Source organism: Malania oleifera, chromosome 1, assembly GCF_029873635.1.
Source record: "Malania oleifera isolate guangnan ecotype guangnan chromosome 1, ASM2987363v1, whole genome shotgun sequence".
NCBI classification, from domain to species: domain Eukaryota; kingdom Viridiplantae; phylum Streptophyta; class Magnoliopsida; order Santalales; family Ximeniaceae; genus Malania; species Malania oleifera.
The window spans coordinates 135,965,293-136,037,381 of NC_080417.1; the positions used below are offsets into that span (position 1 = coordinate 135,965,293).

Here is a 72,089-nt window from a genome sequence, read left to right on the forward strand (position 1 = left end):
AAATTTAGCATATAGCTTCTCCTCCCTGAGAGTCTGTAGCACCTACCTCAAATGTACCTCATGATCCTCAAAACTCCTTGAGTACACCAATATATCATCAATGAAGACTACTACAAAATCTAGATACTGGTGAAAAACTCTGTTCATCAAGTCCATGAATACGGCTGGGGCATTCGTCAGCCCAAACGGCATAATGAGGAACTCGTAGTGTCCATACCCAGTCCTAAAGGCTGTCTTCGCGACATCCTCCGCTTTTACTCTCACTTGATGATACCCGGATCTGAGGTCAATCTTGGAATATACCCGCGTCCCCCGGAGCTGATCAAACAAATCGTCTATACGGGGTAAAGGATATTTATTCTTGATAGTAACTTTATTTATCTCCCTGTAATCAATGCACATCCTCATGGACCTGTCTTTATTCTTTACGAATAGTACTGGACCCATGGCGATACACTAGGCCGTATAAACCCCTTGTTCGACAAATCCTGCAACTGCTCCTTTAATTCACCCAATTCAGCTGGAGCCATACGGTATGGAACTTTAGAAATCGGCGCAGTCCCTGGAGGTAAATCTATAGGAAAATCTACCTCGCGCACAGGAGGCAACCCTGGTAGCTCCTCTGGAAAAACATCTAGGAATTCTCGTACCACTGGGGTGCTGTCAATCTTCAACTCATTTTTAGATGCTTCTTTCTCAAATGCTATAAATCCCTGACCTCCATCTAGGAGTAATCTGCTCGCCTGCATGGCTGACACTAGGGAGAAGAGAGAGAGTGTGAGTTTCTGCCTATTTTTCTACGTAAAAATCTGAGGTTTGCACTATTTATACCATGGGCTTTGTTGACGAGCCATGTCACCTCGTCGACGAGGTCAATAGATAATTCATTGAAGAACTCTCCCCTTCATCGATGAAATTTTTAGGCCCAAAATATCCCCTTGGTATCTTCTCGTCAACAAGGCACACCTTTGTCGACGAAGCCGGCTGCCTCCTTCTGTTTCTGTTTCCCATTTTCCTTTCTTTTATTATTTAAATACTATTATTCTTAGAGCCATTACACAAATTCCCAAGATCCTGAACAGGGAAGGCAATACGCATGGCAGTAATCAAAGTATCAATAACAAAGGACTTAGATGTAGTTATCACTATGTCATTGACATAGACAAGCAAGAAAATTCTAACAGCACCATTACTGAAAATAAGAAGTGAAGGATCAGCTTTGGAGGTGAGAAATCCATTCTCAAGTAGCCAGCAACTAAGTTGATCAAACCAAGCTCTTGGAGCTTGCTTCAACCCATAAATTGTCTTGTTGAGCTTGCACACAAATGTAGGATGAGCTGGGTCCACAAAGTGTAACGCGCCGAACCTGAAACTGGGGTCCGGAGTGTTATTTAAAAATAATAAATCTTTGATACCAAATAATTATATATCGGAAGACCTCAATATTTATATACCAGAGTACCAAAAACCTTTTATTACAAGAATATCTCCAATAGAAAATTTAAATACATTCTTAGAAATTCTAAGATAAACCATAAATAAAAAATTTAATTATCAATCAAAACTGCTATTTCTAACCTCACCCACGCTTCCGAAGCACTACTATGATTCCTGTCTCTCTCCACAGGGAATCTGAAAAATACTTGATAGTGAATGGATGAGACACTTCTCAGTAAGTATGGAATAAATTATCATCAATGTGTGGCCAATGAGTTTAGTGTATACAAAATATAATTATTTGTTTAACGACAAAAAATGTAAAATCATTTATAGACCATACTGACACATACATCATTATTATAAGCAGAAGTTCCCGAGAATTGGGGAGATTACATGCCCATACATGTAACGTCCCTTTGCTCTGATACGTTATGTAACCTTGCCCATTTAGTTTGGACTTGGCTACAACTGATATACCTATCACAACACTCGCCTTACTCAACAAGCCCTCGGGTGGAGAGGTTACCTTGTCCCAACCATATGTAATACCACAATATAAAATACATTTAATACTTTACTATAATTAACTTTCATTTGCAAGCTATCACTCACACCTATATAAATACTATAAATTGTAAGCTGTTAATACTCTTGCAATTATAAACTGTATACTGTAAATATTTTGCAACTATTCCCTGTGAATTGTAATCTCTGGAATACTTTGCTTTGTTATACTCTGTTTTCATATGCTCTGTTTTCATATACTCTACTCTATTATACTTTGGTTAAATCTACAAATGTGAATATAAGAATTCACCCCTGAATGGATAAACGACATGCTTCCTCCCATGATGGGTTGTGCGATCGTAGGCTAGACTTAACCCTAGTCGGCCCGCCAGCAGGATAAGTCAACTATACTCCATCTCTGCTAGTACGACTGGACTTCCCATGCTGGTCTAGACTCCAAGGGGAACTCTTTACTTCACTGGCCCAATCGACTATTCAATACCAACACTCTCCTCGAGACGTGTGGTTGCACTAACTCTCCATTATTGTTGCTACAGTACCGAGTGATCATGGTCCATCAGAGTTCTTAAATCATACTTTGCAATTTGATAAAACTAATCATGGTCTATATGCCACCATAATTATTTACTATACATGCATTCTTTTCAACCATTCTTGAAATTAATACATATATGTCAACACAATTCCAGTATTTCCGTCAAATGGTCCAAATCATATTTTCACGATAATACCAAAAAAATGCTCAGATTCAATTATGCAGTAAAATATAATTAAACCTCATGCCACAAATTTATTCAATAATTATAATTATATAAACTACTGGAAAACAGGAAATTTTATACCCAATATTTGTTTTACCGAAAATACCAATTTAATTATCTTTACCATTTATTTAACTCAAATTATATATTTAAAGGAAAAACGGAGATAATCAATTCTACTCACTTTAATCATTTACCAAAACATGTTTAACAACTCAAACTAATAATTTCAACCAGCCAAATCATTCAAAAAATCTACTACAATAATCCAAAAATCAAATACTTTAATTCAATCGATTCAACTTTAAAATAACAATTATTATAAAATCCCTAAGCTCACAAACATTCAATTAATTAACTCATAATAATAATAATAATAATAATATTAATAATAATAATAATAATAATAATAATCCAAAATCCAATTTCCATATATCAAAATACTCAGAAAAACATGTATATAATTCTTGTAATTTCATATTATAATTTAATTGGTTAAATTATAAAAATTCCTGACATAATTTATTCCTCTTACCTCACCCTAGGAGTGGTGCCTACGATGTTCTTAGGACAAATCCACTCCGGTTAAAATGTCGGTAGCAGAGAATGGAACCCAGGTGTATTTTTCATTCTCCAATCAACCGAGAATCGGAGAAGAAATTGAAGAGAGAGGGAGACGGGCGGAGGAGAGAGAGAGAGAGAGAAGGGGGTGTTCTCTGGATTTTAAAAAAAAATGGAATCTTGAAGGATCCTTCAGGTTACCTACTTTTATGTATATTTATTATTATTATTATTATTATTATTATTATTATTATTATTATTATTATATTATTTAATTATTAATAATAATTATTTAAATATTTAATTAAAATTTTTTTTTTAAGGATCATAACCCTAATCAAGTATTAAAATTTTTGGGATCGCTACACAAAGCCCTGAGGCTACTCCATAAAGACTTTATCAGTAAGAGTTCTATATAAAAAAGCATTTTGAATATCTAGCCAGTGCAATGCCCAATACCAAGACACAACAATGGACACGATGAGATGAATTGTCGAAGGTTTAACCATGAGACTAAATGTCTCGTGGTAATCAAGTATAGGTTATTGATGAAAACCTTTGGCCACTAATCAGGCCTTCCGTCGCAGAAATGAACCATCTACCTTGGTCTTGGTGCAATATACCCAGCGGCACACAAGAGTATTTGATGAGGGGACAAGTGGCATAAGTGTCCAAGTATGGCTGTGAGTCAAGGAAGCAAATTCCCAGGCCATTGCTGCATACCAATCTTGAAATTTTGAAGCCACTGTGTAGCTTGAAGGCTCAACGGGAATAGGAACAGTGGCGGTGAGACACTGGCGAGCTGGGTAGGGCACAATACCATTAGAGAATACTCTAGGGCAGGAGGAATTGGTCTGGGCACGAGTTATTATGGGTGATCGAGGAGGGACAAGGATTGGAGGATCATTTGAGGGGATGGAGTTGGAAGGAGGCGAGGTGTTTGATGTTTGGTGAGATCGGGAAGTATAAGGAGTAGGAGAAGATATTTGTGGTAGTGGACTGGGGCCTAGGCCGAGAACAGAAGGTGACTGTGAGTGAGTTGGGCTAGCAAGAGGTAAGTGCAGAGCTAGGCTGAGTATTGAAGGTGATAAAATCGGTAAGGAGGCATGAATAGAAGGAGTGGACTAAGAAGAGTTTGTGGGCCATGACTGTGAAGGTGTATTGAGCAGAGGCTGAGTAAGTGGAAATGAGTTTTCATCAAAAGTGACATCACGTGATATGTATAGTCTATTGTTTGAGATATCTAAACATTTTGTATCCCTTGCGGGAAGCATTATAGCCAAAGAATAAGCAAGGAGTGAACCAAAAATTAAATTTTTTTGAGAGGTATGGTCTAAGGTTGGTCCAACAAAGGCAACAAAACACCTTCAAAAAATTTTAATCGGGTTCATGCTTATAAATTATTGAATAAGGAGATTTATGATATAATGTTGGAGAGGGGAGACGATTTATTAAATAAACCGTAGTTTCAAAGGCATCAGCTCAATATAAAAAGGGAAGATATGCTTGGGCCAAGAGGGCAAGCCTGGTTTCTACAATATGACGATGCTTTCTCTCAACAAACCCATTTTTGTTGATGAGCATGAGGACATGAAAAAAAATGTTGAATTCTAAGTTTTTGACACATGAAGGTGATGGGTTTAAATTCACCACCTCCATCAGTTTGTAAGGTTATTAATTTGGTGTTTAACATTCTTTCAACATAGGGTGAAAAATTGGAAAATATGTAAATAACATCAGATTTTAGTTTAATAGGGAACAACCAAGTGAATCTGGTTTAATGATCCACAAAAGAAACATAGTATTTATAACCCAAACGGGATACATATGAAGATGGACCTCAAAGGTCCGAACAAATTAACTCTAAGGGCCTATGATACACGACCCGACTTGAAGGAAAGGGAAGCTAATGTGATTTTGCAAGTGGGCAAACTAGGCATTTGAAAGAGGCTTCTGAGGAGCAATACGTTAAACAATTGTTGTGCAGAACACGATGGACTAGAGCAAGGGAAGGATGACCCAATCTGCGATACCACTGTGGAAGAGAGGTTTTATGACTAACATGGGTGGAAGGTGAAGATGAAGTGGTGGTTGGAAACACGTATAACCCATCACGAGTTGGACCCTTAGGTAAGCTGTGATTTGAACTTTCCAAAGGAGATAGTTTTCTGTGGTGAGTCTGGTGGTAACAATATAAGAGAATGAAGAAGCAAAATGGAAGGCACCAATGGATGGGAGGGACAAGATGACTCCATGGGTTGAGGATGAGCTAGTTAGAGTGCTCTAATACCATGTCAACCAAATGAAAGAATTTGCTGGTGTTAAACATAATGGAATTTGCTGCGTTATATTAAGTTGTATTTCATTTATGAATACTGTGTCTATATATAGGCTTTACATGATGAATCAAAGAATATTTTATGGTTACAAATAACAGTAGAGAATAACGAATTGTAACCTTTGCAATGCTTTATCACATGGTATGTTGTGTTGTGCTTGGCTAATATGGTGTGTAACTGATTTATCACTAGGAGCACATAGTCTAAGATCAAGCGTCTTAAGATCCATATAGGGCATCCAATAGTACACCACATGTGCCAAAACCACCACAATCCATTATATTCTACTTACCCTCAATCTATTAGGGACTTCTGCAATTTTAACATTTCTCGATTTCATCATTGATCCCAATCGAAATGTTTGGTGAGATTCCTGAGGATGATGTTGGCTTGCAGCAACAAATCCTAGAGACATCACATGTTAATGAGGATACACATGGATGTGGGAGACAGCAACATGTGTACGGTGTGCCCACAGAGTAGCAGCAACCATGTGGACGACCACAAGCATATAGGGGACCGCGACCTTGTGGGACATTATTGTATTTTTTGATGCATTATTGTATATTTTTTTTAGGATATTATGCTATATGTTTATGTTCTTTTTTTCTACAGCGTGTATGTACACTTATTCTATATTAACAAAAGTGAAACACTTTTTTTAATTTTTTTTTATTTCTTCATTTTTACTTCATTACGTATGCTTGTAAGCATTTTAGAGAACATACATTTATACTTGCATGGGAATACAACATACAATAACAAAATATTACAGAATAACGGACTGTAGAAGAGTTTCTCATCAGAATGTTGGAAAATTTAAATAAGAGGATTTACTGGAAGTGAATATGAATTTGAGTTGTTGCTAGGGTGTTCTTTAGAGATTTCAAAAGTATTGGAAAGGCTGAAACTAATGTACTCTTTAACTTATAATCTTTCCAAGAGCGCACTGAACATTAGCAACAAATTATTAATGCTCCCAATGCACTCCAACACTCGCCAAATCGACCTCAACGTTTCATACCCTTCACATATATATATATATTAATGTAAAGTAATATTATCAGACTTAGTAGACAATTGTTTTGTTATTTTTTGGTCGGATTAAATTAGCCTGTCTTTTAAGAAAGCTCGTTCCATTAAACTTGATAGTTGTGCAGAAGTAGTATTTATTTTTAGCAACAACTAAAAGTTATTACACCCATTTATTTCATTAATATACATCATTTTTTCTAATCTACAAATTGTTGATTTGGTGCACAATAGAGTTTTTATAAACTTAAATCGGAAATTTCCGCCTCTCTCTCTCTCTCTCTCTCTCTCTCTCTCTCATATATATATATATATATATAATTAAAAATAAGGTGGCTTTTTTTTTTTCAATTATTTAAAAAATTAAAAACTACTTGCACAAACAAATTGCATGAAAATCGTGTATTATTACTTTTGTATTCTTATAAATATTGTAAAAATAAAAAATTAATTCATCTTTTGTAATTTACTTTCATTATTTTTTACTATACTTTCTAATTTCTCTTTTTTTATTAAAAAAACTTAAAACAGATGAAGATTGGAACAAAATTAAAACAAAAAATTTAAGGAAAATAGAAAAGTTGAAAACATAAATTGAAAGAATGTTGTATGCAATTGACTTTTAAGAAGTCAATTTTTCTAAAATCCATGTAAATCTATATTTAATTAGAATCGACAAGACATAACCAACTTTTGTTGTACACAACAACAACCACTTTATCCCCCCCCTCCCTCCTCTCTCTCTCTCTCTCTCTCTCTCTCAACTTTCATATATATATATAACAAACTTTTGTTGAACGCAACAACAACCACTTCATCCCCCCCTCCTCTCTCTCTCTCTCTCTCAACTTTCATATATATATATATATATATATATATATATATATATATATATATATAAGTAAGGTGCCATTTTTTTGTTATTATTTAAAAGATTAAAAACTATTTGTACAAAAAATAGTATAAAAACTGTTTATTATTATTTTCTAGTTTCTTATAATTATTGTAAATATATAAAATTAATTCAACTTTTGTAATTTCCTTTCAACTCCTTTTGCTATATATATTTAAATTTTTTTGTTAATAAATAACAATTACGACAAAATTTAAACATACACGCACACATGAAAAGGTATAACCGATTTTCAATTGTTAGTTCTCTCTCCTATGACTCCCTTGATTCCTACATTCCCTTACTCCATTAAATCTATATTTTAATAACTTCTTAATAGAGAATCGATTTTTGAAAAGTCAGCTCTCTCTCTTATACAGCTCTCTCTCTTATGCAAGCATAAATAATTTTTAAATACAAAAGTGACTTTTCAAAAAATCGATTCTCTCTCCATTTAAATGCTTGAAATCACGTTTAAACTAAAATTTACTTTTTAAAAGTCTATTTTGTTTAAAATAAACTTTTCTATTGAATCCATTTCTGTATATATTAGCCCAACTATTTTACAATTAAATTTATTTTATTTTAATTTAATTATTTCCGTAAGAAGCCCTACAAGACAGCCTTAGGTGGCCTATTTATTCTTCTCTATTTTTATTTTTTTATTATACATTTTTTTTCCCCTAATCTTTCACTGTCGGTCTGAACTCCAAATCATGTTCACATCCTGTGCCGAGTCACCGCTGCCATGGCTAGCTCTTATAATAATAATTATTATTATTGTAATATTTAAAATTGGCATTAATTTATTAAATATATATTCGGCAGCCCCAAAGGTTTCTGGAGGCGACGAGACGTGGGACACCGTCCAACCATCGCTTATCGAACCTTCTGTAATATTTTCAGTCCAGGCTGAGCCACGTGTATTCTCGCAGTTCACACACGTGGCACTGACTTCGTTGTATCGCTTCTGGATGAATCTCGAGGTTGGGGTCTGGACCCCACGCGGTGGAAATTTGTGGGCTCGTGCAGCGAGGATCGGATTGATCGGACGGTCAGCGTACTCTAGAATCCAGTGGTGTCACCTCCAGCGAAAAGTCATGGAGGTGCCGCAGATTGGAGAAGCGGTCACTCTCTTCTGGAGGGTCAGTGGTGAGTGCAATCGTTCAACGACGTTGATTTTTCTTTGCCTTGTAGGATTCGAACCGTACGCACACGCTGCACGACTCTGGCGCTGCTGCTCTAGCTCAGTTCAAGCTTCAGTGAGTTGCGTTTTTTACAGCCCTCACCAACTTTTATTTTTTAAATTAAAGTAATAATGGGCAAACTTTTTTTTTTTACTGTTTTTTTTTTTTACAAGTCTAATTTTAACTTCAATTATTTTCAATTTAAAAAAAAAAAGATTGAATAATACAATATTTTTGTTAGACACTCACCAAATTTAATTTTTGAAATTAAAGTGACAATGGGTCAAACTTTTTTTTTTCCCCAAGTCTAATTTTAACTTCAACTCTCTTCAATTTAAAAAAAAAATGAAAAAAAAAATATTTTTGTTAGCTCACCAATTTTAATTTTTGAAATTAAAGTGACAATGGGTCAAGTTTTTTTCTCTTTTATTATTATTTCTACAAGTCTAATTTTAACTTCAACTCTTTTCAATTTAAAGATAAAAGATTTTGAATAATAAAATATTTTTTTTAGAATTATTATATATATTTTTGATAAGATAAGATGAATAATAAGATAAAATAAAAACACTATCTTATTGGACCGACACTTCTTATATGATGAAAATCTTCATAATAATCGATGCATGCCTTAATGGGGACTGATAGTTAGAATTAAAAACACCATCACATTGGACCGACACTTTTTATGTTTTTTAATTAATCAAAAATATATATTGTCGATATCCAATCACAAAGTCAATTAGTATTATATACATGGATAATGAGCTTTTAATATTTTTTATGTAACTAATTTTTATTATTATTATTTTTATAATTCTCTTATATTTTATATATATACCATGAATTTGTTCTAAATAGTTGGATAAAATATATAAGATTAATAACCACATTATACTTTAGAACTCTTATAGATCTTTGAATGGTATTAGATGGATATTTATAATATACTCTAAGCACTTGTTTTAACTTAATATATATAGGGATAGGGTCATGTCTCAAAAGAATACGTAATGAAAATTTTGCATATTTTAATACGAATCTTTGCATATTAATGTGTGTGAGAGTAATTTTTTGTTGTTGAAAATATACATAAAATAATAATATTCACAAATGAACTTGGATTAATAAACTTTTAATGGACAAGAAATACTAAATATATATAAAATAATTATCACATAATTTGAAGATGATCATTTGCATTAAATTGAATTTACAAACATAAATATAGATTAAATTTTCTAAAATCTCCAAACTTGGAAAAAGAAAACTTCAAACACTTAGATTATAAAATTTTGAATATTGCCTATTTAATTTTATGGATCGATTATGTATCATGTTATTATTTTATATAATAGTTATACTACTTTTACCATAGTACCAAAGATATTGAGTGTTTTTGTATTTAAATTTTAGTGAGAAGTTTAATAGTGCAAAGGAATACAATTGAACTAAAATGAATTATTATTACTATTACTATTGCTACCAATACAAAAAATTCATTAGAGAGATTCACTACTGAACCTTTCAATCCTATTGGCTTCACATTATAATTTACGATGAAACCAAGTCGAATTTTAAATGTTTACAGTTAATTACTTGTTTAATAAACTTCAAATATGAAGCTTGAGCATAGTTTGAAAGTCAAATAATCACAAGACGTTAATTTTATTTGTTTTCACTTCATATATGTAATGAACTTAATAAAACGTGTATAGTCTTATCCTTTTCAAACTTTATCGTTTATTAATAAGCTTTAAAGTTAAATTTGAAATTGCTCAGTAATTTGAATAAAATGAACGATTGACTCATTTGGAGATGTATTAGTTTGAATTTAATTATGTTATACTGTACTGTGCATTGAATGAATTTTTTAAAAATAAATAAAAATTAGTTAGTGATAAGCAAAAAATTTATAAAATAAGTAATTAGTGTTGACCAAAATATACTCTTAAAACAATAAATACCTAAATAAATGCCAAACTTTTAAAAAAAAATTGAACAAAATTTGTATATGGATTTACTTCACAAGTTAATTGGTATGCCTACTTGAGAGCATATTTAACTTGAGCTTGCTTTGTATTTTTGTTAGTTTCAAATCTAATCTTGATTTATTGATTTTGGGGAACGACTTTAATTACTTGGTTCATTATTGACTTGAGCACTAAGCAATTATAAATAATTTTGCTTGTTTGCTACCCTATGGCCTATATTTACTTATTCACCTAATTTTTAGAAGAAAATTTCCTAAATTTTATGAGATAATAAGATTAACTTACTTTATATTCTCAGGTAACATTCCAATAGTTTGATACTATGAGATTCGCATATTAAAGGTCATTGACCCAAAACTTAGAAGTGCTGTAAAAGGGTCCGGAGTGAAGGATGAGCTACCTCTTTTTTGTAGCTCTAACCCAATAAGCTCCTAATTTATGAGAAAAAAAAAAATACATTAACACTCCTTAACCCATCTAAGTTGTTTATTATAAATGTTTCTTTAAATGTGATACAACAACACCTTGAGTTATCTGTCACAAAATAATGTAAAATTTAAACAATTAGTATCATGTACATAATTTTCAAATAAAATTATCTTTATAAACCTAAGCAATACACAAGCAATTGAATGTTTTTGATTGATTGAGCCTAAATTTTTTGAGTAAGCAATTATTGGTTATTCTGATTTCATTTAATTTCGATATAAAACTGCTTAAATCCTTGAGATTGGCTAAAACTCTCTATTTCTATTCTATGTTGATAATCTTAGAGATTATAAATTTTTGTTACATTTTTGTATCATAAATTGATAAGTGATGTTATTACTTAGTTTGTAAGAGAGAAATTTTACATTGGGTGTCGGTGGGTAAAAGTGGGCAGGATATTTTTGTCTAGAAGCCTGCCCTGGACGGTAAGTTTTCTACAAAAAACGATTTGAGAGGTAGCGAGGAGTAGGAGTGATAATTTTTTGTGGAATGATTGGTTTTGGCATTCTTTATTACCCAGAAGAATCTTAATGTGTTTATGGAGAGCATAATTTAGATGCTTGGTTGTAGATGATAGAATTCATGCCAAAGAAATATCGATGACTTCAGCTTGTGATTGTTGCATTCGGAGAAGTTAGGAAAATATTGATTATATTCTTTCTTTAGGTGAGGTGGTTTCAGAGGTTTGGCGTCAAACTAGTGTGGCGTTGGGGATTCCTTTCCAACATCTCCTCCCTAGAAAAATAAAATGACAAATTGGTTTCACTATGCTAAAAAATCGTCTATTAAAGGTATTTTAATCGGGTTGATTCCGTATTTGATTACGTAGTGCCTCTGGAATCGAAGATGTAAAACGAGAATGGAAGGAGTTTATCAAAGTGTAGATCAGATGTGAAGAAGTGTTCGATTCTGGGTTAATTTTATTGCTGAAAGCATCAATTCTTTTCAAAAAATTGAAGAAGTCGAACATTAAGATTTTGAATGAGTGTTAGTTTTATTGCTGAGAGCACCAATTCTTTTCAAAAATTAAAGAAGTCGGACATTAAGATTTTGAATATGTTTCAAATTAAGCATCAGAGAGTTTGCGACAGGCCAAGAAAAATTATTTCGTGAGTTAAACTTCGAGTAGGGTGGAAAAAAATTAATTGTGATGGGAGTTGTAGGAGCAATCCGGGTACTTCAAGAGGTGGAGGAATTATTCGGGATTGCCATGACATGGTAAAAGCGATTTTCTCAAGTTATTTTGGCAATGGTACAAATAATAGTGCGGAATTAAAAGAATTCAGGGAAGGAATTCGTTTGTTCAAACGTTTGCATTATGTTAATGTGATTATTGAAAGTGATTCGTGAACTGTAGTTGATTGGTTTCGGAAAGGTAGATGTACTTTGTGGTATCTTTGAGAATTTTGGGAGGAGCTCGTGGCAGAATTAGAAGGAGTGAATGTCATGGTGATGCATCAATATAGGGAAGGCAACAGTGCGACTGATTTTCTTGCTAAAGAAGGAGAAATGAGAAACAATGTAATTTACGAAGAACAACACCTTCTACCACATTATCTGAAAGGTATTTTTCGGATGGATAGGTGGGGTCTCGTTTCCGTTCGTTGTTAGTTCAATTCTAGAGTTTCGTTTGGTGTATTTCGTTTTGATTTTGGTTGTTTTTATGTTTTTATCTCCTTTATTAGTTATGTTTAGTTTTGTTGTCCTAGTTTGGTTGGTTTGTTTTAGCTTGTAATCACAGTATTCCTCTGCCAAAAGTGAGGGCATATTAATAAATAAATGGAGGTGCCGCCCTATTTTTTTTTTTTTTAAATTTGTAAGAGAGAAAACAAAACAAGTTGATGTCATAAATAAATTCCTTAACCATATTCATTTAGTAAAATTTATTCAACATAATCTTCTTTAGAGTTGCAAGTATAATTTTATCCAAACTAGTTACTAACTATTCTTGCACATGATGCTAATTAATTTATAAGATTTAATGATATTCCGATAATTACAAATATAGTTGATGAGATTTTAGGGACAACTTTTGAATTTTCTACATACAGGGGAGAAGGGAGAGTTCTTAATATAAATAGATAGTTTGAGAGGTGTAAATATACTAACTTATTTTTTTCATTCTTCAATACCAATATATTTTTTCAAGGCCATTAACAGAGTTTGTTTTAAATCAAAGTAATAAATTCATTTAATTTATCCTTTTTATATTTATTTATTTTCAAATTTAATTTTTTTTTTCACCTTAGTTAGGGATGTTTTGAGATATCAAGAAAAGTCCACTTCAATTTACAAGTATATATCTATGCCCGTAAAGGGAAATCTCTTTTGCATTTGATTTAAATGAAAGATAAGCATTTGAATATAATAAACCGAAAAAATCATTATGATAGGTTGTCAAACCATATCGCATTTTAAATAACTAATAATCTCCTTAGCTTTCAGATGATTTTTAGAAAGTTTGACCTAAATCTTCTAGTTGTCTAAAATTCGATATGATTGGACATTCTAATTTAATACCTTCTCTTGAGAAAAGAGAAAAAAAAAAAAAAACTTACTTAAAAAGGAGATGCCACCAAGGATTTATTATATTAGCCTTGCTATATCACATTAGCGCTTTAATTTCCTATAAGGAAAGCTCAAATATATACACTCTAGTGCAAGTAGGGTCCACATTTTTCTGCGAGTGAGTCCTAGTTAGAGATATTTTGATACAATAAAGTAGGATTAGACATTCGTAAATGCTCTGTGATATTTGCATTTTGTGCAATTATTTCTCGAGAGAGGAGAATGGACAATCAATATTGAATAGGAAGGGAAATATAAATCATGTTATGTTAAAAGGGATATTAATAAAATGAAATTAGTCCTTTAATTAAAAATTTTACTTAGTTTTCCTATCCTTTGCAACTTTTTTCTCGTGGTAGGAGAATGAGCAACTAATACTGAGTAGGCCTGAAAAAAATCGCACTGTATTGCCTTAGCAGTTAGCACTTTTTCTAAAAATATAGTTCATATGAAGCCAGATTTAGGTATAAAAAGGATCAACATTGATTAATTAGATATTGAATAGAATATAATAATTTATTAATGCACTAAATATACATATATATATATATATATATATATATATATTAAAAAAGAGAATGTGCAATTAACATTGACAAGGAAGGAGTGGAAAATTATGAAAAAAGTATTTTTAAATATTCTAAACATGTTTAAAGTAGAAATATGTGACGAATAAACTTATATTTAGTTTGTGAAATAAAAGAAATAAAATAATTAATTAGATATTGAATAGAATATAATAACTTATTTAAAAAAGAGTGATCTAGATAGATGAACATGTAAAAATTGATTTTCCTCTAATTGATATGCATGGAATAATATCTAAGAAACCGTATTACAGATACCATACATATAAGGAACTTGGATTAATAACATATGTTCAACTAATTTGGATCAAGTTGGAATAACCAAGAAATGGATTTAGGGTTGGATCAAGTTGCAATAATAGTAATGGGTATTAAAACTTTATTTTTTTGGTGGCTTGTCTTGTTTTTTCCTTTATTGTAATTGAAGAAAAAATTGACATAAAGATAAACATTCTCACGATAAATTTGAAAATAATTATGTTTATTTTTTTTTTGTTAGTTGGATTATCATTGATGAGGTATAAAATATTTGTAATAAAGTAAATCTTAAGGTATTAAAAAAAAAAGGTATAACTTAAGGTACTAAGGGGAAGTAATAAAGCTTGTAATCTTTCAATAAAAGAGGTAAGCATGCATAATTCTTGAAACTCTCTTGGAATTAAAGGTGTTCCTAGATCACAAGGTTTCCTGCTTTAAAGAGTAGGGAGAGGGTCATTATTGAGAGATTATTTTTTTCGATTCAAACTTGTAATCAACCGATCATAAACGAGTAACCTTTTTCATTGATCCAAGGATCATCCTCTCTTGGAATTAAATATATTAGGAATGAAATATCGAGAAACTAAGGAGATAAGGCTTCTTATTACTGTTCATCTATCTACTATTATCATTTTTCCTTACTCCTTTGTTCCTGACTTAAGAATCAAAGAAATCACTTGAATTTCGAAGCAATATATATATATTCCATTTTGACATTTTGCAAATCAAACTAAATACTAAAGAAAAAAAGATATGTAGCTGCTCTCACGGGCATGGTGCGGTGGAAAGACATTAACACATAAAGAGTATCGGGGGTTCAATTTCAGGTAGATACACTTACGGTGCCAGTGATACCTATGGATGGTAAGAGTTCGTTCTGTGAGCCAGTGGGGACTGTGAATGATAATGGAGATGTGTCCTAGGGTTTGGGTTCGTCGAACGTCCAACTGATGTACGGAAGTCGTGTTCGCATCCGGACTTTACCTTGATCAGCGAGACTTGGGGGTGGAAGACGCTAATTCGCAGGAGTGGCTCTTCCTAATATGGGGCCCTAGGAATGATTTAATTAGGAGCCCTTAATATTTTGTTTAATTTTTATTTTTATTTAAAATTAATTTTTTTAGGTTTATCAAGTAATTTTAGTTGCACTACATGTGCACTCCACTCACCAAACATGTATATTCCATGAACAGTTAAATTAAATCCCAGGGGCCGGAGAGAGAGAGAGAGAGAGAGAGAGAGAGAGAGAGAGAGGCCATGTGCGGGTCCATAATCTATATATACATATAGGCGCATAGACTTTATTGTGTGCAAGGGTACTGAGTATTGACATAGTAGCTAGTAACTAGTAGTTATAAATAATGTTAACATTATTATATTAAAAAATAAATAAATTTGGGGCCCCAAAAATAACAAGCATCTCAGAGGCCTTAATGAAGAGTCGGCCCTGCTGATCTGTAGGTTTGGTGCCACACCAGGGGGTCCGAAAGGCTCGTTGGTGGCTGTAGTTCTTATGTAAATATATATATATATATATATATATGTAGCTTTAAAAAGTAAAAAAGAAAAAGAAGAACACATGACACACAAGTTTGCTATTCACTATTCACACTCAGACACCGATTAGTCCTAATGATTAAATTAAATATCATGCCCACAGGAATTAATTACCTCTGTTCACATCCGTGTGCTAAATTAATTGACGGTCAAAATAGGCTCCAAGGCATTTGCAAGATAAAAATACTAATTTAGCAAGTCTCTTAAAGCGTCCTTGAATTTTTTTTTTGCCCTGCTAGATAAAGCAAGTTACCAAATTTCTACCAAACAGGAATAAAATTGGAAGGGAAAATCTTAACAAAAGCACACTTGTTATTTGGAAGATTGAGAATGTGATAAACTTAATTTCTTAATTTCATAATTTACGATATATTCAGGTTTAAGTCTCGTTTTTTGATATAATATGATCATCGTTCTAAATCACATAAATAATATAATTTTTAAATTTTTTTTATATATGAAATAATTAAAATTATAACTTGAATGATTGAATTTATTATTACTTAAAAATAAAAGGGTAAATAGTATGTAGTTTTTTCATATATATATATATATATATATATATATATATATACATATATATTTTATTGAGAATATGATAAATTAGCTAATTAATTGCACAGAGACAAATAATAAAACTCATGATATTTTTTTTATAATTATTAAAAAAATAAATGAATATGATTTCCTGCATTGAAGAGTGTAAATTGTTGCAATGATTTTGGATTTAAATGGAATTTCAAATTTAGTTTGACCATTACATCAATAGCGTCAAAGCTTATAATAATTTTTAGTAGATCTTATTGAGAAAGTAACTTTATGAATTATGATTTCTTGCATTTTAGAGGAGAGTAAAAATGGTTGAATCCCAAGAAATTTTGAATTTTATTTTGAGTGATTTCATTTAATAAATACTTACGTAATTGAGGACGACACCTATATTTTCTAGAACTAATGATGATGATTTTCAATAAATTCTATTACGTTTTTGCTTGCCAAAACTGAGAATAAAAAATAAAAAATTATTTTCTATTGTATATTCTCTCGGTGTCAAACACTATTTAACTAAAAGTTTGTTTTAAAATAATTTAATATTAGAAAAAAAAGTTTTAATGATATTTGGAATTAAATTTTATTCATTGATTTTCTATTTATTTTATTTTTAAAAAATAATTTTCTTAATAATCACATGTTCTTTCCTTAGATATTTATTTGAAAATTTTTAAGTTTTAAATGAGACTTGAATAAATAAATCACTTCCATGCAAATTATGTAAGATCTTTTTAAAATCTTAGGATCGGTCCACATTATTTTATTAAATCTCATAAAAAATCAGTGTTTATTGTCTGCGTTGTACTGATATTTAAATTTCTTAAGAAAAAATTATTTGAGTTGAATGTTTAAAAATAAAAAAACAAGAATGAAAAACAAAAAATAGGCATAGGCTGTTTGACGGTCTTCAACTTTTAACTTTTACTCCTTTAGTTGAGATTAAGGAAAAAAAAAAAGAAGGAAAAGAACCGATCTGATCGGACGGCAAGGAGGGAATTGAGGATGGACGGATGAGATCACTTTGCCCGCTCCTGGGTTCTACCACAAAACAAGGGGAACAGGTCCCACCCGTACTCGCGCCTTACGCGCGTGACAAGCGCTCATCAACGTCGCATTAGCGCGGAGGTTCTATAAAAAGCGACCACGCGGCTTCCGGCTTCACAGGTCCTCCCCGCCGTTCCCTCTCAACCATAAAGCTAAACCCTATCTCTCTCTTTTCTCTCTCTTTGTGATCGGGACTGCCATTGAAGCTCTAATACGAAAGCTTGAAGGATTCATTCATTGGTTTCCTAAATCTCTATTTTGCTTCCTGAATCTCTTTCGCTCTTCACGATCGATTTGCCATCATTGTCTGATACAAAACTTCGACGAGTTTTGGAATATCTGCCCTTGAAGCTCTGTACGAAGCCTTGACGAATACGAAGAGTTTTGAAGAGACTTCCATCGGTATGTCCTTCACCTACTCTTTTACAATCTTCGCAAATAGTATATTTGATTTGATCTCCTTTTGTTTTCATTTCTTCGATTATGATTCTGTAAATGCTAAGAGGATCCTTATACTTTGTTTGATAAATGGTTACTAAGAGATTCAAATTTTTTGGGTGTGAGGGTGTAAATCACCATTCAAGTATGCCCCTTCTCGGTTCCGTTTCAACGAAAGAGAGTTTTTCCTTGGAAATTATTGCCTCGAAGTTGTGTGAAACTTTATAACATTTATATGCCCCTCAAATTAAATTTATATATAGAAGCACCCCTCAAAAATTGTTCCGAACTATTTTCCCACTGAGAAAACGTGATCTGAAGAATGCATCAGTTAGATCCATATGCTAACTTGTTATCATTGATGCATCTCGGCATATGCGTGTTTGTGTGGGGTGGGCGCCGGGAGGGGGTAGGAGGTGAATCCAATCTGTAAGAATGGAGTCGCTATAGCCTCTTCAATTAAGCTAATCATATCCAAGAACAAGAAGACTGAGATGCTCAAATTCAAATTTTAGAGTCTTTGTTCATGTGCGAGACCAATAAGATGTAAATCAGCACAGTTAAAATGATGGCGTGCATTCATTTTTCCTCTCCGGCCTCTTAGGAAGTTCCGAAGTCTTGTTCTCACTTCACAGAGAACTGGGTTGTAGCTACTTTCTTGCTCAATTAATTGAATACACGGTTGCTTGATACTCTATTAAAACGGGGAAACCTTTTTTCTTTCTTTTCCTTTTCTTTTTGAGTTTTCCCCAATCCCCACGGATGAAATTTTGATTCAAACAACACTCTTTTGTTCTTTAAAACGTAGATTCCTAATACTATTCTCATATTTGTTTTAAAGTTTGTAAGCGACATGATGGTAAATTTACATTTCTTGAGAATAACAGAAAGAAGACTAAATGAGAACATCTCCATGTGATAGACTTCGCATTTTCTCATGAACCTTTAAATTTATTTGTTTTTCAACTTTAAGAAACAACAGGACATGCAACAAATTGAGTCCGAGTATTATCTACTCTATTTTGTTGTTTTTCATGCTGTTTCATTTAAAATTCAGCGGCGCACCCAGATCTTTCAGTGGTTTCTTTATATGTTATCATCTATTGAGTGATCTTTGTTGTTTTGTATTCTCTTTGTGCATCCCATTCTTTATTCCTCTGTATATGCTAAGAAGACCCGTTTTCTGGATACAGAGATGGCCTTGGAACATAATTTCGTTGAGACAATGGCACAGTTTGATGATTGCAATGATGTTTCTCTCAAGCAGAAATGGAAAAACATCTCAGATCTGACTCCAGCTGCTGAAAATTCTGATGGTTGCTTTGATTGCAACATTTGTTTAGACTCGGCACATGATCCGGTTGTCACCCTCTGTGGTCATCTGTTCTGCTGGCCCTGCATTTACAAGTGGCTCAATGTGCAAACCTCCTCACCGGACATAGATCATCAGCAGAAATGCCCAGTCTGTAAGGCTGATGTCTCTCCAACTTCATTAGTTCCTCTATATGGGCGTGGCTTGCCATCCTCCGAATCCAAAAAGCCCGACCCGGGTGTACCTGTACCCCGTAGACCGGCAGCTTGTGGGTTGCATACCTTGATTACTACTACATCATCATCCCCTACGAACACACACCGTCAGCATCTCCACGATCCTTTCCATTCGCAATCATTTCACCACCAGCAGTACTTCCCTCATCCTTACGGAAGTTACAACACAGCATCATCCAATCTGGGGGGAGTGGCATTGCCGAGCGTTTTTAGTCCAACAGTTGGGATGTTCGGAGAGATGGTCTATGCCAGAATATTTGGGGGCTCAGACGCAAGTTTGTTTAGTTATCCTCATCAGAATTCTTATCCTCCAATGGGAAGTAGTAGTCCTAGAATGAGAAGACAAGAAATACAGGTGGACAAGTCTCTCAATAGAGTCTCAATCTTTCTCTTCTGCTGTTTTGTTCTTTGTCTTCTCCTCTTTTGAATATAATCTCTGCTTCTCCCCTGTATAGTTGTACAAATTAAGGAGTCAAGCTCATAAAGATTATCTACAGATCAGGCCGGATATTGCTAGTGTTTAAGAGATTTTGCTGAGAACTATCTCCTGTGAACATTGTTGTTCTGATATGTATCGGTGGTTTTTTATCTTCCAATATTAGAGAATTATGATTTACCTTCAACTAGTAGTTGAATGCCAGTTATCTGGACACTATTTTGTCTATTTATCTATCCTTTCAACCATAGTCTTCTCCTTTAATTCTGAAATTATCAGTTCTACTTGCTGCAGAGCAATATAACACATGATTGATATTGCTGTATGCGAAATTGTTTGCAAGATTAAAACATTTCTGCCAGTGATCTGAACGAGTTTGATGGTCTCTAGATATGGATTGTTTGGGATCTTTCTCCATTTTGTTGTGCCACTCTCTCAACCAAAGCAAATTTAATGGGAAGGGTATAACCATTATGAATCATTAAAGGAGGGCTCATCGCAATGTGTTAGGGGTTGACAGTGTGATCTCGTTTAAATGAAGAGGAGAGATGTCTTCACTTGTCCTCATTAGAGATTTTTATATTGAATGTCGAATTACTTGGGCTTGTGTGATTGTCTTCTTAACTGAATATAACAATTGTCATTGAGTATGAAGGTCGTTTGTTTTTATGAATTTATTATTGTTAGAACTGATATTTTGTGTCTATGACTGATTTTTGAAAACCCCTATGTTCATGATAGCGGGATTGAATGTGTAGTTATTGGCGGACTCTGTCAAGGGAGAGCCTCAATGAGTGTCGTGTGACTGGTTAATTGAGTTTAAAATGGTGGTTCGTGACAATTGATATCAGAGCGGTATGTGTGTGTCCAGCAGGCGCGAACATCCTTGAGTTGTAAAATGAGAATTTAAAATTTTGTAAAAAAGAACAATGTGTAGGCATTTAAGGCAAGGGATGACTTAAGATAAAGGCGTGCCAATAAAATTTAAGGCCGCCAAAGAGAAAATTGATTTTGAAAATAGAATTATGAAACTTGAGTAAGTCACTCCATGTATGAAAATCCTTGGTATGGTAGCGAACTTGGTAGGGCCTGGAGTGCTATTATTCTATACATTCAATATAAAACATGCGGAAGACAATCAAATCTCAAACACTTTACTCTAAGATGAATATTGGGGTGAGAGACTTCTCAATAAGACGAATTAGATTATCATCAATATGTAGTTAACATGAGTTTTAGTGTGAATAAAATACATTCATATATTTAATTTTAACTAAAATAACATTTAAAAACTGTACTCACATGTATCATTGAAAATATATACATTTTTCTTGATAACATACTTTTGGATCGATATAACCCATTTTTCATAAATTACATATATGGATAGAGAATCCTCCTTATTGTGCCATCATATAACATCATGAATATTTAGATAGTCAATTTCGGTTTACGTGCAGTAATGCATGCATGGAAATAGAATCGACTTTTAAAAAGTCGATTTTAGGTAGAACCTTCGCACTTGCCCAATTGACTGCCACGCCACACGCTGTACAAGCCGTGTGGTTGCACTAACATAATGCTAGCAATGATACCGTGCTCTCGGAATTACTCTGGTCCATCAGGGTTCTCATTTCTACATTTCAGGATTCACAATCCATTATATCAATATATCTCAACATGTCAATATAGTTCACATTATTTATGTATCATTCTATCATTCCTATATAATTTTCATCATTTCTACACAATTTTCATCTCATACCAGTATATTTCATTTCGTATATCTGTATAACACATCTCTCATCATTTCATTTACACACACACACACATCCCATTTTATCGTTTCTCAATGAAAACATATTTGTATAACACATTTATCATTACCCAGTAAAATACACCTCTATTTCACAATTCATCATTTTTCAGAAAATACTCATCAGTATATCACTCTCATCATTTTTCAGTAAAATACACATGTATATATATATAACAATACTGGATTTCTCATATTTTCACATTTAAGTAAAACATTTCCATACTATAACATAGTATCATTTCTCAGTACAAAACACATTTATCAATTTCTAATACTTTTCCCGTATAAATTTATTATTTCAAAATTCCTTATGCCCCACAATTTTTCACCTAATATTCATATTATAATTATCACAATGAATGTATCATAATCTCATTTTCACATATTTACTCAACCAGTAATTTTAAAAAATAACTGTTATAATTTATTCCCTTTACTTGCTTACTAAGAGACTTGCTAAAATCTCTAAATTCAAGCCCGTTGCATTCGGAACTCAAAACCCTGAAATCACATTTTTCCAAATTCAATTAACTTAACCTCAAAATTACAATTATTTTGACATTTCTTAGGCCCAGGAGTGACTCTTCACAATATGGGGTCCTACGCGAATGATTTAATTAGAGGCCTTTAAAATTTTATTTAATTTTTATTTTTATTTAAAATTAATTTTTCTAGGTACATTAAATAATTTTAGCTGCATTGCATGTGTACTCCACCCACCAAACATGTGAATTCCATAAATATTGTTAACATTATTATATTAAAAAAAAAATAATTTAAGGGCCCCAAAATTTTTGGGGCTCTAGACTAGCACGTCAGTGGCCTCAATGAAGAGCCAACCCTACTTAGGCTCACATACTCCCAATACTAATTAAACTTTTAAAATAATTAATGAATATAATTCTACTATTCTTACCCTAACCTTGGAGTGGTGTCTAGAAAATTCAAATTAAAAATTTGCTCTGATTAAAATGACGAGGATCGGAGTTAGGACCCTGTGGTGGTGTCCGATTATCGATTTGGTTAAAGATTTAAAGAAAAATTGAGGAGAGAGAGAGAGAGAGAGAGAGAGAGAGAGAGAGAGAGAGAGAGAGAGAGAGAGAGAGAGATTACTTTATTTCAAGAGTGGTGCCTATGATACTCTTACAACAAATCCACTTATGTTAAAATGTCGGTGGCGGAGAATGAAATCCAGGAGTATTTTTCGTTCTTCGATCGACACATATTTGACTGAGAAATTCGAGGAGAGAGAGGCAAGAGAGACGAGAGAGAAACGTCTCTGTTTCTCTGAAGGTAACTAACTAATATATATATATATATATATATATATTATTTAATTAATAATAATTATTAACTAATATATGCTATTTCATTAATAATAATTATTTATTTATTTATTTTTTAGAATCAATACAGTTTATTTATTTATTTTCACTCTGGCCTCATGCCATGGAAAGAACTAACGAGAAACACAAATCTACAAATTAAGGGGAGATTGGCGAGAAGCAGCAACAGCAAACCAAATATATAAAATTAAATAAACTAAGATGTCAATGTAAATGGAGGGCAGAATGAGGAAACACCAATTGTTAGTGTATTTTAATATTATTATTTTATCTTGAAAAAGAAGATGTATATTATTATTTTATTTTAAAAAATGAAGATGTATTTTGGATTGGATTATGATCATTTATTCATATATCTCTTAAATGCACAAGATTAATTAGATGAATGTACCCTGAATTTAGGGTTGTGTCTACTTAATATATACATAACTTATTTATTAAGTACATGAAAAATAAAAGATTATTTTATACCTATAAATAAACTTTTGAGGCATTAGCACAAGAAAATCAATTATCCTCATTCTCATTTTATCATTTTTCTTTTGAGTCTAAAGAGTTTGATAAGTAAAGAAATATGTTTTTTTGTGAAATTTCAAACTCCTCTATTTGTGCAGAATTGGAGAGTGATTAGATTCAGATCGGACTGTTGTATCTTGGGGGAAATAAGTCTTAAGGAAATCCACTGCACCGGTTCATGAGTTAATCCAATAAATCGTAAGGGCTTGAATCTCCTTAAAAAGAATGAGATATCTATGTCTCAGCCTATTTGTGAATTGTGATTTATTTATTTATAAATTTATCATTTTATATTATTAGTATTTCTAATAAAGAATTGAGTGCAAAAGCTAGTGCATGGTTTTCCCATTGACTTTCTGATTATGAAGCTTCCTCCCAATTTTTTCTCCGTGGAGGAAGGAAATATGGGCTAATCTTCAGCATTACAAATTAACTATCCTTCCTCCCAAAGAAACCCACAGATCTGAAAGCACGCTGTTTGGGCACACGGGTCTTTGAATTAACAGGTTGTAACAAGAGTTCTAAATGAGAAATAATAATAATATTATAAGTTCAATAAAAGTTACCACAAACCTGTTATTTTTTTAAATGCGGTTATTTTACATAATTAATATTTATTAATTGGTCTCTAGACTAATTTTAGATCAAGGAACTAGTAGTCGTGCTATTTAATTAACTCCTTTTAAAAAAATAAATAAATATTAAAAATTAGAATAAAATATGAAATAAAATGCGATATTTCAAAGGAGGGAATCTTATTAGATAAATCATTCTCATAATTAATATAGATAAAGTTTTAAAATACCTCTTTACCATTTGTTTAATTATTGGGATGCACAAAAAAAAAAAAGAATATATCCAAATAATAATCAAATAAATTCATCAAATTTGATAAAAAATAATTTTTAAAACATTTCCATATTTTTTTTCAATTTTTTAAGAAAATTTTGAAATTTTTTCAATATTTTTTTTTTGAGATTTTAAAGACTTTTTTCCTTCATTTTTAGTATTTTTGTTTTCCATTTTTTTTGTTATTCCAGTCAAAATAACTCAAATAAATTTTCTATATTTTTTATGATTTTTAATATTTTTTTGATTTTTTTTTATTTAAAAAAATTAAAAATTAATTTTAAAATTAAATAAATGAACGGGGTCAACGGATCAAATCCGGTTGACTTGGCCGGCCACATATAGACAATAATGGTGACAGGTGGCAATATTTTTAAAATTATTTATTAATTTATTTTTGTTGAAATTTCAGCAACAGAGTGAGGTCAGCTTCGACGTCACCCCTCTTCTGTTTGTTAATTAAGTGATCTTTATTGATTCGAACACTTCCTTTTCCATCTCTCTCGCTCTCGCTCTATATAAACATACTAAGAAGATCCACTTTTGGATACGGAGACGGTCTTACTTAGTCCCCAAACTTCCATAAGCCCATCTGCCCATGGCACAATTCGAATTGGGTGATGCTTCTGATCTCAAGCAGAATTGGAGGAACATCATCCCCGGCGATTCAATCCCCAAAGCTGTAGAAAATCCTGATGGTTGCTTTGATTGCAACATTTGTTTAGACACCGCGCATGACCCTGTCGTCACCCTCTGCGGCCATCTCTTCTGCTGGCCCTGCATTTACCAGTGGCTCCATCTCCAAATCTCTTCGGATCCGGATAAGCAGAAATGCCCAGTTTGTAAGGCCGATGTCTCCTCAACTTCATTAGTTCCTCTCTACGGGAGCGGCCCCCACTCCTCCCGCTCCAAGTCCAGAAGGCCCAACCTGCAGGGTGTGGGTGTCCCCCGCAGACCAGCAGCCTGTGGATTGAATACCTTGATCACAACTACTACTACTGCAGCATCATCCCCTCCAAACCCGCGTCAAAGCCAGCGCATTCTTCACGATCCTCACCCATATTACGGGGGTTACTCCGCAGCCTCGGCTGGTCTTGGGGACGTGAGGTTGTCGAGTGGTTTCAGTCCGATGGTTGGGATGTTAGGGAAGATGGTGTATAGCAGCATATTTGGGGGATCGGACACAATAAGTTTGTTTAGTTATCCTTATCGGAATTCTTATGCTGATCTGATGATGGGTGGAAGAAGTAGTAGTAGTGGTAGAATTATGCAAAGGCTGGAAATGCAGGCTAGCCAGTCTCTTGACAGAGTTTCATTCTTTCTTTTCTGTTTCTTTGTTTTTTGCTTTCTCTTGTTTTGAACATGTATAAACTATGCTTCTCCCTTGATTATATAATTGTACAAATTATGAAAAATTATGATTTGTGCTTTTACCAGTAGTTGCATTGTCAATTTTTTGGGTCCATATCATAGTTGTTAGAATCTTACAATTCCTTATTCTATTCATATGATTCCTATCAATTTCACACCAATTTCACATCAAATCAATTCAAATCTTGATACTGAATCTAAAAACAATTGCTGTTGAATTTATTAGTGAATCAAATAAATCGATTCGTATCACACGATTCTAGATCAACAATATATTCGATTAGTTTAAAATCCCAAAAAACAACATTTTTTTTCATTATTATTACTGCTTTTATTTTTACACATTTACCCTCCATCCCTTGTCTATGCCAATTTTTGCACTAGCAAAAAAGAAAAAATAGAACTTTAGGTTTAATGTTGTCTTTACATTCTTCACTCTTAGATGAGCATCGTGTTCAGCCACTGATTAGCTAGTTGGTGAGGAGCAATGCCACGTGTAGGTAAAAGACCCACGGAGTTGATCATTGTAACTGTTACGAATGCACAAGGTGGGGTGATTCACTGCAAATACTAACTTAGCTCATTATTGCCGAGATAATGACTTGCTTCTTCACATCCGTCGTGCAATACATGCGGTTATTGATAGACAGAAGGCGATGATTAATAGTTGGTCCGTTGTTGAAAAAAAAATAATAATAAATAGCAACGATGTACAATGAACATGCATTTGGAAACATAAAATTTAAGTTTTACATTCAAATATATGTATTTAGATAAAATGCAATAAAAAAATTTATTAATTTTTTTTTTCTAATTCTACGCACACTTAAATCCAAATCTTGAAGTATGTGCTTCCAAACGCGGCATGTTTAACTATTAATTGTTAGTTTTCTAATATGATTTTATTGGGGAGTAAAATAAAAATAATAAAAGAAAACAAACTTAATAAGGAGCATGCAATTTGCAGCAAGTTGGGAGAATGTGAAATGATATTTAAATTTCCCTTCCACTCTTCATGCTTTTGTTAGTATACCTAGCCTCAAGTTCAAATGTCATTCAAATAAGTTACAAAAAAAATTATGTCGTTTTATTATAGGTATCATATAGCGAAGTGCGCTAGTTTCCAAATTCATTTCATCTTTCAAGTTTTTAATTTTTTTTTTTAAAAATTTGTCATGAATAAGGTTTAAAATCGATTATTTTGAGAAATCTTCGGAGTAAGTATTTTAGAGAACAAATAAGTTTATTTTTATTATTTCTTTTTGGTAAAAAAAGAAAAGATTTTTCTTGCTATCTAAGGTATTTTGTATCACACTAGGAGTCCTGGGAAGATTCCTTCTCTCTCATCCTTTGAATTCTCTCATCTTTCATCCTCCCGTCTCACCGAGCTCATTTTTTAGCATCCCAAAGGTGGCATTTCTCTCTCGAATTTGAACTCTCTCATCATTCGACCCCCCCGCCTCTCCGCCAATCAAAGGGGGTTATATGATTTTTTTTTCACTATGCGCATAGGGTGCATCTCCACCTTCTAAATCCAAACCCCACAACTCAACTCACCTACATCCATCCACAACATACAATTGAAATAAATAAAAATAACGTTAATCCCCAGGGTGTGGTTTAGGTGGTAGTGCGGGTTGCAGGAGTGCCTCTCACGAGATCAAGTGTTCAAACCCTCCCGGGTTCATTTCCGTCCCTGGATTCCTGAAATTTACCTCCCTTTGGAGTTGTGGGGTTTGCTTCAAGGGGCGCGTGATTAGTCATGTGGACCGTAAAAAGGGCACATGGAAACTCGGTGTGTAATCCAAAAAAAAAAAAAAAAAATAGAAACAAAGTTAAGCAAAAAACAACCCGTCTTCAAACTTCATTCCCAAGCTATCCATTTTTCAAGTCACATCCACCTATACAATACATCCACAAACACATCAAATGATAATTCCAAAACTTTACAAGCACAAAAACACAATACATAGCATATTCAACACATTAAATCAATCCAATTGTTAAATCAAGATTTAATCAAGTTTTAATTTTCAAATTGAGGTACAAATTGAAACTTTAATTGGAGTTTGATTGACATTTGGTTTAGAAACTAAGGTCGAATTGAATTCCAATTTTAAAAATTGAGACTCAATTGAATCTCAAAATTTTAAATTAAGCTCGATTGAACCTCAAACACTCACATACAAGAGAACACATGGCAATAGGATGTTCATTTTCAGCTTTTTAAGGAATTAGGATTGGGTAATCAGAGGGATTTCTCCCCAGCTGCATGTCCATGGACCATGGCTGACTATATAAAGAGGAGAGCCCCAACAGTTGAGGCTAAGAGAATTTCTTTCTTCTTGAAAGGCTATACTTCAGATACAATTTTTTTTCCTTCTTGAAAGAACCATCTTTGTACATTTATTTCTTTTAGAATTACTCTCTATAAATTCTATACTTTCGATACAAATTTCTTTCGTCTTGAAAAGCTTATTTTTTAAATAGAATATTTGGACTATTTTTAGACATGTAATCAGCAAACTATCAATGAAATGTAATATGCAATCAATCAATAGCATTAGATAGGTTTCATTGTGTCTTACAATGATGCTTTGCTGTAAAAGTATAGAACCCGTTTGCACATTGGTTGATGAGAGCAAATTTGTCTTAACAAAGTAGTTTGTGCTTTAATGAATTTTCGTATTCCATGTATATCTTTATCTCTCTCTCTCTCTCTCTCTTTTTAACATATATTCTAAACATTTATTCAACTATTTATACAAATTTACAAAATTTCCCATTTTCATAATCTCACTTTCAACAACTCATCATTTTCATTAATCAGTCCCTTTTTATCAATTACAATAAAGTCAAACCAATCTCGAGGCTACATCTAGTTAGAAAATCTAAAAAGCTCAATGTAGTCTAAAGTCAAATTATTTAATATTTAAATTTAAAGGATTTGGTGTTCGGTATCTCGAGAATAACATACATAGTTGAAAGAAAAAGTTTAAACACGAAGGAAAGTAATTTCATTCCATGAAAAGACATATATGTATGAATAAGAGCCAAGAATAAAGGATAAGAAGAAAATAAAATATTAAAAAAATAAAAAAAAAACACCAAAGATATGGATGATCACTATCATTGCACTTTTTTGAGACTTAAAAGTAAGATGAAAGTTGCCTTTAAACATAGGAAATGTGTTAGCTCACATTGGGGAAAAAAATTCTTGTAACATAAATATCCTATTTTTCTCAAATGTAAGATTCTTAAAATAATAATAACACGGGGAACACGAAATATTCTTACAGCATAAACATTTCATTTTTCTCGGAAGTAAGAATCTTAAAACAACAATAGAAGTAATTATTCTAACTTGATCAACTTGACACGTCGAACACGCAAAGTGTGGGTCCATGTGGGTCTGTATGGGACACACACTTCACTTGTTTTCCATGTCTTGTCTGTGTCATCGCGCATGTGTGACACTCACAAATAGCCTTTGCTCAAGAAATATCACAGCAAGACACATCTTTAAATTTACGAAACAAACAACATCTCATTTAATTTTGATCCGGCTTTATCTTCGACAAACAACAGGACATAGGACAAAGAAAGTGGAGTCAAAATCCACTCTACTAGTAGTATTAGTTTTCCGCTGTAGCATTTTGATTTGGTATCTACTCTCAAAATGTGTCCCTCCATTATTAGCCATGTGTCCAGTAATTCTCAATTCTCTGAGAAGTCTAAAAACTAAAATATCTGCCATCGTTTTCATTCAGTGCTGAATGGAAAGCTCACTTGCGCTCTTGCACTTTTCCTTAACCCCACACATGCAAAACAACAAACCTATGCAAACACATGCACTTTTCCTTAACCCCACCCCTTATCTCTTTGTTCAGCCATCTTTACTGTCTTGTACTCTGTTTCAGCACACCCCCTTCTCCATTTCTCCGTATATATGCCAAGAAGAAGATCCACTTTTGGATACAGAGACGGCCTTAATTAGTCACACAACTTCCATAAGCCCATCTGCCCATGGCACAGTTCGAATTGGGTGATGCTGCTTCTCTCAAGCAGAGATGGGAGAGCATCAGCTCAGCTGATTCAATTACCAAAGCTGCAGAAAATCCTGATGGTTGCTTTGATTGCAACATTTGCCTAGACTCGGCGCACGACCCGGTCGTCACCCTCTGCGGCCATCTCTTCTGTTGGCCCTGCATTTACCTGTGGCTCCATGTCCGAACCTCTTCGGCCCCAGACGCAGACTGTAAGCATAAATGCCCGGTTTGTAAGGCCGATGTCTCCCCAGCTTCACTAGTTCCTCTCTACGGGAGTGGCTCGCCCTCCTCCCGCTCCAAACCCAAAAGGTACAACCTCGGCGGCGTGGCTGTCCCTCACAGACCATCAGCCTGTGGATTGCATACCTTGATTACCACTGTAGCATCATCCCCTTTGAACCCGCATCAGAGTCGTCGCGTTCTTCACGATCCTCGCCCTTACTACGGAAGTTATACTGCAGCATCGGCTGAGCTCGGGGACGTGGCCTTGCCAAGTGCTTTTAGTTCAATGGTTGGGTTGTTAGGGAGGATGGTGTATACCAGCATCTTTGGTGGTTCGGACACAAGCTTGTTCGGTTATCCTTATCAGAATTCGTATGCTGATCTGATGGGTGGGAGTAGTAGTCACAGAATTATGAGAAGGCAGGAAATGCAGGCTGACACGTCTCTTAACAGAGTTTCATTCTTTCTTTTCTGTTGCTTTCTTCTTTGCCTTCTCTTGTTCTGAACTTAAACTCTGCTTCCACCTCTTGTATGGTTGTGCAGATTATGAAGAATTCTGGTTTGCCATTTTACCCATAGTTGCATGTCAATTTTTTGGGCAGGATTTCTAATTAATTGTCTATCTTCTCAATTGAGGTGCCCTCTTTTACTTCTGAAATTATAAGACCTACTTTATATATTGCAATATACCTGTCATTGGGAACAGAGGATTGAGTGAGGATGCTAGTGTCACGTGACTATTTCACACCTTTGTTAAAGGACCATGTATCGCTAGCTAAAACATTTTTGCTCAACCAGGGATTATGTTGTTTACCACAATTTATCCACGAAACACTTTCATTGTCATTCAATCAAATATCAGCAGAAGCAGTAAACAATTATGAAAGCAGTGATAAGCAAACAATAAATATTGAAGTAACATAATTTATTAACAATACCTCCATTAACATTGTGTGTTTAGCGAGGGAGTCAAGTAGACTAAACACGTCTACAATAGCTACTGATAGAGGTGAGTAAACGGTCGATATGGACAAATTTGGTTAATTAACCGAATTAACCAAAATTTTCGGTTAATGAGAACTATTAACCGAACCGATTGAATAGAGGGGCCTCACCAAACTGAACCTGACCGAATTACCTTTTCGTATAATTTGGTTAACCGAATTAATTTGAAATTAATTAATAAAAACAGAATATAATTGTAGATTTTTTTTATCAATTCCAACTTAATAAGTACCTCATCTATTAATTTTATTAATAAAAAGGATATTTTGCAATTGAACTGTAAGAGAAGAATTTACACTGTTACGTTACCCACCATCAGCTTAATTAAGCAGCTCTTAACATATACTAATTTATATTTTAATTTTAATTAATTATTAAATCAGTTATTTCGGTTAACCGAATTAACATTTCTCTTAACCGAACCAATTAACCAAACTTTGTAAAACCATAACCGAAATGACCGATCCTATTTTCTTAAACGAACCGAACACAACCGACCAATTTTGGTTGGTTAATTCAGTTAATTTGGGTTTTCCTGAGTTATACTCACCCCTAGCTAGTGAGTTTTACAAGATTGATGAACACTCACCGTTTTCTAAAGAGCTTTATATGCATATCTCACACTAATACTAGGAAACATCGAAGTGACAGAAGAGTCATACTGCCTTATTTGGTATAGGGAGAAACTACTATTAGAAAATAAATCTACACTAATATTTATATGATGGAAACTCATCCCAAACGCATGAGACAAGCGGTCACAGGCAAGTATAATGCCCTGAACAAGCTCGGCTTATGACATCATACCTATTACTATATGCTATTAATGCGCAATTAGAAGATTAAAACACTTCCGCGGCTCTGTTTGTGAGTATGACTTGAAGGATTAAACCCTTGATGTGGATTATCTGAGATATTTTTACCATTTTTTTTGCTTACTCTGTGGATTGTTTGATATATTTCCATTTTGTTGTCACTTCCTCTTATCAAACGAAACATCAATCAGAAGGTTAAAGTTAACATGAACCCAAGGAAATAAAGTTATAACATTGTGTTCATTTTCTTCTTTTGTTATTAGTAAATTTGAAGATGGGCAATGCATTTCTTAAAATACCAATAACAATGACCCCTTTTTTAAGGAAATTGGACTTAATTTTGAATATTTGTAGATTTTAATAAAATATAGTATTAAAATGAATTATGTGTTTTCTTAAATCCACAACAAATCTAAAGTTTTGAAATTTGTATTTTCAAAAGTTACTTAGGTATTTAACTATTGTCTTATCATGATTTGACCATGAAGTGGAAAACAAATAATAAAAACAAAACAAAACTTAGTTAGGAGCAATTTATTTGCATAGGTTAGAATTAGTACCAGAGCTTCAACAATTGCCTTGCTATAGAAATATCTTGGAAGAAAATTTTCAAAATGATGGTATGTATTTTTTTTTTTCCCCAGAGGGTTCCATGTTGTATTTATTGTGTGAGAATATGAATTTAAATTTCACATTGTCATTCCACTTTTTACGCCTGAAATTGAGATGTCATCTAAATAAATCTGAACATAAATTATATGTATGTATATCTTTTAGAATATGTTTGTAATATTTTTTCAATTGTTTTTACCATTTGACGTAAGGATGATCAGGGTAATGCGACCCGAAGGTTGGATCTAAACCACGGTTAGCCTACCCAGTTAGATCAAAATAAGAAATCCATCAATTCATTTTTAGTAGGATTGACCTGCCTATCCCTGGTCTGGACTTAGGGGGCAAAACTACCTTTCTCACTGGTTCAATCGACTATCACGTCACACTCTCCATTAGACCATGTGGTTACACTTATCATCTCACTAGAAACGGTACCGTGCTTTTAGAAATACTCCAATCCATCAGGATTCTCATTTCCACATTTCCAAATTCACATTTCAGTATTCACATTGCAATATTCACATTTTAGTATACGTATTGCAGAATTCACATTACAATATTCACATTTTAGTATGTTGGTACATGTCATCATATCAGTAATATTCTCATCGTTTTCTGGTTTAATTCTAAAAATGCGGGTTTGATCCACTTCCCTGTTAGGAACCTGTGAGCATCCAGAAAGATGTGACACCAGAAATTTAACGTGGTTCGGTCAATATTGACCTACGTCCACAAAGCGCACACCAAATATTCACTATTTCGCTGGAAAACTACAATTCTCACTCTCTCCCTCCCTCTCTTCCTCCTCTTTTTACTCTCTGCTCTTTGAGCTTTTCACTGTACATATCTTATATTCCTCAACCCTCTATTTATACGGCTGATATTTAAATCACAATTTAATCACAATTAAACATAAATGGGAAGTTACAATGGAGATTAATTTCACTGCGTGAGATTAATTGCACCGCGTTCCAACTCAGCTCCAGCTCCTGACTGTCTCTTAGCTCCAGTTATAAGAATCTCCCACTTGGAGACAGAGACGTCTCCTTAATCAGTATCATGTGTAACGCCCCAACCTAGGTCAGTCAAGGAGCACTGCATCTCTCCTCCTCCACCTGAACCAGACAACAGGGGAGCAGGCCTTATCGGATTAATGACTAGCCCTATAAATCAACACGTGTCATTTTCAGTGTATTTTGTCCTCACTCACACACTTCTTGAGAAAACTTCCCAGGAGGTCACCCATCCCAATATTGCTCCAAGGCAAGCACGCTTAACAGTGGAATTCTTTTGGGAAAGCTCCCGAAAAGAAAGGTACACCTTATTGAGATGGGGAGTAACATCTAATCTTTTTAAGTCTTTTCATTCAAGGGGTATCACATTCTCCCCCACTTATAGAACGCAACGTCCTCATTGCGAACCCACATTTCCAAACCCAAGCGATGTGAATCTCATCACACTTCCGGCTGGGTGTTGGCTCTGATACTATTTGGTAACTCAAAGGTCACAACTAAAGCATACCAGAGCACTCACCTTACTCAGTAAGCCCTCAAGTGATAAATTAATCTCGTACTCACACAGTTCATACAAAAGTTTACCGGTAAAGGCCCTACGGAGAGGGAAATCTACCCACCCATACAAGTAGATTCCCTCTGCCCTAGTACGTTATGCGGCTACTACCACATCTGTAGCTACTAGTGCACTCGCCTTACTCAGCAAGCCCTCAAGCAAAAGATACGCCTCGCCAATCGTAACATGTTCTATGTACATACATACTTCTAATATCATAATACATCATTCTTTCTATCATTATTCAATCATACATATCTGTTCATATTCATGGCTTAACATTGCATTGCAAATTTACATTAAATGTACGAGATGCAGGTTAAGTAATGCATTGTGAATAAAACATGATATGGACTATGTTTCTTGTGTGTAATGTGATACCCCATGGATGAAAGACTTAAAAGGATTAGATGTTACTACCCATATCAATAAGGTGCACCTTTCTTTTCGGGAGCCTTCACATAAGAACTCCATAGTTAAGCGTGCTTGGGTTGGAGCAATCTTGGGATGGGTGACCACCTGGAAAGTTTTCTCAGGAAGTGTGTGAGTGACGACAAAACACACTAAAAAAGACACGTGTTGGTTTGTGGGGCCAGTCATTAGTTTGATAAGGCCCGCCCCCCTGTTGTCTTGTCGAGGTGGAGGAGGAGAGACGTAGTGCTCCCTGGCAGACCCAGGTTGGGGCGTTACAAATGGTATTAGAGCCAACACCCAGCCAGAAGTGTGATAAAATTCACATCGTCTAGGTTTGGAAATATGGGTTCGCAACGAGGATGATGCATTCTATAAGTGGGGGAGAATGTGATACCCCATGGATGAAACACTTAAAAGGATTAGATGTTACTATCCATATCAATAAAGTGCACATTTATTTTCTGGAGCCTTCCTATAAGAACTCCATAGCTAAGCGTGCTTGGTTTGGAACAATCTTGGGATGGGTGACCACCTGGGAAGTTTTCTCAGGAAGTATGTGAGTGAGGACAAAACACACTAAAAAAGACACGTGTTGGTTTGTGGGGCCAGTTATTAGTCTGATAAGGCCCGCCCCGCAGTTGTCTTGTCCAGGTGGAGGAGGAGAGACGCAGTGGTCACTGGCAGACCCAGGTTGGGGCGTTACATCATGAATAAGTGATGTGTTCAAAATATATCTTCAGGAATGAAGACCAACTAAAGTTGAACACAACTTCAGTTTCTCTGTAGCCACTACCTTCCTGTCTACTCGATTCCTGCAGACTAATCTGATGGTTGTCAACTTCACAACTAGTGTAAAGATGCCGGTGTAGTCAATCCCCTCCTTCTGCTCGAAGTCTTTGACTACCAACCGAGGCTTGTACCTTCTAGAGCCGTCATGCTCCTCTTTGATTCTATGCACCCACTTGTTGTGAAGGCCTTTAGGCAACTCAGCTAGTTCCCACTTTCTGTTGGAGGTGAGGGACTTCATCTCATCCTTCATCGCAAGCTCCCACTTGCTCGTATTTTCCACCTAACATGCTTCATCATAGCATTTGGGCTCTCCTCCATCCGTAGGAAGTAAGTAATCAATATACCTTTTGTTTGGTACATGAGACCAAGTAGATCTCCTAAGCTCCGGAGCTGGAGTAGGAGACAGTGGTGCGACAATCTGCTCCATTGGTTCCTCCACTTGAGGATTCTTGGCATTTTACTATTGTGTCCTGACACATTCTGAGTGGACTAGTTCTAGTCTCTTCTTCTTTGGGGCGTGGGTGTTTATCTGAAAATTAATCCTATTCTATTTTCCGACTATACAATCCTCAGACATGTCAATCTGTACTGACTGTAAACCACTCAATTTTTCCTTTGAGTGTATCACCCTAAGTCCCTTCTCACTCATGTGACCAAGTCGTTGGTGCCAAATGTTGCTGTCGTCATTTCTTGTAGCAACTGAAATAGACATGGAGGCATTGGAGGTTAGAAAATTTTTTCCGTTTTTCTTACCTCGCGCAATTGTTAGTACACCCTTTGAAACTTTCCATTCATTGCCAATGAATTTCGTCGTGTATCCCTCATCTGGCAGCTGACCAATTGAGATCAAATTCTTTCTCAGGTCTGGAATATACCTGACATCCTTCAGCTTCCATACTGACCCGTTTATATTGATCTTCATAACTCCTTTGCCAGTTACGTCGCAAGGTTGATCGTTGCCAAGGTACACCTTACCAAAACTACCTAGTGTGTACTCCTCTAGACAATCTCTGCAGCATGTTGCATGAAATGAGGTTCCACAGTCTAAGACCCAAGACTCCTGCTTGCTCTCCAAAGAGCAGATCAACATCTTATTATTTTCGGAAGCAATATTTGCTTTTGTCTTTTCCCTCGTCTTATATTCTTTCTTCTAACTCCTGCACTAGTTCTTGTAATGACTAGTTTTTTCACAGTTCCAACACTCAATAACTTTTGTGCTCTGGGAACCTATGTCCTGAGTACCTCTGGGATTTCTAGATTTAGACCGCCTAGGTGTAGATCTGTCGCGGTTGTTTGATTGTCCATGCCTGTTTCCTTTGCTTCGACTCTCCATGTTCAAGGCTGAACTCGAAGTGGAGCCATGGTTCGATTGCATTCTAATTTCCTCCGTCAAAATCATGCTAACGACCTCATCGTATACAAGCCTCGATTTTCGTGCGGAGCTATTGATGGCAGTAACGACACCATTCCAACTTTCAGGAAATTAACAGAGAATCAGTAGGGCCCGAAACCTAGATATCGATTCGATGATCTAGATATGGAATTAGCTCAAATGAATAGCGTGGTTGGATCCGAAATGATCGAAAACCCTAGAAATGGTTCAAGTCACTTGAAAAACGAACCCAAAATGACTCTGAAAAGCTAAGTCAAAGATTTTGGTCAAACCTGGTCAACTCTGCAGACGTGGTGCCTACTAACATGGTAGTGCTGATGTGGTGTGGGTGGCGGCTAACGTGACGCGCTGATGTGGCGCTCTGACGATGGCTAACTTAGCGATGCTGACGTGGCCGGTTCTGTGACAACGGGTCGGGTACCGGTTTTTGAGTTGACCTAGTGTGAGGGTGGGTACGGGTCGGTTTCCACAGGGTCGGGTCACGGCAGTGTGGGCGAGGAAGACGCGTGCAGCGGGTGAGGAGTTGGTCATCGACGCGTGTCGAAACATCTTGCTCCGGCAAGGCGCGTGAGGGCGCGTGAGCCTTCGTTTGAACTCCGTTGGAGCTCTGGCTTGCACGGTTCGAATCGACAAGCTGAATGTGATGATGGCCTCAAAACACAGTTTTAATCTACTAGACATAGCTCTGATTTCGGGATCACTTCCGATCTGACTTTTCTGCTCAAACCAGTCTCTAATACCACTTGTTAGGAACCTGTGAGCATCCAGAAAGATGTGACACCAGAAATTTAACGTGGTTCGGTCAATATCGACCTACATCCACAAAGCACACACCAAATATTCACTATTTCGCCGGAAAATTCCAATTCTCACTCTCTCCCTCCCTCTCTTCCTCCTCTTTCTCCTTTCTGCTCTCTGAGCTTTTCACTGTATATATCTTGTATTCCTCAACCCTCTATTTATAGGAGTGATGTTTAAATCACAATTTATTCACAATTAAACATAAATGGGAAGTTACAATGGAGAGATAAAATGGAGAATAATTTCACCACGTGAGATTAATTGCACCGCGTTCCAACTTAGCTCTATCTCCTGGCTGTCTTCTGGCTCCAGCTATAACATTCCCGTATTTAAATTTAATTTCTAACATATTTAAAAATAGCAGTATGATCAAACCCCCACAGTTTAATCTAATTCCAAAATACTCTCCAAAATTTCCATTTAATCAATTCCCTACAATTTAACTTAATCCCAAAAATTTCATATAATGAAATACTCCAATTTAATAAGCTCCTATTATAATTTAATTGGTTAAATTTCTAAAATAATTGACATAATTTGTATTCCTCACTTTAGCCTTGGAGTGGTGCCTAGGACTTCCAAATCAAAAATTTGCTCTGGCTAACATGACAAGGATTAAACCTAGGACCCTGTGGTGGTGTTCGATTGTCAATTTGGCTGGAGATTTAAGGAAAAATTGAGGGGGGGAGAGAGAGAGAGAGAGAGAGAGAGAGAGAGAGAGTTTACCTTATCCTATGAGTGGTGCCTACGATACTCCTACGGTAAATCCACTCTGGTTAAAATGTTGATGGCGGAGAATGGAATGCAGGGGTATTTTTCGTTTTCCGATCGACACACATTAGGCCGAGGAAATCAAGGAGAGAGAGAGAGAGAGAGAGAGAGAGAGAGAGAGAGAGAGAGAGAGAGAGAGAGAGAGAGAGAGAGAGAGAGATAGAGAGAGAGAATGGAGGGGGGTCTTCTGTTCTAAAATTTCAATTGAAATTTTCTAAAGCTTCAGGTTACCACTTATGTATATATATAATTATATTATTAAATAATTATATTTTTTTGAAATCACTACATCCTCGAAACAATTATTTTTGAGGCGTTACAATAATAATAATAATAATAATAATAATAATAATAATAATAATAATAGTATGTATTCGTCACTTTAATATATACCTATACTCATTAAAGTACCCAATTTAGAAGTTCGAATGAGGAAGTCTAGGCCAACATATCCTCATAAAAGGCTCATTCTCCCACTAACAACTCTGAAGGCTCTTGTGAGTATTATATGCAAGTTTTGTGACACAAGTTATTGTTATTCTTTTGTTTTTAAGGACTTGAAATTTTCATTTTAAAATTTATACTAAGTCAAATGATTTTGATTGCATTAATTTTTTTGAGGCAAGAAGATATTGATTTCTTCTAAGATTTTGCTAAAAGACACTCACCTCACCTAAGGCTTCAAAAACCTCAAGAAACTCCCTCAAAATTTCAAAATCCAACAAATCTCTCTTAACATTCGATTTTTTGGATACTTGTGTTGGTGTGCGTCCAGTCCTACATCGCGTTTGTGGGTAGTCCCAAACCAGTATAAAGATCTTCTTAACTCTCTTTCTTTAATACTTAGGTTTTAAGTTAGGATGAGTTCTCTAACTTCTTACACTCCCTTTTTTTTTTTTTGGTAAAATATAAAGGAAGGTTTCTGTATTTTTAACAAATCTTAATGGAGGTCTATGAAATTCTTGAAATCTCAGGAGATATTTTTCAAAATTTAATTTGTAAGAACAATCTTATTGTACATGACAATTGAAAAATAATATGAAAAAAGACACTACCTTGAGATTTGATAAAAAGATAGAGACATCCTTCGAGGTTTTTAATTTCATTTATTTTTTTTAGGGAAAAAAGACACCGATCTCCCTAGAGATTTTGCTAGAAGAGACTCACCTACCTGACAATTGAAAAATAATATGGCAAAAGATACTGACCTCTCTTGAGATTTGATAAAAGGATAGAGACCTCCTATAAGGTTTTAAAATTTTCATTGACCTCTCTTAAGATTTCAAAAATGTCACAATCCTCTCTCATGAGCTTTGCTAAAAAGGAATAAACTTCCACTCAAATGACTTATCTTTTTGTAAAATCTCAAGGAAAGTCCTTGTAATATCATAATAGCTTTTTGAAAATTATAAACCTCAAGAGAGACCAATGTCTTTGCTAAAACAAAAAATATTTTCTAAATGACTTTTATTATCATTTAAAAAAAAATTATGTATATTTTTATTTTAATTTTTTTTAAATTCACATGATCATTTAATTTTAAGTTTAATTTAAAATCATAAAAATGAATGATTTAATCTATAGAAGTTATCTTGGCAACAACTTGAGAGAAGATCTTAAAAGTATAAAATCTTATTTTCTATTGTTTTGGAAAAAATTAAAACAATATAAATAGAAAATTGGCCATGTAAATAAATGCATTTTCATAATTTATATTTTCATCATACAAAAATAAAAACCAAAAATAGACAACAAGACTTATACCAAATATATACTAAGGTTTTCAAGAATTACATTACATATGCTATAAATATATGTAAAAGTTGTCCATCTTAGAAAGTAAGAACAAGTACAATAAATTAGAAAAGTAACAAAATGTACAATGTATTTATAGTGTATTTCTTTTATTTTTCGATCGGCCACCAAGGCCTTGTGGACATGTGATTAGTTGTCTTTTTATTTTTAAAAATATCATTTAAAGATATGCCTTTAAAATTTACAAAAACAAGTAGTGCCTTGTTTAATTTTTGATTTCGTCTTTATCCTCAAGAAACAACATGACATAGGGCAAAAAAGGTCGATGTCCTTTGTTGAGATTCTAGGTGTGGAGTCTTCGACAGTCGCACCAGCCCAACCGTTAACTTTGACATTGAAGACTAGAGGCCACCAACTTCTGTAGACTATGTTGAAATCTGTAGCCACCTCCTTTGAATTTATACTCCCCCTTGTGTGTGTATATATATATATATATATATGAGTGTGGAGTTGTGTAGAGAACTATGTAGTTTGTTGTGTTGTGTTATGCACAGAGAGTGTGTGCAAAGCATAAAGTTGTGGTGAGAGAGAGAGAGAGAGAGAGAGAGAGAGAGAGAGAGGCAGAGAGTTGAGCAGTGAGGCTCCTTGTAATTTTTCTCCCAGTATAGTGAAGTGGTGTATGCTCCGTGGACCTAGGTCGATTCGACCGAACCACGTAATTTTCGGTGTTTCATTGTGGATGTTTATTTTCTTCGTGTGTGATTGTTGCTCCAGGATCTAAACCCAACAATTGGTATCAAAGTGAGGTTGGAGCAAAATTTCCAGATCAAAGAAAAATTCTCGGATTTGAGCCTCTGTCTAGTAGCTCAAAATTCAATTTTGATGCCACCATTGCATTCCTCTCGTTGAGATGAATTAAATGGTGGCAATCGAAGCTCCAAACGACTTCAGACAACGCCGCACGCACCTGCACTCGCTGCCAACATTAAGGGGACGTCTCTACGCGCTCCCACGCATCTTCACGCGCTGGTAGAGAGTCGGCAGGTCAATCCACGCACAGCCACGCACCGGAGAATCAACGGGAGGAAGAAGACGACGTGACATCAGTGACACGTTGCCCGTCCATGTCAGTGCTAGGTCATTTAGGACCCGTGCCCAGTCGTCTGCCATGTCAGCGCCGAGTAACCATCTGAGTCAGCAGCTGAGTCACCGCCACGTCAACGGTCGAGCTAGCCACCACATTCACTCGCTAGTAGGTGGGCCCCCACAGTGCCACATCAACTGTGGGTCCTATGCTGCCACATCAGCTAACGATGTCAGTTAATGGCGTCACTAACGCCGTCAAGAATATTTCATCAAAGTTGACCAGATTTGATTGAAAGTTTGACCGAGCTTTTCGAAGCCATTTTGGGTCCGTTTTTCGAACGACTTAAGCCATTTCTAAGGTTTTCAGCCATTTCGGATCCAACCGTGCTGTCTGTTTGAGCTAATTATATCTCTAGAATAGGGAATCAAGATGTCAAATGAAAAGAGCTCTTAGATCGAGATGTTTGACGGCACGAACTTCGGTTTTTAGAAATTGCAGATTGAAGACTACTTGTTTGGTAAGTAGTTGCACTTACCATTGAAGGAGAAACCAGAATCCATGAAGGAGAGCAAGTGGGATTTGTTTGACTAAAAAGCTCTTCGAAGCTATCAAAATGACGTTGGCAAAGTCTGTTGCCTTCAACATCAAGCACTTGACAACCACCAAGTCCCTTATGGATGCACTATCTAATATGTACGAGCAGCCATCAGTTGCGAATAAGGTAGATCTAATGAAAATATTGTTTACCATAAGCATGTCTACATGTGTAAGTTTCAATAGACACCTAAATAATTTCAATGAGCTGTCGGATCAACTCGCCTCGATTGGAATTACATTTGATAGAGAGATCCGTGCCCTACTGATTCTCAATCAGCTGCCTGAGAGTTGGAAAGGTATTGTTACTACGATTAGTAGCTCCATAGGAAAATCGAAACTGAAATACGACGAGGTTATCAATATGATTTTGATGGAGAATATCAGAATGCAGTCAAACAATGCCTCCACTTCAAGTTTAGCTTTGAACGTGGAAAGTTGAGGAAAAAGAAGTGGGCATCGGCAATCAAACAATCGCGAAAGATCTAGGACCAGGCGGTCTAAATCCAAAAATCCCAGAGGTTCTAGGGCACAAAGAACGTTGAGTGCTAGAACTGTAGAAAGGCCGGGCATTTCAAAAATCAGTGCAGAGGTATGAGAAAAGAATCAGAGGCAAAGACAGAAGCAAATCTCGCCTTTTCCTCAAGAGAAAAAGATGCATTGATATGCTCTCTGGAGAGCAAGCAGGAGTCTTGGTTCTTAGACTTAGGAGCCTCATTCCATGCCACTTGCTACAGAGATTGCCTAGAGGATTACACACCAGGTAATTTTGCTAAGGTGTACCTTGGCAATGATCAACCATGCGACATAACTGGCAAGGGAGTTGTGAAGATCAATATAAACGGGTCAGTATGGAAGCTGAAGAATGTCAGATATATTCCAGATCTGAGAAAGAATTTGATCTCAGTTGGTTAGCTGGCAGATGAGGGATACACGACAACATTCATTTGAGATGAATGGAAAGTTTCAAAGGGTGTACTAATGATTGGACGAGGAAAGAAAAGAGGAACCCTTTATCTAACCTCCAATGCTTCGATGTCTATTTCAGTTGCTATAGGAAATGACGACAGCAACATATGGCACCAACGACTCAGTCACATGAGTGAGAAAGGACTCAAGGTGATGCACTCAAAGGGAAAATTGAGTGGTCTACTGTAACGATCCAAAAAATAATGTTATTTAAATAATGAAGAGAGAGAGAAATGGAATCAGTAACAGAAGGAGGTAGAGCATTCGTCGACGACATTGCATTTTGGAGAATATAATTTTAAGAATTTCCAAGGTTCATCGACGAATACAAGGATTCGTCAGTGAATGTCTTCAGGATCTCGTTGACAAGGTCCCGTTTCGTCGACGAGAAAATATCGAGCGAGGATTTTGAGCTACTCTGAATTTCGTCGATGAATGGTAAGGTTCGTTGACGAATTTACTGAAGGACTCGTCGACGAGGTGACGTGTCTCATCGACGAATATGGCCCTATAAATAATGTAAACTCATATTTTTATTCAAATTTTAGTGCTCTCTCTCTCTCTCTCTCTCTCTCTCTCTCTCTCTCTCTCTCTCTCTCTCTCTCCTACGGTCTCTCTCCCTTCTCTCTTCAATTTTGGCCCTTCAGTCGCCGGATTTTTATCTGAGGCCACCACGACATTTCTGGCGGAGTTCTCTTCAAGTTTTCCGGAACGGATCGTTGGTGAAACGAAGTTGGAATTCATTCCAAATCTAGGGTAAGGTCTTTTATTCAATTTTTGGCTTCCTAGAAGTTGTAGGAAATGATGTAGGCAAAGAAATATTGATGTTTTGTTCTGAAATTTATGGTTTTCAGGGTGTTGAGTGGAGAACCCTACGGGTGTTGGACCCGTTATAGTAGGGGATTTTTAGTAGGAAACAAGTAAGGGAAATATGCTATGCTAGGTTATATGAATATGTTTTCAGTATGAAATTATAAATGTTCCACCAAAGTATTGTTTACAACAGAAATTTATACAGTTTATCAAATGTGATTAATATGTTTTAAAATTACTGTGTGGCTTGAGAATATAGATATAGTATAGAAACATGCTTTACAGTATTTTCAGATATGTGTTTTACAGAATATATAGACAGTGAATGTATTTTACAACAATTACAGAAATACCATGATTATACAGTTTTACAGTACCATGACATACATATTTACAGTTAATTATAGAGACACAATTGATATAGATACAATTTTTTACAGCATCATGGTTTATACAGTTATTACAGAATCATGGTAAAACAAATAGTGGTATATAGAGACGTATTGTATAGTATCAGACCCTATTGGACCATACAGTTACAGAGCACGGTACCGTAGCTACATACAGTTTATAGAGTGCAACCACCTATTCAGATAATATGTGGTATAAAGGTCAATCGCATAGAGCCCATGAGTGGATAGACTCCAAATCAGATATAGGTTGAGGAGGGCTAATCAGACTATGGAGTATAGTGATTTATTCTTGGTTGGCCAGCCAGGGTAAATCCCGCCTTACGGGCTGTACAACCCTGTCATGAGGGGTTAAATCATGACACACAGTTATCCACAGGGAAGTTTACAGTTATTATTATTATGTTTATACAGCTTTACAGAAATAGAAAATATATACATATATTAGCAGTATTTTGAATAGAAACCTAAAGTACAGAAATGTTAAGCAACAAGAAAAATATGAAGACTATATTTCTAGTATTGTGCTTTACAGATCCAGTGATACATAACTATATAGTAATAGATTTTCTCAGTATTGTAGCTCAATTGCCACACACTAATAATAACATATTTCGTCTTATTGAACTTTGGCTCATCCCAGTGTTGAATTATTTTTCAGGTGAGCTAGTTGGGCGAGCGGACCAGGCTCGCAGATAGAGAGGTCACAGTACTGCCCTGTCAGAGAGAGTGAGTATATGTTTGAGAGTATTTTTGTATAGCCCTCACCGGTTGAGGATATTGGGGAAACAATTAAATACGTGTATTTTGGGAAACCTCTTAGCACTCTGGTATTGTATATAATTATATATATGGATATGTTTATTTGATTTCCGCTTCTTGCTGTTTAGGTTAATGATTGGGTTGAATCCAGTATGGTATCAGAGCATGTTAAATATCATAGTATATAAAAAAAACCCCCAGTTAATTAGCATGTCGTTACATCTACAGTTAATGCAGATTGACATGTGTGAGGATTGCATATTTAGGAAATAGAAGAGGGTCAGTTTCAGACAAACACCCGTGCCCCAAAGAAAGAGAGACTAGAACTAGTCCACTCAGATGTATGGGGACCGACGCCCATCTCATCCATAGGTGGAAGGAATTACATCGTCACGTTCATTGACGATCACTCTCAGAAGGTATGGGTTTATTTTTTGAAGTATAAGTCGGAAGTATTTGATGCTTTCAGGGTATGGAAAACTATGGTTGAAAACAAAACTTGTTTGAGAATCAAGAAACTGATAACAGACAATAGTGGTGAGTATGAAGACACTGGATTCAAGAAATTTTGCTATGAGCACGGTATCAGGATGGAAAGAACTGTGCCAGGTACACCTCAGCACAACGATATAGCAGAGCGGATGAACCGAATGTTGGCTGAAAGAGCCAAAAGCATGCGTATACAGTCAGACTTACCATTGCAGTTCTGGGAAGAAGCAGTTGGCACAGCAGCGTACTTGATTAACAGGGGTCCATTAGTACCTTTGGACCACCGTATAACAGAAGAGGTATGGAGCGGAAAAGAGGTGAGACTTTCACATTTGAAAGTTTTTGGTTGTGTTGCATATGAACATATCAATGATAATGTCGGAAACAAGCTTGATCCTCAGTTTTGGAAATGCACCTTTGTCGGTTATGGTAAAGATGAATATGGGTATCGCATTTGGGATGATGAAAACAAGAAGTTGATCAGAAGCAGAGACGTGATTTTCAACGAAAAGGTGATGTACAAAGACAGACACACAACATAATCCATCGAACCAGTTCAGATATGTAGATATGGATGATATCCCATAATGTATCGAGACACAATAGTAGAATGCCGAGAATCCTCAGGTGGAGGGAACAAGTGGAGTAAATCGTCGTACCACCGCCTTCTACTCTAGCTCTGGAGCTTAAAAGATCTTCTCGGCCCCATGTACCAAATAGAAGGTATATAGATTACTTACTTCTTACAGATGGAGGAGAGCCCGAATGCTATGATGAAGCATGTCAGGTGGCAAATACGAGCAAGTGGGAACTTGCAATGAAGGACGAGATGAAGTCCCTCACCTCCAATAGAATGTGGGAACTAGCTGAGTTGCCCAAAGGTAAGAAGGCCCTTCACAACAAGTGGGTGTACAGAATCAAAGAGGAGCATGATGGTTCCAGGAGGTACAAGACTCGGTTGGTAGTTAAAGGCTTTAAGTAGAAGGAAGGAATTGACTACATCGACATCTTTGCACCAGTTGTGAAACTGACAATCATTAGATCAGTCTTGAGCATTGTTGCTGCTCAGAGGGCCTATATCTCGAGCAGTTAGATGTGAAAACAGAGTTTCTTCATGGTGATCTTGATGAGAAAATTTATATGCATCAACCAGAAGAATTCTCAGAGAAAGGTAAAGAGAATCTGGTATGCAGGTTGAAGAAGAGCTTGTACGGTTTTAAACAAGCTCCTAGACAATGGTACCGAAAATTTGATGACTTTATGCACAAGAATGATTTTCTAAAGTGTAACACCGACCATTGTTGCTACTTCAAGAGGTATCAACATAGCTATATCATTCTGTTGTTATATGTGGATAACATGCTAATTGCAGGACCATATATAGAAGATATCGTAAAATTGAAGCAGCAATTATCAATGGAGTTTGACATGAAGGACTTAGGCTTAGCGAAGCAGATACTTGGGATGCGGATCTCCAGAGATAAGCAACAAGGAACATTGCAGTTATCTCAGTGGAAGTACATTAGCCGTGTTTTACAGAGGTTTAACATGAGGAGCGCCAAAACAGTAAATACACCTTTAGTAGGACACTTTCGCCCCTCCAAGGATCAGATTCCCCAGACTAATGAAGAGAAGGACTTCATGGCTAAGGTACCTTATGCCTCAGCCATTGGAAGTCTCATGTATGCCATGGTTTGTACCAAACTGGATATTGGCCAAGTAGTGGGAGCAGTTAGCAGGTTCATGTCAAATCCAAGGAAGACTCACTGGGAAGCAGTGAAGTGGATCTTCAGGTACCTTAGAGGCACTGTTGATAAGTGCTTATGTTTTGGCAAAGGAGACTTGAAAGTCAAAGGGTATGTAGATGCCGATTTTTTTGGTGAAGTTGATCACCGCAGGAGCACCACCGGATATGTATTCATTGTTGGCACAACAATTGTTAGTTGGATGTCGCAGATACAAAAGATTGTTACCCTATCCACAACAGAAGTTGAGTACGTAGCAGTGACAAAAGCCAGCAAAGAGATGATTTGGTTTCAGGATTTATTGATTGGATTGAAGCAGGAGAGAAATGTTTTGTACAGCGACAGTCAGAGTGCGATACGTCTGGTAAAGAACTCTGCATTTCATTCCAAAACTAAACATATTGGATTGCGTTATCATTTCATCAGATCTCTATTAGAGGATGGAGTACTGACACTTGAAAAGATTCAAGGTAGCAGAAATCCAGCTAACATGTTGACGAAGGTGGTGACTACAGAGAAGCTGAAGTTGTGTTCAATTTCAATCGATCTTCATGCCTGAAGACAGATATGAGCACATCATTTATCCATACACTGGTTGAGATGCTGCCTCCGTCTCCAAGTGGGAGATTGTTGAGATTGTAGGTGTGGAGTCTTCGACAGCCGCACTAGCCCAGCCGTTAACTTTGACATTGAAGCCTGGTGGCCACCAACTTTTGCAGACTATGTTGAAATCTGCAACCACCTCCTTTGAATTTATACTCCCCCTTGTGTGTATATATATATATGAGTGAGGAGTTGTGCAGAGTGCTGTGTAGTGTGTTGTGTTGTGCACAAAGAGTGTGTGCAGAGCAGAAAGTTGTGGTGAGAGAGAGAGAGAGAGAGGCAGAGAGTTGAGCAGTGAGGCTCCTTATAATTTTTCTCCCAGTATAGTGAAGTGATGTGTGTTCCATGAACGTAGGTCGACTCGACCGAACCATGTAATTTATGGTGTTTCATTGTTGCTCCAGGATCTAACCCCGACATCCTTATCCACTGTTTCAACTGGCCGTAGGTACTCTTACCAGTATTTGGCCGTGTCTTACCAGTATTTGCCCTGTGGCCATGTGTCCGGTAAATCTGAACTTCGTGAGAGAACGAAAATATCTACCTTGGCTTTTGCGATCCTTAATTTTACATGCCGTGCGGAACTGGCAAGCTCGCGTGCACTTTTGCACTTCTCCTTAGCCCCACGTATGCAAAAACAAACCTACGCAACCACCTTTGTCTCTTTCTTTTTTCACCATGCACACCCCTTTTCCAATTTCTCTGTCTATATATGCTAAGAAGAAGATCCACTTTTGGACACAGAGACGGCCTTGGTCACACAGCTTCCATGGCACAATTCGAATTGGGGGATGCTTCTGATCTCAAGCAGAAATGGAAGAACATCATCCCAGCCGATTCAACTACCAAAGCTGCAGAAAATCCTGATGGTTGCTTCGATTGCAACATTTGTTTAGACTCTGCGCAGGACCCCGTGGTCACCCTCTGCGGCCATCTCTTCTGTTGGCCCTGCATTTACCAGTTGCTCCATGTCCAACCCTCTTCAGCGCTAAGCGCGGACCATAGGCAGAACTGCCCGGTTTGTAAGGCCCATGTTTCCCCAGCTTCATTAGTTCCTCTCTACGGGAGCGGGTCCAAATCTAAAAGGCCTACCCTGCAGGGTGTGGGTGTCCCCCGCAGACCAGCAGCCTGTGGGTTGGATACCTTGATTAATACTACTACTGCTGATGCTGCTGCTGTAGCAGCAGCAGCATCCCCTCCAAACCCGCGTCGAAGCCAGCGCATTCTTCATGATCCTCACCCATATTATGGCGGTTACTCCGCAGCCTCGGCTGGTCTTGGGGACGTGAGGTTGCCGAGTGGTTTTAGTCCAATGGTTGGGATGTTAGGGAAGATGGTGTATAGCAGCATATATGGGAGATCGGACACAATAAGTCTGTTTAGTTATCCTTATCAGAATTCTTATGGTGATGTGGTGGGTGGGAGAAGTGGTAGAAGTATGAGAAGGCTGGAAATGCAGGCTTACCAGTCTCTTGACAGAGTTTCATTCTTTCTTTTCTGTTTCTTTGTTTTTTGCTTTCTCTTGTTTTGAACGTATATAAACTCTGCTTCTCCCTTGATTATATAGTTGTACAAATTATGAAGGATTATGATTTATGCTTTTAACAGTGATTGCATCTGTCAATTTCTTTGGTATTATTTCTACTGCATATATATCCCTTTTCAACTGATCAAAGCGGACGTCTCTTTTACTACTGATATTATTAGATCAAGTACTTGGGGTAGAGCAATAGACACATGATTGGGAACAGAGGATCACACGCAGATGCTAGTTTCCTTTTGCTGTATATTGCCTGAGATATTTTTCCATTTTGTTGTCACTTTCTCTACCAAAAGTAACTTTAATCAGATTGTACTATACAATGATAAATGAATAAAGTGTTCATTTTCCTCTGCTGTGATTGAAAAAGTTGAGGATGTACAATACACCCTTTTGCGGACCAGAGGTAGCCTTTGGGTAAAAAAACAAAAAGGGAAGTCAATATATATCAATAGCATGTCGGAATTGAACTTGCTTGCTTTATTCATTGCATTTGGTGCCGTGCCTACTAGGAAAAGTGTTTTCGAATTGGGGGATATAACAAAATGAGTTTGTGTATGCAATTTTTCATTTTTGATTTTAATATTTCAAAAACTTTAAAAAAGTGGCTAATTTTTTACATTTTTATAAAATAAATTATCAACAACAAACTATTTTGTCACTATTTACTTATGAAAATAGTTTTATTTTTCATTTCTAATTTTTCAATATTTATGAAAATGATGCCTTTTTTTTTTTTTTTCAATTTTTTAAAATTTGTATAGGAATTTTGAAAAACATCTTTTCATTATTTTTCTAAATTTTTAACCCCAGCTTTGCATATGAGAGTATGCAATTTGGATATTGAACTTTTATTTGTGTGGATCATGTATAAAGTTTCTTTTGAATCAATACAAATTCAAATTCAAATCCCAAAATCCATGATACCAAATATTACCTTATATAAAATTTAAAAACAAGTGTTCTTGTGATTATTTTAAAATTTTAAAATAAAAAATAAAAAAATATATTTTTTGTATATTTAAACAAACTCTTTATTTTCTATATTTTTAATACAAATTATAAAAAAAATTTAAAAATAAGTTAAATTTTTTATAATTCTTTAAAAAATTAAATATTAGAAAACAAAAATATTTTCTACAAACAGACCTTTAAGTTTCTCCCCTTCTACCCATCTATCTTGAATTTTCTATTTTCCTAAATTACAATTACTTGGGCCTGGGTATATGGAATGTAGATTTTGATTTATGTAGATTTGGAGAAAATACAATACAAAATTATATTAATTGCTCCAAAATTTACACAAATCTAAATTCAAACCTTAAAAATTTGTCATGATTTGGTAAAGTAAAAAAGAACAATTTTAAAAAGAATAATTTATTAAAAAAATTAAAAACTTAGTAACTTAGGGGCTTAATGAATTGTCCAGTTATGATACTAGTAATAACTTAAAGAAAGTTTTCAACTCATGTTATATTTCTTTCCCATAAATGTTGTGCTTATTTTGAGGGAATGTAAAATTAAATTTCACATCATTCTTTCATACTTCACACTTTTGTTAGAAGCTTAAAACTTAAATGTCATTCTAATAAATCAGATGAAAAGGTTATGTCCCTCTACCTATATACACAATATATATATAGCAACCTTCCATATATTTTATAAATTCGAGAAGGGTATTATAATAAAATAAATGATTATCCATAGATAATTAAATGATGAAGGTTGGGGATTGAATCCATATCGGGATTACTATACCCATCATTTATTTATTTCATTTCTTCCGCTTTGGGCTCCAAGAATACCATTATCCATACATATATATAAACTCTATCTTATCTGTTATTACTTATATGTGTATCCATGCATATTATAAACTGTTTTCTTTCGCTTTGGGCTCCAAGAATGTTGAATTTGCAGGTGTAGAGTCGCCGACAGCCGCACCAGCCCAACCGTCACCTTTGACATTGAAGAACGGCGGCCACCAACCTCTGCAGATTTTGTTGAAATCTGCAGCCACCTTCTTTGATTTTACTCCTCCCTTTCTGTGTATATATATATATATATGTGTATGTGTGTGTGTGTGTGTACGTGAGAGGTGTGGCTGTGTGAGAGTAAGCTGTAGCTGTTAGGAGTTGTGCAGTGTGCAGAGAGAGGTGTGAGTGTGTTGCATGAAGTGAGAGTGTGTACAGAGAAGTTGCAGTAAGAGAGAGAGAGAGAGAGAGAGAGAGAGAGAGAGAGAGAGAGAGAGAGAAGAGAGAGACAGAGAGAGTTGAGCAGTAGCTCCTCTTTGTATTTTTTTTCTCCCAGTTTATAGTGTAGTGGTGTGTGCTCCGTAGACGTAGGTCAGATTCGACTGAACCACGTAAATCCGGTGTTCCAGTGTGAATGTGCTTTATTTTTCTTCGTGTGCGATTATTGCTCCAAGTTTATCCCCCAACGAAGAATACAGATGAGATCCAATATATATGCTTTTATTGACATCCTCAAATGTAAATTGGACTCCTTCCCATCTCTTTACTTGGGTTTGTCGCTGGGGACAAAAGGAGACTCGACGAAGCCTGGGATCCGATGATTGAAAAATTCACACGAAAACTTGCTAGATGGAAGGCCAACTATTATCCATGGAAGGTAGAATAATCTTACTAAAAGCAGCCCTCGTGAATCTGCCTACGTACTATGCTTCTTTATCGGCGTTGTCGTCTGCAGTGGCAAGAAAAATAGAGCAAATGCAAAAGAGTTGTTTTCTGGAAAGGGAATTAATTTAGAGAGTTTTAAATATCCCTCATCAAGTGGACCAAGCTTTATCCCAATGGGGGCTTGGGAATTATGAATTTTAAAGCGGCAAACTTTGCCCTAGTAGCAAAGTGGTGGCGGAGATTTTGCAAGGAAAAATATTGTTTATGGAGAGGAGTCATATGCTGCAAATATGAATGCAACGAAGACTCTTGGAACCCGACTCCGAATAAATTCAGTAGGGGGTGGAGCATTTGGAAAGATATTATCAAAGCGGGTAATCTATTTAGGGAGTATGCGAGAATCATTCCGGGCAATGAACAAAACACTTGCCTCTGGTTGGATCATTGAATAGGGAGATACACTTTGAAACAACTCTTCCCTAACCTCTACATCTCGTCTCCCCAGCAAAAAGACAAAGTAGCATGTTGTTGCTCCAAAATTCCCATTTTGTGTGGAATATTAAATTCTGCAGACAACTTAGGGGGTAGGAAGCTGTATGACCGTGAACCTTCTCCAGTTGCTATATAAAACGCAGCCAAATAGCTCCTCGAAAGATCACTGTCGCTGGTTCCTCAACAAAGACGAGGAGTTCTTTGTTAGCAGCTTTTACAAGTAGATCATTTCCGAAGATTTTGGTGGTACGGTTATAGTACCCCATTGCATGTTTTGGAACAAGTTTATACCATCTAAATGCTATATCTTCTTGTGGCCTGCTTCGAAAAATTAGATATTGACCCAGGATAATCTGCAGAAGAGGGGTTGGTCGATGGCGTCAATGTGCCTACTATGCAAAAATGGCCTCGAACTTGTGGATCATCTGTTCTTGCATTGTGAGTTCAGTAATCAAATATGGTCCACTCTCTACCGTTCGGGGAAGATTTCTTGGGTGGCCCCAAGGACAATTTCAAATCAACTAGTATCTTGGAGTTCAACAGATCTTAAAAGCAACACCAGAAAATTTAAGTTTGCTCTGTTGGCAGCTATTGCATGGGAAATTTGGAAAGAAAGGAATGTTTGAACATTCCAAGAAAAATATGCAAGCTCTCAAATGGTGGGTTGGAAAGTGCTTAGTAACTTAATTGTTTTTTTACACTAGGCTAGGCTTAGAATTTCTTGATTTAAGGTGGGAGAAGTTTCTATAGCTCATCTCTTCCTTCGGTCTGTTAATTTGTAGCTGTTTGTATTATTGCTCTCAAGAAACTTGCTCGCTAGCTTTCCAATAAAATACTCCTTTACTGTTTAAAAAAAAGAATATATATACATAAAATATGGGACATATAAATATACGCATATAATTACATGCACGGGCACATACATATATAGTAGAGTGCATTTACTTTTTTAAAGTTTAAACATCAATAAAATAGAGACAATTTAGGTTAGTAATCTATGCATTAATATCGATGACCTAACCTCAATTAGTAGCAGGTTAGATCACCCACATGCTTGATCACATGGCTCTTGAGGGGAGTTTTTTCCCCTTTTATCTTTTTTTTTAAATATATTAAATAATATTTTTTTTGGGAAAATATTTTCCGGAATGACCTGACATAATCTCGCTACTTGGAGTAGCGAGATTTGCCACGTGTCATTTCCATAAAAAAAATATTTAATATATTTTTAAAAAAAGTAATAAATCGTGAAATAAATTATTCTGCGTAATAAATCAGGAAATAATTTATCACGCAGAATAATTTATTTCTCGATTTATTATTTTTTAAAAATATATATATTAAAAGAATTTATTATATAATAAATTGAAATTTTGAACTTTATTTTAAATTACCTATTTTAATTGTACCTTAAATTAATATATATATATATATATATATATATATATATATATATTGACACAACAAATATTATTGACACAACATATATATATATATATATATATGCACTGACGGTTTGTTAAAGGGATAGAAAATATAACGTTCAAAAATATTATTCATTTTTAAAAAATGTTTAAAATAATAATATATATTTAGAGTTTGAAATTTAAATTATGAATATGATTTTTATGTATTTGTACAAAAAATAAATATTTTTTTATAATTTTACCCAAATTTATATTTGAAATTCAAATTCCCAAATATAATTTTTTATTTTAATTATTAACTGATTTTTTATGATCGATGAATAAAAAAAATCAAAGTAAAAAGTTGATTCTTTTTAAGAGATGAAAAAAAAAAAAAGTGTGTTGGCTTTTTTGAGGTTCAATATTCTTAAGTCAAAGATTTGTGTAATTAATGTATTTATTTTTGGATTCTAATTATGTGGGATACTCTTTCTAAGACTACTTCTTAGGTGTTTCCACTTATTGTTTTGTTCAATTAATAAAAAAACAAATGAGAGAAGATTAAGATATGATAATTATGTATACATTTATTATTTAAAGTAAAGATGGATTATCTTTATTATAAGAGATGAGAAAAAAAAATGTTAAAAACTCGCTTAGTTGTGGAAGGTATTTTTTATTTTCTAATATTTAAAATTTTAAAATGTTATAAAAATTTAGCTTTTTTAAAAAAATATTTTGAATATACATATAAAAAAGGTATAAAATTGGGTGTAAATATCCAGAAAATATAATAAATAAAAGAAATTGGAAAAAATAGATTTTCGGATGAGAAAGGAGAAAAATCGGCGACGATTTTCTGGAGATGAGAGAAAACCGGTGACGGTTTTGGGGATTTGTCGCGGGATGGTAAATAAAAATCATTTCAAACTCTAAATAATTCTCTTTACATTTTGTTAATTTATTATTTTGACTCTAAATATAAAAATATATATTTTTAAATTTTGTTCAAAAAATATATATATATCTTTATATTTAATATATAAATACATATATTTTAAAAAAATTATTCTGCATAATAAATCGAAAAATAATTTATTACGTAGAATAATTTATTTCCCAATTTATCATATTTAAAAAAAATATATTATTACTATTTTTTATGGAAATTACACGTGGCAAATCTTGTTTAAATCTCGCTACTCCAAGTAGAGAGATTACGTCAAGGTTATTCCAGAAAATATTTTCCCAGAAAAGGTATTATTTAATATATTAAAAAAAAAGGATAAAAAGGGAAAAAACTCCTCTTTAGGGGCTCCTTTATGAGGAGAGTCGGGTTAGCCACACAAAAAGTACGTACTGCAACAAAATATGTCTTTGGTAGTGATTATTTTACACTTTAGTAGCAAATATATTTTTTTAACAAATTAATTGAAACTTAAAATTTGAATTTGTGTGGATTTAATCGAGATATAATAAAAAATTATATGTATTGAGTTTGTTCTATGTCTATGCAAATTTAAATTCATGTCTTGAAATCTTGCATTGACCACTATTGAGTATTAATTGTTGGTTTCATGTCATAATTTGATGAGGAGGCACAAAACAAAACTTCATAAGGGGCATTTAATTTGTAGTAAGTTGGAATTGGTACAATATGGTCTGTAACAACCCCGACCCGTCACGTGGGCTCGGAGTACTACTTTAGTGACGTTTGTGTACCTGATACCTTATTTATCAAATATAAGATACATATACGCAGTGGAAATAAAATACAAAATCCTTAAAGTCATTACTAGAGTTCTAACTATCTTTATATACAAATATATCTATTTTCACATAATTACAACTCATAAAACTCCACAAAAAGAACTCCCTATCCATACACACTACCTACGTAAATTAACACCGCTAGCCCAGCTCCTCTAACCAGCTAGACCCGATCTCTAAGATTTCTTAAAAAGACAGTTTGTAAAGTAGGGATGAGGCACAACTCAGTAAGGAAGAGACTAAGTTAATGTCAGCATGTGGCCAACATGCATTTAGTGTGTAGAAAATAACTAGTTCACTAAGTAGATAAATACATTTATGAAAACATTCTTATTTTACATTCTCACACACAATTAGCCGAGGATAGAGAAGATTACCTGCCCATACAAGTAGCTTTCCTCTGCTCTAATATCATTACTGCTACTAGGGCACTTGTCTTTCTCAGTAAACCCTTGAAATTATTTTATTAATTATTCATATTCACATAAATTAACAGATATACATATAGGACACTCTCTGTGACAAACACGTCATTTACTTCCCCCATGACACGGATTGTGCGGCCCGAAAGCTGGATTAATGTCCTGGGAGATCCACCCAAACAATAGTCATCTGTACTCTCCGCTAACATATTCCGCGGGTATACGCAGTTCCAACTACTGGTCCAATTGCACTCACTCAAGGGGGGTACATTCACCTCACGTAGGCAAATTGGACAAGGCCACCCTATACCTCTTAGCGCAGGTGTGGGCACACACGACCATATAACAAATCTTTAGCAACAGTACCGCACTCACAATACACTGGTCCCTAGGGTTCTTAAAGCATATCATGCAATTTAGATAATGGAAAATATCATTTAAAACCTCATTTCACATATATTTCTTGTTATTCCAAAAACCTGGCCCCCGGCCACAAAATACAACCTGGTGTATAGCTGGCAATTAAAACTCAGCCGTCATACCAAATTCCTGCATTATTCACAAGCAATTCCAGTATTTCGCAAATAATCTCAAATCTAGTTAAACAATAAATCCTACCAAATAATCATCGGTCACACGATTTTAACATTTAAACATAATCATATAAACAACCAAACTTTCCACCGTTCGTTTCTATTCAAAATACCATACATATATCATAGGTTTGTAAAATCCATTTCGAACGGTTGGTTTTCGAAAAGACCTTCAAATTCTTAAATAAATAAATAAATTAATTAATTAATGTAATCGATTCAAATTAAATAAAATTCTTGACTTTACTTAATCCCCTTACCTGATTCCTAAAAAGTGCAATACACCTCGGCCTACGCCCTGCGATGTTTAAAAACCCCTAAACCCTGAAATTCAAACTTAACCACATTATTCATCACAATTCCCACAGTAACTTTCCTTAAAATTCCCCTAGGCTCTAAATACCCTAAATAGCCTAATGGGGTTTTACGATTTTTAGCAAAAATGGGGTTTTGGCATATGAACTCCAAACTTTCCAAAAACTACTTTATTTGTTTTAAACCTAAAGTAGGAGCTACTTGATACCCATGTTTGCGGTCCAAATGGTATTTTTCGAGTTATACACTATATATAGCAAATTTTGATGAAACAAGCGTGGCACATGATATGAAGTAGAATATAGTGAACTGTTATATTTGTAAATGAACTAGTAGAACTGAAGTGCCATTTTGTTATCTGAAAATGCGAAAAACACGTGCCGGTTAATCACCGAGCTTTATATGTAAAAAGGGTTGAACCGAGAGCATTTGTACCAGTTAACACCATTGTCTAATAGAAAGAAAGAATGCATGAAAGATTGCATGATTATGATTGTGAAATTACTGGAATTGCACAGGTTATTATGTTTTCATTATAAATTATATATATGATAAATTGGGACCACAACTTGTTACTAAAGGAGTTGAAAGACACTCTAAAGGAGTTGAAAGACACTCTAGGTTATCTAAAGTTTTAAATAGCTTGAGGAGCGATTCCGTTGCTACTGAAGGTATAGTGCAACCACACATCTGAATTAGTGTGGGTATCGAGATAGTGGCTTGCAGGAGTGTGAGACCACTGGTGAAATAATGGACTAGGTGGGGTAGTTGGACTATATAAGTGATGCTTGACAGTGCCTGCACGAATAGGGCCCTATCAGAGTTTATCAGTGCACAACTCGTGCAACGGGGTAATTAGGCATATTTATGAAGTTCCAAAGCTGGTCATTGTCCTAAATTTTCATATACATAATTTAAAACCCAAAATGGGCAAAGTCACAGTGTTGAGTACCGTGTAGAGGGATCGTACAGTGTGTGGGCTTGTACCCTACCCTAACCTCGGGAACTCTCGCTTGTAATGATGCTGAATTATGTTTATATATCTCCTATAATACAGTATTGTGAATGTGATATTGTGTAATTGTTTTAATTGGAATAAACTCATGTAGTCACTTGCTGATGTAATATCTTCCACCTTACTGAGAAGTGTCTCATCCCAATCTTACAACCTTTGTTTCAGGTCCTACAGGACATTAGTTCTAGTCTTCTAAAGGGACTTTGGCGCGTAGATTATTGTTAGTAGACGTAAGTTTTTGTATAAGTACTGGGTTGTTAGCCTGGTTGAATGTAAGGGGATATAATATAGTTTATGTTTTAAGTATGGTTCTTATGTACTAAAGAATACAAATAGAACTCTGGTATATGTCTAGTAGAATCCCGTAAGAATGTTTATGTTTTCCACTGTGCATGAATACAAATATGTATGAGATACACCCGTGTGTCCCTGTTTAGAACGGATTGTTTATGTATGTTTATCAGATACAGGTATAACGTATGTGTAGTAGCACTCTAGGCTCGTATAAAGAGTCGAGCTGTTACATTATTATTTTAAATATAATAATAGAGTGTTATTATATTATATTGTAGAGGTATTCTTGTTCAAAAGTCAAAATAGTGAGAGTAATTCAGTCTAAAAAGTAGGATTTCCATGAAACTTGTCCATAGGGGAGGTGGGAAATAAGATTCTCATGTTTTAAGGAACTCCTTACATATCTAGAAACATAATTATGTCTACCACGTCAGATTCCTTACCATGTCATATTCCCTACTCAAATAAACCTTGAAATGAGATTATATGATACATGATATCACAGAGTTTTTTTTCGTTTTATTCCTTTTTTTTTTTAAATATATTAAATAATACCTTTTTGGGAAAATATTTCTCAGAATAACTCTGACGTAATCTCGCTACTTGGAGTAGCAAGATTTAAACTGAAGTAGCGAGATTTGCTACGTGTCATTTCCATAAAAAAATTATTTAATATATTTTTTTTTAAAATGATAAATCGGGAAATAAATTTTTCTCTATAATAAATTATTTCCAATTTATTACGCAGAAAAATGATAAATCGGGAGATTTGCCACATGTCATTTCCATTAAAAATTATTTAATATATTTTTTTAAATAATGATAAATCGGGAAATAAATTATTCTGCGTAATAAATTATTTCCCGATTTATTATGCAGAAGAATTTTTTTAAAATATATATTTTTATATTAAATATAAAGATAAATATATATTTTTTTTTAACAAATCTCAAAATTTTAAAATATATGTTTTTATATTTTTCACTAAATCTCAAAAATACTATCTTCTGTTTAAAATTTTAAATTAAAGCGATTCACATATTATTTTGGATACCACAATTTAATTTTTAAAAGTTGCTATCAAATTATCCTAGTTTGAATGTCATGTTGATAATTAGGCAGAATTATATTTAATAAATAATAAATTAACAAAATGTAAAAAGAATTATTTAGAATTTGAAATAGTTTTTATTTACTGTCCCGCGACAAATCCCCAAAACCGTCACCGGTTTTCTCTCCTCTCCAGAAAATCGTCGCCAATTTTTCTCCTTTCTCAGCCAAAAATCTATTTTTTCCAATTTCTTTTATTTATTATATTTTCTAGGTATTTACACCCAATTTTTTACCTTTTTTGTATGTATATTCAAAATATTTTTAAAAAAAAGCTAAATTTTTATAACTTTTTAAAATTTTAAATATTAGAAAATAAAAAATATCTTCCACAACAAAGCGAGTCTTTAACATTTTTTTCTCATATCTTATAATAAAGATAATTCATCTTTACTTTGAATAATAAATGTATACATAATTATCATATCTTAATCTTTTTTCTTTTTTTTTTTATTAATTGAACAAAACAATAAGTGGAAACACCTAAGTAGTCTTAGAAAGTGTATCCCACATAATTAGAATCCACAAATAAATACATTAATTACACAAATCTTTGACTTAAGAATATTTAACCTCAAAAAAGCCAACATACTTTCTTTTTTTTTGTCTCTTAAAAAGAATCAACTTTTTACTTTGATTTTTTCTATTCGTCGATCATAAAAAATCAGTTAATAATTAAAATAAAAAATTATATTTGGGAATTTGAATTCGAGAGTCAAATTTAAATTTGGGTAAAATTATAAAAAAATTATTTATTTTTTGTACAAATACATAAAATCATATTCATAATTTAAATTTCAAACTCTAAATATATATTATTATTATTATTATTATTATTATTATTTTTAAATATTTTTTTAAAAATAAAAATATTTTTGTATGTTATAATTTCTATCTCTTTAACAAACTCTCATTTCATATATATATATATATATATATATATATATATATATATATATATATATATGTTGTGTCAAACTCTAAATAATTTTTGTTGTGTCAATATATATTAATTTCAGGCACAATTAAAATTGGTAATTTAAGATAAAGTTCAAATTTTCAATTTATTATACAATAAATTTTTTAATATATTTTTTTAAAAAATGATAAATTGGAAAATAAATTATTCTGCGTAATAAATTATTTCTCGATTTATTACGTAGAAAAATTTATTACGCAGAATAATTCATTTCCCGATTTATTATTATTTTTTAAAATATATTAAATAATTTTTTTTAGTGGAAAATATTTTTTTATTATTTAATATATTTAAAAAAAGAGAGGAATAAAACGGAAAAAAACTCTAATATCACGGGTTCACAAAGTTAACATGATGAGTAGGCAAAACACGGACTGATGTGGATCTGCGTGGAGTTCACACTCTCCCAGATCACTACAACAACTCGTGTGACGTGTGACGTGTGACAGGAAGATATTTCTTTAGATTTTACCAAAACAAACAGCACCTTACTGACACACGACAAACAAAGTCGTCTTAGTTGTATTAATTTGAATTGGTATGCACTCTCAAATTGTGTCTCCCCATTGTTCGCCACGAAGCCATGTGTCCAGTAATTCTGACCTTTCTGTGAAGTGTTAACTAAACCCCGGCTTTTCAGCCTTCTTTTATCCTGAGCTGAGCTGGAAAGCTCATGGACTTTTGCACGATTCCACATATGCAAAGAAGCAAGCCTATGCAACCAACCTTATCTCTTTGTTCGATCAGTGATCTTTATTGTTTTGTACTCTCTTTCAGCATGCACACTCTGGCCTTTCCAAATTTCAATCTCTCTGTGTATAATATATATGATTAGAAGATCAAGATCCACTTTTGTATACACAGACAGCCTTAGTCACAAGCCCATCTGCCCATGGCACGATTCGACTTGGGTGATGCTGCTTCTCTCAAGCAGAAATGGAAGAACATCGTCTCAGCTGGTTCAACCACTGCTGCAGAAAATCCTAATGGTTGCTTTGATTGTAACATTTGTTTAGACTCAGCCCACGACCCGGTGGTCACCCTCTGCGGCCATCTCTTCTGCTGGCCCTGCATTTACAACTGGATCCATTTCCAAACCTCTCCGGCGCTGGCCGCAGACCATAAGCAGAAATGCCCGGTTTGTAAGGCCGATGTCTCCCCAGCTACAGTAGTTCCTCTCTATGGGAGCGGCTCGCCCTCCTTCCCCTCCGAACCCAAAAGGCCCAACCTCAGCGGTGTGGCTGTCCCTCGCAGACCAGCAGCCTGTGGATTGCATAACCTGATTACTGCTGCAGCATCATCCCCCCCGAACCCGCATCGTAGTCCGCGCGTTCTTCACGATCCTCATCCTCATCACGGAGGTTATGCCGCAGCATCGGCCGATCTCCGCGACGTGACGTCGCCGATCGTTTTTGGTCCAATGGTTGGGATCTTAGGGAAGATGGTGTATAGCAGCATGTTTGGGAGCTCGGACACAAGCTTGTTTAGTTACCCTCATAATCATCAGAATTCTTATGCTCATCTGATGGGTGGGAGAAGACGTAGTGGTCATAGAATTCTGAGAACGCAGGAAATGCAAGCTGACATGTCTCTTAACAGAATTTCATTCTTTCTTTTCTGTTGCTTTCTGCTTTGCCTTCTCTTGTTTTGACAATAAACTCTTTTTTTCCGCTCCCTTGTATATATAGTTGTGCAAATTATGAAGAATTATGACATATACTTTTACCCCATGGTTCCATGTCAATTTTTTTGGAAAAAGGATCTCATGCAGAAGCTAATTATATGTACCAACTTGCTATTTGCCTTGAACTTGCAATTAGAAGATTAAAACATGCACTTCTGCCTGTGAATATGTTCTGAAGGAGGGTCCCTTCAGATGTGGATTTATTGTCTGCGATATTTCTCCATTTTGTTCTCTTTCCCTACCAAAAGTGAGTTTAATCTGAAGGCATACTGTACAATTATATATGAGCCCAAGGAAATAAAGTTACAAAATTCTGTTCATTTTCTTTTGTTACTGAAAAATTTGAAGATGTGCATTACATATCCTTTTGCACACTAGAGTTCTTTATATGTATATATTAAGTCTTAAGTCCCATTACGTAGGATTAACTATATGAATTTTTTTCCGTCAATTTATGCGATCATAGATCAATTCTTTTGATAAATGTAGGGCTATTAAATCATTATTCACTATCTCATTCTAAGTTATTTTAAGTCTACCCCTACCCCTTCTACTACGCCCCACAAATTAACTTAATCTTCCTCACTGGTGCACTATGTCGCCTCTATACGTTGCAAGTGCCCAAACCATCTGAGTCGCCCCTCTCTTATTTAGGGCCGGCTCTTCGCAATATGGGACCCTAGGTGAATGATTTAATTAGGGGTCTTAATATTTCGTTGAATTTTTATTTTTATTTAAAATTAATTTTTCAAACTTTTTAAGATGCAAAATCACTAATTAAAGTTTTATATTTAAGATTACATTATCAAAATACAATTTCATTTTGTAAGAACTCAACCCGAGATATGTGGATTGACTAAATAGCAAAAGAGTAAACGGTAAATTTTGTAGGCTTCGTCGACGAAGCCATTGTTCTCGTCGATGAAGGCCCTCGTACTCTTCGTCACCGAAATTCAGAATCTCGTCGATGAAAAGATACCGAACATTTGTAAAATATCATAATAGGGTTCGTGGCCGAAGGAGCCGATTCGTCGACTAAATGTATGGATGATTCGTCGACAAAGGCGTTGTCTTGTCGATGAGGTTGGCCGTCACTAATACCCACCTTTAGTGACGAAATTGATACCGTCACTAATAATTTTGTCCTTAAAAACCAGTTTTTTGTAGTGCATAGTTTATAAAACCCCACTTTGAACGGTTGGTTTTCGAAAGAACCTTTGAAATCATAAGTATACATATAACTTAATCCCCTTACCTGTTCCTAAAAAAAAAAAACTGACTCCATTCGAAAAACGAAAAACCCTAACATTTTGATTCGCTGCTGAAAACGAACCGGCAAGCCAAGAAAGAAGTGAAAGATGATCGAAGGCTAAGTACGGCTCCGAGTGAGCCTACGGGAGAGAGAGAGCCACGAGAAAGTGAGAGTAGAGAGAGAGAGAGAGAGAGAGAGAGAGAGTCCAAAAACCCAAAGAAAGAGAGAGAGTGTGTCGCGCCCTGAACCCGACAATGGGACCCAAAGGTGAAAAAGTAATCTAACATGTCTTTGTATCATACAATGCCAAGATACAGTACAATGGATAAGGATCCAACCCCTTGGGGTATCCAAGAACCCTAAACACATCCATACATATCACCAATATATAGCGGAAGACAAATCTTTTTTATACATTCTGTACCATACCAAAGTCTATACAAAGGAGTCAAACTCCACAAAATACAGCACAAACCCAAGTGGTAGCCAAAACTCCTAAAAGACCACCCAGCACAAGCTTATGACTTACCCAGGCACTTCCCGCAGTACCCCGACCACTACGCTCCTACACTAGGAAGTTGGCTCTAGTTACCCGAAAGACCTGAAAAATATGTACGTAGAGTAGGGGTGAGACACCTCTCAGTAAGACATACACAGTTAAATGCAGTTCCAGTACTTTGACAAAATAGTTTCAAAACAGTGCATACACGCACACACACACAATCAAGTAACCTGGTGTTGTCACACCCTTCAGCCCAAAGCCGGCCCGAAATATCCGACATTGGCCCATAGCCGGCCCGCGATACATGGCGTCCCCAGCACATGGCGAATCCCAGGCTCCCATGGCATCGTACCGGTACAAACTAGTGGATCCACACCCTTCGGTGATCAGCCGATAAGGCCCACTCCCTCGGATATAGAACCAGACACTCTTTCCAAACATGGCCAGTGATTTCATATGCCCTTGAATATAAAGTCTGACACTCTGAGTACCTAGAATACTTCAGAATCCAGTTCCGATTGCATTCCACCAAAACACAACCATGCATGCTCATATAACCAGATAAACCACACCCATTTGGTAATCCAAAAATCATGATTTTCCAAACATATACAGTTTAAATAAAGTCAAAGCACAGTCAACCTTATTACACAGTATAAATCACCATATTTAAACGGTTTTCCAACAAAACCAGGGATGTAACCCAATACCTTTCTTTTCCCAAAACTATATCATGAAAAACCCATAATTTTACCCATTCGATCCCCCCAAATGAGTAATCAAAATGCACACAGGACCGCCAACCACAGTTCTACCGAGTCCAATTTCAAAAATAACTTACATAAACTAAATCTCCTTACCTTTTCCCGAATGACAAATCCCGAACCCCAAGGCCCCTAAACTGCGAACCGAGTTCTCAAACCTACAACCCATAGTACAAAACTCGTTCACAACTCTGTTACCTACGAGACTAAGAATCAGAACTGAAAACCATGCCTTACCTCTATTTTGGGCCAAAACCCGAGAATGCTCGAAACGAAAATCCAATCCGTAGAACTTGTAAAGAATCCTTTCCTAGTCCTCATGGTAACGTCGAATCTACGATTCCCGCTACATACGACAAAGAAATCTAGAGAGATAAGGAGTAGGTTGAGTTTCTAGAGAGATAGAGAGAGAATTTGAGTTTTCTTAACTGAGAAGTAATGAAAATATCTATTTATAACCCTTTGACCCGGCCACTCCTCGTTGACGAGACTCTGCACTTCATCGCCGATAACTACAAAAACTTCATCGACAAACTCTGGCTTCGTCGACGAAGCTTACTTAATTACCAATTTACCCCTCTCTTAATTAATTAATTCCCTATATTATGGTTTGGATTCTTACAACCTCCCCTCCTTACAAAAATTTCGTCCTCAAAATTTGCAATCTCTTACTCATAAACTCATTCATATAGTCAAACACATACCCAACTTTAGGAAGAAAAATCAGCGGCTACTATAATATAGGCCTGTCACAACATATACATACTCTCACTTATAGCGAAGGAATACGGTGGTTACAAACATAAATCATCGCAGGATTTCACAAATACACACACTCCTCAAGACCAACCACCTATTCCAATACAAAGTAGGGTAATGTACATAACTCAGAACAACTGTGGATACTTCCGGCGTATTTTTGCTTCCAATTCCCAAGAAGCTTCCTTAACCTCGTGATTCTGCCACAATACCTTCACCAAAGATATGTCCTTGGTGCGTAGCTTCTGAACTTTATGATCAAGAATCTGAATATGTATCTCCTCATACACTAAAGTATCCCCAATCTCTATATTCTCATAGCTAATAACATATGAAGGATCCAACACGTACCTCCTCAACATGGATATGTGAAACACGTCGTGGACCCTCGAGAGTGCAGGGGGTAGTGCAATCCTATAGGCTACCGGACCCACTCGCTCAAGAACCTCGAATGGTCTGATGTACCTCGGGATCAGCTTGCCCTTCTTCCCAAATCTTATCACCCTTTTCATCGGATCGATCCTCAAAAATACCTTACCCCCCACCTCGGACTCCAACTCATGGCGGCAAACATCTGCGTAGCTCTTATGTAGACTCTAAGCTGATTTAATCCTTTCTCGAATCAAACCTACCCTCTCAGATGCTTTCTGCACAAGTTCAGGTCCTAACACCTGACGTTCACCAACCTCACTCCAATACAGAGGAGATCAATACTTTCGACCATACAGAGCCTCGAACGGTGCCATCTCGATACTAGTCTGGAAGCTGTTGTTATAAGCAAACTATACTAGTGGCATAAACTGTATCCAGCTACCACCGAAATATAACACGTAAGCCTGCAACATATCCTCCAATATCTGAATCGTTCTCTCCGACTGTCCATCAGTCTGGGGCTAGAACGCTGTACTGAAAGTAAGCTTCGTCCCCAATGCTTCCTACAAGCTCATCCAGAATCGAGAAGTAAACCTCGGGTCTCGATCTGATAAAATGGACACTGGTACCTCATGCATTCTAACTATCTAATGCACATACATGTTTACTAGCCTACTCAAGGGTAGCTAACCTTCATCGGTAAGAAGTGAGTAGATTTTGTCAACCTGTCCACAATCACCTAAATAGTATTCTGCCCGTGAAGTACTGGTGGCAATACGGTCACAAAGTCCATGGAAATATGCTCCCTTTTCCACACCGGAATAGCTAAGGGCTGTAACGGCCCTTCCGGCTTCTAATGTTCAGCTTTTACCTGCTAACACGTCAGACACTGCTCCATGAACTGAGCAATCTGCCTCTTCATACCACTCCACCAGAAGGTCTCACGCAAGTCCCGATACATCTTTGTACTACCTGGATATACCGTATACAAAGAGCGATGTGCTTCCTTCAGAATCATCCTTCTGATCTTATCCTCATTCAGAACACATAGTCTGATCCCAAACCTCAACACGCCTCCCTTAGAGATGTTGAACTCTAAAGCCAATCCCTATTGTACCTTTTCCACAACCTCTGTCAACTCCGCATCACTAGCCTGCGCGGCTTTTATAGGCTCAAACAAAGTCGGCTGAACCACCAAACTAGTAAGGAAAGCCTTATGATCACCACGAACTAACTCTATACCTGAGCTCTCCATATCCTGTCTAATGTGATGCTAAGCTACAACTGCAAATACTGCCACATGATTTGACTTCCGACTCAACGCATTGGCTACCACATTAGCTTTTCCTAGGTGATAACTGATGGTGTAATTGTAGTCCTTAATCAACTCAAGCCACCGTCTCTATCTCATATTCAACTCCTTCTGCATGAAAAAGTACCTGAGGCTTTTGTGATTAGTGAAAATCTGGCATTGCACACCATACAAATAGTGTCGCTAGCAAACAACTCCAGATCATGCGTCGGGTAATTCTTCTCATAATCCTTTAGTTATCGAAAAGCATAAGCTATTACCTTACCCTGTTGCATAAGCACGCAACCCAAACCTTTCAGAGACGCATCACTATAAAACACAAAATCGCCATCCCTAGAAGGAATGGTTAACACCAGAGCAGTAACCAGCCGATGCTTCAACTCTTGAAAACACTGCTTGCAATCACTGGTCCATTCAAACTTTACCCCCTTCCTGGTCAATCGAGTTAAAGGCCCAGATAACTTAGAAACCCCTTCCACGAACCGATGATAATAACTCGCTAGTCCCAAAAAACTCCGAACCTCCTGCACACTCTTCGGCCTCACCCAATCAACCACAACTTTGATCTTGCTAGGATCAACTGATATATCATCACCAGACACTATATGGCCTTAAAATGCCACCTTATTCAAGAAGAATTCACACTTGTTCAGTTTAGTATGCAGCTTCTTCTCTCGTAGAATCTGTAATACTAACCTCAGATGGTTCTCATGCTCTTCCATACTCCTCGAGTATACTAGAATATCATCAATAAACACCACCACAAACTAGTCTAGGTACTCATGGAAAACCTTGTTCACAAGATCCATGAACACTGCCAGAGCATTCATCAACCCAAACGACATGACTAGAAACTCGTATTGGTCATATCTAGTACAAAAAGCAATCTTCACTACATCCTCAGATTTGACCCTCACCTAATGATATCCTGACCGTAGGTCAATCTTCGAAAAGACCTGCGTTCCTTGCAACTGGTCAAAGAGATCACCAATATGAGGCAAAGGATAGCGATTCTTCACAGTCACCTTATTAATCTCATGATAATCAATGCACATGCGCATTAACCCGTTTTTCTTTTTCACAAATAGTACTAGAGCTCCCAGGGTGAAACACTGGGGTGAATAAAACCCTTGTCTAGTAATTCTGGTAACTGCTCATTCAACTCCTGAAGTTCTGCTAGAGCCATCCAGTACGAAGCTTTAGAGATCAATGTCTTACCAGGCAGTAACTCTATTGCGAACTCCACCACACGATCCGGAGGTAAACCGGGCAAATCATCTGGAAACACATCCGGGAACTCGCTGACTATCCGAATATCCTTGAGCCTTAACTCATCTCGCGGTGGTTCCCTTACACAAGCCAAGTACCCCTGACATTCATCCAAGAGTAATCTCCTCGCCTGCAATGTTGATAGAATCTGTTGCATAGAACGCACACACGATCCCATAAACTCGTACTCCTACTCCCAAGGAGGTCTGAACACTACCACCTTCCTACGAAAGTTGATCACAGCATATCTGGAGAATAACCAATTCATTCCCAATATAACATCAAACCCTGACATGTCATATACTACAAGGTTTGCTGGTAGCAGCTTCCCCTGGATTACCACTGGACAGTCCTCCAACATCCTCCCACAGAATGATATACCCCTGGATGGTGTGGCTACAAACAATTCCTCTTCCATGACTTGGGTCTCCACCCCACACAGTTTCACAAAATTAACAGATATAAAGGAGTCGGTCGCACCCAAATCAAATAAAACCACAACTCTACTTAAAAGCAACATCATAGTACATGTCACCACATTCCCTGCATGCTCAGCATCAACTGGAGTAAGCGAGTACACCCTCACTGGAGCTGTATTGTAACGACCTGCTCCTTTTTCACATATATTTTTTTTTTTATAAATAAATTATCATCACATCATACATTCCAACTCAGCAGGTCACAATCCACCTGGGCCCGTGGGCACCAGGGATATAACAAAACATACAACAGAAGCCTACGCAGCAGAAAGTATAAAATCATATACATCTCATCATAATGTGCATAACACATACCAGAGTCACTACAATTACTATCTCACAGTATATACATCTCAAAAATGAAATCTAGGGACAATCCCCACAAAACCTAACTGTCCCTACCAAAAACTCACCCTTCCAAAGAGGGCAAACAACTGATCTAGATCAGCGGGGCTTTTCCCGCTCTCTGATTAGGGGCTCCTGAAAAATGTATAAGATTTAGGGGTGAGACACCTCTCAGTAAGGGAAATAAACTAATACCAGTGTGTGGCAACATGAGTATTATGTGTTCTACATATACCATACATAACATATTCAATACTGTTTATCAAATCTGGGAAAACATACATGTCTCATCTCATACACTAATAATAATATAAAACAATCCTAGTAGGTTAGCTGGCTGTTGTCATGTATTACCCTCACATGATTGGGTTGTGTGGCCCGAAGGCGGGACCTGACAATGGTTGGCCGACCAGTGCTAAGTCAAACAGTAGTCTGTAGGTCCGATGGGTTTGCCCAGACTGGTCCGTACACCAGGGGCGATAACAGCACACTTCTTGAAAATAACCACATCGACCATCCAATCTCACACCACTCCGTACAGCGGCGTTAACACAGATATCATGATCACGAGGACCATGGACACATAGCAACGGTACCGTGCAAGTGCTAGCCGAGACCAAGCCAACCAGGTTCTGATATCATATACATATACTAAAACCGTGATACATAAATATCTCATGTCATTTATTTTCACATCAATCATAACATTTCACATATATACGTGTATCATAAAAATCATCGGCCCGTACGCCGGTATTACACATTTTAACATAGCACGGCCCGTACGCCGGCAAATCACATAACACAGCCCGTACGCTAGCAAATCACATAGCACAGCCCGTACGCTGGCAAATCACATAGCACGGCCCGTACGCCGGAAAATCTCATCCACATAGCACGGCCCATACGCCGGAAAATCACATATACATATAAAAATATCTCGGACGGTACGCCGGTTTTCCATCATAGAAATCCATATCATCCCCATTCCAAAAAAAACAGTATTTCACAACATTTTTATACTCATGCCACACTAAACAAATTTTCTACGTATTCAACATATCATCATTTAAACAGTATTTTCCAAATATAAATCATATATATAAATATATTTATTTTTCCTGAAACCAAATGCTATATATATATATACATACATTTTCTCAAAACAAAACTAGTTTTGTTTATTCCCTTACCTGATTCCTGAAAAGCCCCTAAGAAAATCTTCCCCGTACCCACGAGGTTCTCAACTCACTACCCTGAAAATGAAAACTCGCAGAATTAAAGTTTAGTATTTTCGTACGTACAACATTTTCTATAACTACCACTAAGTCAAATTCGACTTAAAAAGTCTTACCTCAACTTAGGGATGATTCCCAACGTTCCCAATCAATACCCTGGAACTGAAAATTTCCAGTATTAAAGTTCAGTATTTTTACGCGTATATTACTTTCTTCAACTGTCAAAAATCCAAATATTGAATATAAAGCCTTACCTTGGATTTGGGATGAAATCCAACTTCGTTTTCCTGACGATCCGTTCCGGCAGACTTGTAGAGAACTTCGCCAAGAGCATCGTGGTGGTTTTCGGTTTGTCGATCCGGTGTAAAACTAGCCCGGAATCGAAGAGAGAGAGAGTCGTAGGAGAGAGAGAGAGAGAGAGAGAGAGAGAGAGAGAGAGAGAGAGAGAGAGAGAGGAGAGAGAGAGAGAGAGAGCACTTCCAAAAAAAAATCCAAGTAAGCTTCTTGAAGAAGCTTTCCACTTTCTATATATATATATATATATATATATATATATATATACCTTTAACCTTTATATTAAATACATATCATAATAACTTACTTATATATATATATACACACACACACACACACATATATATATACATGCTTCAATATATATATTCCTTATCATACTATTCATTTTACTTGTTAATTTAATTAATTTATTTTATTTTATTATTTTATTATTATATATTTTTTTTAAAATTTTATTTTTTTTTCCCGGTTACTACATGTATTCGTCTGGTGAGTTCCCCAGGATACCTGATTACTCCCCCGATTCTGACTCAAAGAAGGCATACCCCTCTTTGGTGCGTGACAATCCCGAGCCATGTGACCTAACTAACCACAGTTGTAGTAGTTACCCCCAAACGACTAGCACTCACCACTATGCCACTGTAGCACCTGGTACAACGATTACCCACCTAGCTCATTTAAGAACCCTGATAGTCGGTATTCTATCCGTAACCCGAGCCCCTATTCCTCTTCTTTCACGATCCCTAACGAGATCCATACTGAAAACCAGAAGGTACTGGCCTCTTCTTCGGCTCTTGATCCACCTCGTCCTCTCGGATACCAGTCTTAATCATAGTGGCTTTATCCACCAAAACCGAGAACTCACAGATCATAAGGATACCCACTAGTGTGCAGATATCCTTCCTCAGGCCCTTCTTGAACCTCCGAGTCTTCTTGTACTCGTTCGAAACCAAACAAGGTGCAAACCGGGATAGCTCTATATACCGAGCAGCATATGTAATGACCTTCTTATCTTATCATATAACAAAACATAATAAATAAAATAGTCAACCCAAACCCATGGGTAGTGGGGATACCTGTCATACACAGTGGAACCTAGATAGCAGTAAATGTAAATCACATTCTTCAACCATAAATTACATAATACTAGAGTCTACTATATTCCCAAAGATACTGTGTTTATATACAATCTCCAAAACATCAAAATAAACCTAGGATCTTACAACAGAAATCTCCTAATCCTAGATTAGAACTTACCCTTCTAGCAGGGAAACTCAACTCACTCAGCGGCGGCCCTGACCCGCCGGTTTCTCTGGGTTTCCTAAAATAATTTAAACTTAGGGTGAGACACCACTCAGTAAGGGTAGACAAATTAAAATCAGATGTGTGGCAACATGAATATTTAATGTTATAATACATATATTGTACATTCCACATACCATAAAACATAAATCATAAT

The 72,089-nt window shown here is 35.6% G+C and overlaps 5 protein-coding genes across 5 annotated transcripts; all 5 read left to right on the forward strand.

Annotated features, from left to right (window-relative positions):
• The first annotated feature begins 17,890 nt into the window (after positions 1-17,890).
• Positions 17,891-20,398, forward strand: LOC131146420 (E3 ubiquitin-protein ligase RMA3-like). Its single transcript, XM_058096030.1, has 2 exons — positions 17,891-18,191; positions 19,421-20,398. The coding sequence occupies exon 2, from the start codon at positions 19,423-19,425 to the stop codon at positions 20,200-20,202; it is 780 nt and encodes a 259-aa protein (XP_057952013.1). The 5' UTR covers positions 17,891-18,191; positions 19,421-19,422; the 3' UTR covers positions 20,203-20,398.
• Positions 20,399-25,233: 4,835 nt separating this feature from the next.
• On the forward strand, positions 25,234-26,177 carry LOC131161008 (E3 ubiquitin-protein ligase RMA3-like). Its single transcript, XM_058116868.1, has one exon. It carries the CDS (start codon positions 25,340-25,342, stop codon positions 26,099-26,101), a length of 762 nt encoding a protein of 253 aa, XP_057972851.1. The 5' UTR covers positions 25,234-25,339; the 3' UTR covers positions 26,102-26,177.
• A 3,468-nt stretch (positions 26,178-29,645) lies between these two features.
• On the forward strand, positions 29,646-31,014 carry LOC131161016 (E3 ubiquitin-protein ligase RMA3-like). Its single transcript, XM_058116880.1, has one exon. It carries the CDS (start codon positions 30,139-30,141, stop codon positions 30,886-30,888), a length of 750 nt encoding a protein of 249 aa, XP_057972863.1. The 5' UTR covers positions 29,646-30,138; the 3' UTR covers positions 30,889-31,014.
• Positions 31,015-48,447: 17,433 nt separating this feature from the next.
• On the forward strand, positions 48,448-49,389 carry LOC131158510 (E3 ubiquitin-protein ligase RMA3-like). The gene has a single exon (XM_058113380.1). It carries the CDS (start codon positions 48,495-48,497, stop codon positions 49,311-49,313), a length of 819 nt encoding a protein of 272 aa, XP_057969363.1. The 5' UTR covers positions 48,448-48,494; the 3' UTR covers positions 49,314-49,389.
• Positions 49,390-60,917: 11,528 nt separating this feature from the next.
• Positions 60,918-62,087, forward strand: LOC131158514 (E3 ubiquitin-protein ligase RMA3-like). Its single transcript, XM_058113387.1, has one exon. It carries the CDS (start codon positions 61,250-61,252, stop codon positions 62,006-62,008), a length of 759 nt encoding a protein of 252 aa, XP_057969370.1. The 5' UTR covers positions 60,918-61,249; the 3' UTR covers positions 62,009-62,087.
• Positions 62,088-72,089: the final 10,002 nt, after the last annotated feature.

Bases quoted from the DNA above. Each gene is read 5' to 3' on its own strand.
- LOC131158514 (XM_058113387.1), top strand. From the start codon at position 61,250: ATGGCACGATTCGACTTGGGTGATGCTGCTTCTCTCAAGCAGAAATGG.
- LOC131161016 (XM_058116880.1), top strand. From the start codon at position 30,139: ATGGCACAGTTCGAATTGGGTGATGCTGCTTCTCTCAAGCAGAGATGG.
- LOC131158510 (XM_058113380.1), top strand. From the start codon at position 48,495: ATGCTAAGAAGAAGATCCACTTTTGGACACAGAGACGGCCTTGGTCAC.
- LOC131161008 (XM_058116868.1), top strand. From the start codon at position 25,340: ATGGCACAATTCGAATTGGGTGATGCTTCTGATCTCAAGCAGAATTGG.
- LOC131146420 (XM_058096030.1), top strand. From the start codon at position 19,423: ATGGCCTTGGAACATAATTTCGTTGAGACAATGGCACAGTTTGATGAT.